Below are 72089 nucleotides of genomic sequence, written 5' to 3'. Positions count from 1 at the left end.
TTTCTTCTTAAAGATGGTAGAGGTTTCGCTGGGCTTTGGGAATGGCTGCACGGAGAGGTTGTTTTGTTTTATTTTCCTGAAAAGAAGGCAGGAGGCTAAATATATTTTGGGAACTTCTAAGATCAGCTCACATCTTGGTGGTATATGTATTATATAACACATTCTTACAAAAAAGAAAGCTAGAGAAGAAAACCTTCATTTAAAAATCTAAAGCGGACAAAAATCAATTTATATTCCAATACTGTCTAAGTACCTTAAGTTTATATCATCCCTTCACAGAAACTATGAATCCATATTGACATTCTCAGTTTAAATCTATGTTGTTCAAGGACCCACAACACTTGAATTCCCAGGTTCCCTGTACCTGTTACATACTGTTTAAAAAAACCGTCACCAACTTCAGTGGCCTAAACTGAACCTTTTATTTTGCACATATATTTTAGGTCCAAAAATCTAGGAAGGTGGGCCTGGTTGCATGTGGTTTTTGCTAAGGTGGCTGAGCCGGAAGAAGATCTGATATCTCCTTTACCTCACACTCCAAGCGTTCCTTCAAGGAGCTGCCTGGTCTTTTCTGGATGCCTGGATGTGACACTTCCTGCCCGGAGGCCCAGAAGAGATTCAGGCACTTTACAACCTAGGAACTTTCAGTAGGAACGTTCCCAACATGGGCTAGGAAAATCCCAAGAGAGAAGCTGTGTGGTTTTTAGTAGGCCCTAGGCTCAAAATTCACACAGTATCCCTTCTGCCAACGTTGACTGACGATGAGTGAAGCCAACTCATGAGGGTGACAGGAGACGTCTGGAAACCAGCTGCTGTGCATCCTTCTCTGTCTGGAATGGGATGTTCTCACAGACACATCGCCAGGTTCTTAGCACAAATATTCCCTTTTCTAAGAAGGCTTTCTTTTTCACATGCATATCCTGCCACAGAATGTGGTCCATCCCCTGCCTTATGATTTACAAGTGTGTCTCTGAACACCTTGAGGGGATTAGAGATGTCTTAATTCATCTCTATCTCTGAAACCTCAACTTATCATCAGGACGCAGTTGTTGGCCAAGTTGAACAAGTATACACAGGTCAACACGTTTACTCCTTAGGCTGAAAAAAAGTCACAAAAGACAGATTCAAATGGAATTATTACTCCCTGAGAAGTTTCTGGGTCACAACTCTGTCAGTTTGTGTACTATTCCCCCACCCCATGATCTGTTCGTGCATGATGTCAACTGATATCAGGATTAAATGGATTGATTTGACCCAAAGCCATCAAAACAACTGAAGTCAACTTGTTCCAGGAAACTTACCAAGTTGAAGATTCCTGTCTTCCTAAAATGCTTCAAATTTGTGAAGTCACCTATTTGCCTGGATGGCCAGGTCCAATAAAATACAGGCAGGACAAAAACACAGTTGAAATGTAGTCAGAAGAAATAACTCTCTCTTGACTCCCTAATTAAATAGTTTATATAATTCTCACTGAGACTTCCTTTGCCTTTGGACACGGCAGAGTCCATAATCACTACAGAGGCTGTGTTTTCTAAGGGTGTAGCATACACTCACCTATGAATGAAATTGTGGATGTTAATACCACAAAAAATATCAAGCACTTGCATGCAAGCTCAAATAATTATGAGAGTGAAGTTCTCATTCAGTCATGATGATAAAGAACTTAGAGATCTTATTTATTCTATTCCTTTCATTAATAATTAAACATTAAAAAACTTAATTTTTAAATTTTTTCATGTGTGATTAAAACTCAACATGAAATCAACCCTTTTACAATTTTGAAGTGTGTGATGCCATATTGCTAATATTGTACAGCAAATCTCTATAAACTACCCCTCTTCTAACTGGACACTTTATATCCACTTGACTAATAATAATTTTTTTTAAAGGACAGAGATCAGAGAGATAGTAGAAAAATACAAGGATTAAAGCATTTGCCTTGCATGTGGCTGACCCTAGTTCATTCTCAGGCTCCTCATATTCTTTCCCATGTACCACCCCCAAGCACAGAGCCAGGAGTAGCCCTTGAACACAGTAGGGGGAGGAACACAGCTTCTTTGACCCCAATCATTTAAAAATTATATTGATTTTTGTTTTACTGGTTATGGATATAAAGAAATATAATTGTTAGTTTGTACTACTTTAACCAGAAGAAAAGTTACCAAGCAGTTTCAGGAAACAGACAAGACAGAAACTATAGTTTACCTGATTAGATATTCAGGTCTCTGCTTCTCACCCCCAACACTGCAGGAGAGCAATAGTGCCCCTCCGCCATGTTTTCTGGCAGTCTGGAGACTTCAGAAGCTGTCACCAAAAAAAAAAAATAACCAACTCTCAAAATATAAAAGAAATTATCAAGCAACCTGAAAATAGGAAATCATGCAGAATAATCACAATCCTGACACAGTTAAAGAGAACAGATGAGGCTATAGGTCAGATATTGAAGGAAAAGTAAGAGCACTAAGAAGAAAAAATATCTAGCTAGCAAAATATACTGTACAGTTTCGAGCCAGAGTGATAGGACAGTGGGTAGGCCACTTGCTTTGCATGTGGTCAACTTGAGTTGGACCCCTGGCATTCCATAAGCATAAGTTTCCCTAAACCCACCAACAGTGATATCCAAATGCAGAACCAGGAATAAGGCCTGAGGACTGCTGGGCATGGCTCCAAGTCATAACAAAAATATATTATGCCATTTAAAAATCATGCTTTTCTGGGCTGGAGCGATAGCACAGCGGGTAGGGCATTTGCCTTGCACACGGCCAACCCAGGTTCAATTCCCAGCATCCCATATGGTCCCCTGAGCACCGCCAGGGGTAATTCCTGAGTGCAGAGCTAGAAGTAACCCCTGTGCATTGCCGGGTGTGACCCAAAAAGCAAAAAAAAAAAAAAAAACATGCTTTTCCCCATGGGGCTGGAGCGATAGCACAGTGGTAGGGCATTCGCCTTTCACGCAGCCAACCCGTGTTCGATTTCTCCACCCCTCTCGGAGGAGAGCCCAGCAAGCTACCGAGAGTATCGCGCCGGCACGGCAGAGCCTGGCAAGCTACCCGTGGCGTATTGGATATGCCAAAAACAATAACAATAAGTCTCACATTGAGAGACGTTACTGGTGCCCGCTAGAGCAAATCTATAAACAATGGGATGACAGTGACAGTGACAGTGATAGCTTTTCCGCATGAAACAATTCAGTGGCTAACTAAGGGGTTTTATTTTTGATTTAAGTGAGAGAAACTTAAAGTTGAATTGAGATTCTTAACCTCCGAGATTCCTCCTCGGTCCCTCCTCAATTTCTCCAGCTCTGAGTCCATTCAGGGTACACTGCAGCTCCCGCATTTGCCCATATCTAAAGAGTAGTCAATACTTAGGAATAAAGACACAACCTTTTTGGACCATTCTGATAAGCTACATTTGTCCCAGTGTCCCCTGTGGGGCTGGAAGATACCTAACCTGGACATTGACATGTTTCAATGTCTTCTACTACCCAGTTTTGCTTTCCTCTGTTTCCTGAAGATAGACTCCATCTCAACATCTCTATTTAGATATGCTAAACTACAACCTATCCTGAGAGTGGCCCGAGCAAGTAGGCACTAGGAGAGGTTTGGGAGATGGATCAGTTGTGCTTGCTGGTGGAGCATCTAAGTCTCTGTTACCTGAAAAGGGAAAACTTTCACCAGAAGAGGCAGCAAAAAGAACCCATGAAACCAGTAGCTTCCACAGCTACCTACACACTCGAGGACACTTGTCCAGGGATCAGTGGGGGAGTTGGATGGCATACCCCATGGGGTAAGTTACCCCATTTGGCTGGACAAGTTGAATATCAAGGAGGCATTTGACTGCATCACTAAATAGGATCAGAGAAGAAGCAAGGAACTTAGGGATATAAATATACATATATTAATAGGAAAGAATCAGAACACAATTTCCTTTTAAATCTATCACTTAGAATAGGAAAACCAGAATAAGTCTTTGAGAGTATTAATTTTCTCCAAGATTAAAATTCAGTAGTCCTAACTATTGGGTATGGAAACTGTCTCGTTACATTTTGAGGTTTATATATCTGAAAATGTTGATGCCCTTGATTCTCCTATTTGAGCCCCAATAATTATATTAGAGCAAGTATTCTTTGTGGGGGTTCTGAGATCACTAATAAATTCAGGGTGAATTCTGCTGAATAAAAGTTTGTTCCGGTTCTAAATTTTAAGTTGCATAAGAGAAATATTGTCATGAGTGAAATATTATAAGAAATATCATTAGCACTTTTCTTTCCCTGCATTCAGAATATATTTCTTCAACAGATCTTCAGAAAGAGCAAGATTCAGTAAATAATTTATATAATCATAATTTTTCATAGGAAGTAACCTCATGTTGCTGAAAGCCAGAGCCCACCAGGCCCACATCCAGGAGTGTTTAAAAGGTTATGCGGGGGCTGGGGTGATAGCACAGCAGGTAGGGCATTTGCCTTGCACGTGGCCGACCCAGATTCGAATCCCAGCATCCCATATGGTCCCCTGAGCACAGCCAGGAGTAATTCCTGAGTGCAGAGCCAGAAGTAACCCCTGTGCATTGCCAGGTGTGACCCAAAAAGCAAAAAATAAAAATAAAAGTTTAAAAGATTATGCGGGGCCAGAAATCAAAGTCAGGGCCTACAAGCATGTGTCCTACGATTTGAGTCATGTCCCTGCCCTCTAATCATATTTTTAAATGTTTCAAAATTTTAGAACTGCAAAAGTAGACCTAATAAATTTTACTTCATTCTACCATTAAATATGAGTGTAACAAGTAACAGTGATGCCAATGAATACCTTTTTTTGCCAAGAGACTCTTTAAAAGAAATAGGGAATTTCAAAATTGTATCTTTATTGGTTGAGAGCTCATTCTTTAATTTGTAAACTTTGACTTTGCTATGATTACTGTCAAAGACTTTCCATTTACAAGCTTTGTTTTCAATATTTATAATTCGATATTACTGCCAAGAACTGAAGCTTCATGGGTACCATTTATTATATCATTGATTAAGTATTTTAACAGATTTTTGTTTTCAAAAGAAAAACCAGGGCTGGAGAGATAGCACAGAGGATAGGGCATTTTCCTTGCACACGGCTGACACTGGTTCGATTCTCAGCATCCCATGTGTCCCCTGAGCTCTGCCAAGCCAAGAGTATCTCCTGAGTGCATGAACCAGGAGTAACCCCTGTGCATCTCAGAGTGTGACCCAAAAAAGAAAAAAAAACAAACAGAAGAATTTAAAAGATTCAGTTGCAGGAAATAAATTTCAACACAATAAATTTCAATTCATATAGATGATTTTGGAGACTTATCATGAGGTCCAGACATCTGAAATCTAGTTGATGTTGCTCAGCTATGAGAAACATGCATAATATTGAGTAATTTCACAATTGATCTCCAATTTTTAATTTTGTTATGTGTGCCCAGGAATCTCTACCCAGGAATGATTCTTGTGGATGCAAGAACAACACATCGTACTGGAGATCAAAACCTAGCCGGCTACATGCCAGGCAATTGCCTTATTGGCTGTACAATCGCTCCAGTCTTATTCATATCTATTTTTTATAAACAAAATATTGCAATTAATATGGATTTGCCTTAATTATTTTGATTGATATATTGTTTATGATCACATTTATAATTCATGATTTATTATAATCACATATGTATTTTAGACAGGAATCGACTATCACTGCACCACACCCAGTCACCTAGAGCCAAACATCCCTCCACAGTTATCCATGGGTCCCTTCTCCTATATGCACCCCAACTTGGCAGCCTCAATTCTATTGACAGAATCTCAGGGTGTGGTCTTGTTTTTTTTTTTGACCATTGTCTATTCCTTGCTTTATTCATATCCCAGCTATGAGTGAGATCATTTGATTACTTGTCCTTCTTTTGCGGTTCCATCTCAGAGTGATTGTTTTTGAGTGTCTAGTTCAGTCATGTTACAAACATGCATATTGTTGTACAACAATCTTCAGAATTCTTACCTCTTGCAAAATTGAAACTCTAGACAAAAGGAAACTTTCCATGATGGGCAAATGGGGATACTTTCATGAGGGGGAAGGGAGAAACACTGGGACTGTGGTAGAGGGAAGTTGACATCCTAGTGAACGGTGTGGTGCTGAAACATTATGTGTATGAAACCCTACCATCAACAGTATTCTAAATCATGCTGCTTAAAATAAAAAATAAATAAAAACTTCTGATTTCCCGTCTCACCTTCGACAATAATAAAGAGGGTCTTATTTTTTCTTACTATGGAGTTGAATACTGTAGATAAGTCATAAGTAGAATAATCACAGTATTTATCTTCTATAGGGCTGGAGTGATAGCCCAGTGGGTAGGGCATTTGCCTTGCACGCAGCGGACCCAGGTTCACCCCTCTCAGAGAGCCTGGCAAGCTACCGAGAGTATCTCCCCTGCACGGCAGAGCCTGACAAGCTACCCGTGGCATATTCGATATGCCAAAAACAGTAACAGTAAGTCTCACAGTGGAGACATTACTGGTGCCCACTCCAGCAAATCGATGCACAACGGGATGACAGTGACAGTGATTATCTTCTTTAAAAGACTTATTTCAACATATTACAACACCTCCAAGATCTAGCTGCACATACCAGAATGTTCTTGCTTTGTAAGACTGAATAGTATTCAAATGCTTGTAGAGAACAACCTGACCAAACGTCAAGGTCCTCTGACATTTCTACTCTTCTGAGACTCAACTTCATGATCTAGAGGGAGGGAAATACGAGATGAACTGAAGGAGATATTAAGCGTGGTTGGAGATGCTAGGAGCATTCTTTGTACTGACTTAGGTTTCTTTTTAAAACTGTGCTTTGCAGTCCAGCAAGGAGAGTAGAGAGAATACTTCAATCAATGTCTGACCAAATTTATATCTCATTCAGTTCATCTCATTCCCCACCATGGCCTCCCTTCAGCATGAGTTCTGTGGCACCTAGTTGGTGTAGCAAGAGAGTATCTCACCTTTAGAATTGCCCTCTAAAGGGTTTCCTCTTTAATGACCCCTTCACTCTGCTCCTTGATTAGAAGTCCAAGCCTGTCCTTATTTTCCCGTCTCTTTCCCTGTGGCAATGCTTCTATTAAAGTAGTATTGAATAAAGTTTTCATTACTGCTTCAATTGTCAGAAAATTGTCAGAAAATGTTATCTCTAGGGGGCTGGAGCAATAGCACACTGGGTAGGGCTTTTGCCTTGCACGCTGTCCACCTGGGTTCGATTCCCAGCATCCCATATGGTCCCTGAGCACTGTCAGGAGTGATTCCTGAGTGCGTGAGCCAGGAGTAACCCCTGTGCATTGCCAGATATGACCCAAAAAACAAACAAAAAAAAAGTTATCTCTAAAATCATATTTTGTCCATCAATTCGTCAGATAAATGCTTGGGTTATTTCTACTTTTAAACTCTTACAAATAAGATTTGTCAACAATATTATTAACAACATTTTTTAATCCATAAATAGAATTATTTTACATTTATTTGTGTCTTCTTTAAATTTGATAGAAAATGTATTTAGTGGGGCCGGAGTGATAGCACAGCGGGTAGGGCATTTGCCTTGCACGCAGCCGACCCGGGTTCGATCCCCGGCATCCCATATGGTCCCCCAAGCACCGCCAGGAGTAATTCCTGAGTGCAAAGCCAGGAGTAACCCCTGAGCATCGCTGGGTGTGACCCAAAAAGAAAAAAAAAGTATTTAGCATATTTATATATGTATCTATCTTTTTCTTATTTATTAAGTTTGCTACTATTTTATTATTTTTTATTCTATTATAAAGGAAACCAGTTTTTAAAATTTTATTCAGATTTTTTCACTTAAGCAAATAGAAGGATATATGGCTTATTAAACATGAAATTAATTTTAAATTTATTTTTATAATGATTATTAGCTCAAACAGGTATTATGTGCATGTTTTATGTATCTACATGCATTAAAATATTTAGGGTTTCAAGTTATAAGAACATAACATTACTATTTCCATCCCAAACTGGATTCATTATATATATGTACATATATATACACATACATACGAATATATTTGTCTTGCCTAATTTCTCTAGTTAGAATCAGCAGAACTATGCTAAAAACACATGTCAAAAGCGAACATTCCTGACTTCAGTCTTTCACCACTGAGCATAGTATTAACTTTGGGATATTTATACATGGCCTTTATTCTGTTGAGGCAATTTCCTTTTGTTCCTAGCATGCTGAATATTTCTATCATGAGAAGGGGTTGAATTTTTTCACAAGAGATTCTCATCAAATGGGATGATCATATGGGAATTTTTCCTTCACTCTGCGAATGCAGTGTATTACATTGATTCATTATTTTCTCTTGGTACCAATGGATAAACTAAAAATAGGGTTCTATGCCATATTTTCTTCAATTCTACTTATTACATTTCCCAACCCAAAATCAAAAGTGGAAAGCAAAGGGGTACTACTGAGAGATGAGTGTGCTTTTCAGAAGGGACACTCACAGTAGACTTTTATTTGCTGAGCTATAGAATTTCAAAAGCTCATCCTGTTTTGTTAGTAGGTCAGAGAATATTGAATGTTTTCTTTGCAAAATTTGACTAGTATTCTTGGGAAGGCAGAGGGATTTACTACCTGATGCTCTCTTTGGAAAGATTAAATCTAAAACCTGGCAGGAGCTGGTAAAATTGCACTACAAAGAAAGCAAGCTTAGCCTGAACTGAAAAATAAAGATCGAAGTTTTACCAAAGGGCAAAGAAAGCTGAGCTAGAATCCTCTTTAATTAATACACTTTTAAAAATAAAGAAAAAGAAGAAGAAGCAAAAACAAAAGAAACCTCTCTGTGAGCTGTGTGCTCTCATGGGATAAACAGGAGTTATAAGGACTAAGGAGCTCAAAAACTAAAATCTAAATATAAGGCTCCACCAGACTTCTAGAAAAACCTTGAAATAAGACTAGATTTACATATAAAATGGTCTAAAAAATTAAAACATTGGTTCAGGTACTAAACTGTAAAGTTAAAAAGGCAGCAAAGCAAGTCACAAAGGAAATAAATTGTTTTCTGATTGTTCACTCAAATATCATCTAGTGAACCAGAGTTAGATATATAAGTCCATTGAAATGTCTAGGATATGTTACCAAAGTTCTGAAAGGAGGCCACTGAATCTTAAAACTGGCATAGAAAGTTTTATGGAATAGGATAGATATTTAAATTTTAAGGAGGAAATATTTTAGAGAGAAAGAAAGATAAAAATAGTATTAAAAAGATAAAAGCAAGAATGATGAGAGCAAAAAAGATATTTTTCCATAGGAAGGTAAAAATACCTATTTTGGTGGTTACAGTAGCTCTATGTAAATGAAAAATCTTAAAAATAGATTGGGGCTGGAGTGATAGCACAGCGGGTAGGGCGTTTGCCTTGCACACAACTGACCTGGGTTTGATTCCTCTGATCCTCTTGGAGAGCCTGGCAAGCTATTGAGAGTATCCCGCCCATACAGCAGAGCCTGGCAAGCTACCTGTGATGTATTCAATATGCCAAAAATAGTAACAACAAGTCTCACAATGGACTCTTACTGGTTCCCGCAAATCAATGAGCAACATGATGACAGTGATACAGTGATACAGTGAAAAATTGATTGGATGGTTATCCTGAAGGTCCTTCAACTTGAGTTTAAGTGACAGGGATAGAAGAAACTGATGATAGAATGACCAAAATCATGTTTTATGTTGCAAAATATGACACAAAGGAAGCAAAAGGGTAATTTGTGTCAGAAAATAGTGTTAGTTTTAAAAGGATCGTCACCATTTGGTTTCTGTGAGAACAATCCCTGTACACAAATAAACCTCCATTATCCATTCGGGTCTTGAAGTGAAATATGATAATTGTAAATAAAGAACAATAATCTTAACCAAATGACCCTAGATACCTATTATTAACCGCTATGCAGCCTATTAACAATCAGGTCTCTTATAAATGCCACTACATCTCCACAATTTACACTGAGAGAGGGGAAAAATACTATGTACCTCGCAGTGATACTAGTATGCTTCTAATGTAAGACAATACGGCTAACTCATCAAAAGTACAAGAAATTAATCTACACAACTCTAAAGTGATTCAGACTAAGAACCAGAATTTGACTCCCAAACTAGAGCTCTTTTTGATCATTTTATTTTGCTTCATAAATCATTCTTTAATGAAAGTCCTCTTTATAGTGCTCTCTATATATGGCTATGATCTTTACGAGGGTACTTTGCCATTACAGAATAAAATTAGATGATTCAGAAACTATGAGGCTAAAAGCATGCTTTCAATTTTATCTTTTCATAAGGTTTCATGCTTTAAACTAAGATCTTTTGTGAATGTACCATTGGAAGTGAAAGTGGTATTCAAAATTCCATAGCACTTTGGAAGCTATTGGAATATGAATAGTGGTAACAGCTGGGGTCCATGAGAAATATTTACTTGCATCTGGTTTTTGTCAACTGACCTTAACAACACCTTCACCAACCTTTGAAACCTCTTTTGTTGATGACTTTGTTCAGCCTTACTGTTTTTACCTCAACTTTATCTGTCTACCCACTCCACTGAGTGACAGAGATGGCCAGTTTCTCCCTGTCATTTTTTATGTGTATTTGCAAAAGCTGATTACTGAACTCTAACAGTACAGCCAGTTGGGCATTTGCCTTGCACGCGTCCAACCTGGGTTTGATTCCTCCAGCCCTCTTGGACTGCCCGGCAAGCTACCAAGAGTATCTTGCCCGCATGGCAGAGACTGGCGAGCTACCTGTGACGTATTAGATATGCCAAAAACAGTAACAACAAGTCTCACAATGGAGATGTTACTGGTGCCTTCTCAAGCAAATCTATGAGCAATGGGATGACAGTGATACAGTGATACTGATACCATTAGAAGTACTGATTTGGTTGGTTCTCCTTAGACCAACCTTAGGTCAGCTTTATGATTATTGTTCCTAAGAAAAGTGATTATTTTTTTCTTTTCTCTCTGTTAACTTCACCTTGTGTCTAAAGTATTTAGAGACCCCTCCAGCAGTTATGATAGACAAATTCTCAAGGGTCGGGTAGGTAGTTGCAAAGGCTGAAGAACATGCTTTCATACTGGAGCCCTGAGACCAAATGGAACACTGGGAACCTCTAGGAATAACCCCAAATATCGGACAAAAGTAGTTCCCAACCACTGCGAGATGTGGCTCAAGAACAAACAAAATACTGAACCCCACCTTTTCACTCCAAAATAAATGGAATTATTTAATAAAGAATACTTGTTGTGTTTTTCCCAAGAAAATACGTGTGACAATGTTACTATTCACAATCACAAAATGCAACCGTGGATGTTTCTTACACAGCACTCCTGTTTACAAAAACCTCTTTTGCGTTTATACATCATACTTAGCTCATGCTTTTCATTGGGAACATGTAAAATCATATGCATTTTAGTTTACAAAAGAACGGTGGCATCCCTCCTTTGATATAAAAACATTTATTAATGTTTGAATGGAGCTTTCAAAAGTCAAGCAGATTTAATTTGAGACTTATGAATAAAAGATTTGCACTTAGATTAAATTTTTCTCCAAGGCACCTGTGTCTTTCCTTTATTGATCATTATGTTGCATGAGAAAGTTGTGCTAATTCATCGTGCTGCTATTTTAATTAATGCTCAACTGAATTTATTCATTCCGAGATACAACCCCAGCATCTGCAGGCATGGGTCAGCACTCTGAACTCTTTCTTCAGCATGGTAGCCTTTTGTTACAGAGAAATATCATGCACATAAAGACAAAACCCTCTGCTTTGAGACATAATCCATTTAAATTAATTATTTCAAGACCAAACTAAGCGAGGATCTAAAGAACTGCTTCATGCTCCAGACAGAGGTATAAGGCTACCTAGGATTTTACAAACTAATCCACAGTTTGAATTCACTAGTTCATAATTTAGTTTCGATCCTTCCCCCACAGAGAGCATCAAATGTTAAGGAGTCAGACATAAAAGAGGATTTTTAGAGAAAATCTTCAGGATGTGATGAATCCTGCTATTCTTGAGAGTTCAGGGATAGGAGTTCCTGTATCTTGCCTCAATTCTATAAAAGGTTGTTGTTGTTGTTGTAAATTGGGGTAGTCTGTTCATTTATTTATTTTGGTTTGGGGGCAACACCCAACAGTCCTCAGGGCTTTTCCAGGATCTGTTCTCAGGTGTCATTAGTGGTAGTGTTCAGGGGACCATAAGTTGAAATAGGGATCAAACTAGCATTGGCCACATGTGAGGAAAGTGGCTTTCCCGTTGTTTGGGGATGGAGAGACAGTACAAAGGGAGAGATAAATCAACAATCTGAGTGGCATCATATGTGTCAAGATATGGGAAGCAAACAATTCATTTCTGTTTTCATTCTGCATAAACTCAAGGGGAAGGGAGAGTAACTAAAGATGCCGCTTGAAATAGCACGATAGCAACAAAATTGGGAGGGTGGGTATTAATTGTCATTCCTAAGATCAGCCATAAGGGACTGATTACCATGAGCTAGAAGCAGACAGTAAAAGGGTGAAACAGAATGAGCAACACGGAAGGAATCATGGAAGAGTCCTTGAAAACCTAGTTTTCTGACACACTTTTGGAAAGAAGTTCTGGGAAACATAGATGAAACAATGGTGTTGACACATTTTTTCATTTAGGAAATTAGATGAGAGTGTTCCCAGTGAAGGAGGAAAGGCCGTCACATGAGGCCAGGACACGACTCAGTGAGTGAAGAGTCAAGGTGAAACACCTCATAGACCAGAGAGTGAATTCATCCATGAAGCATATTTGAAATCCCACGGGTCGGCATTCTTAGCATGTATAGGAGGGGGAAGTAAATTGCTGGTAGTGGAAAGAGAGAAATAATCTATGAAACTTCATCCTCATTCCTGACTGCAACTCACCTGAAGCAGTTGAATGATTGGAGAACACAGGCCTAAAGAAAGTTTGGAGATTTGGGGTACTGGGGTCAGAATACGCAGCTGAGCTGGGTTCAGTCCCTGCCTGACATTCCATATGGGCTTCTAAGCCCCTCAAAATAGATTTTGAAGATTACGTTATGCTGGAGCTCTGGAGTGATAGCACAGCAGGTAGGGTGTTCGCCTTACACATGGCCGACCTGGGTGCAATTCCTCTGTAGCCTCTCGAAGAGCCCAGCAAGCTACCGAGAGTATCCTCCCCACACGGCAGAGCCTGGCAAGCTACCCGTGGCATATCTGAAATGCCAAAAACAGGAACAACAAATCTCACAATGGAGATGTTACTGGTACCCACTCAAGCAAATTGATGAACCACGGGACGACAGTGCTACAGTGCTACATTATGCTGGACAAATTAATGGCTAAATTTAGACTCTTTTGTATAATTTACTTCTTTATTCCTGTGTGCAATTTACAAAGACCTTTTGATTACCTTTTAACTAGAAGGTCCATGAGCTCCAAGCTGGAATTTGATCCAAGTGGATAAGAAAAAACAGTTCCATTAGCTGGTCATGAATGAACGAAAAGAGTCCAGTTTACTTAATATTTATTTTCACTTTTCTTATCAGTCTTCATATGACAAACAGATGGTTGTGAAAAAAATAAAACTCTTTCAATTTTCTACAAATTGGTCAAATTTTTGTCTACTTAAGATTATTCCAGGAACCCAAAGTGAGTATGATAGTGAAAAAATGACCTTGACATTATCATTAAACTCCACTATCCACACTTCCCCTTCTGCCACAAACATGAAATGTTTTATTTAAGACCACTCATAGCTTTTCTCCTTAATTTTTAAGTCTAAAACATTAAAAATATCTTTGACACAGTTAAACTCTCCCTTCTTGAATTTATCTTTCCCCAACTTTTATGTAACCACTCTTCAAATTAAATTATTTCCTAAAATTCAGGCTCTGTGGTCAGACTTCACAAGTTTCAAACTCAGATCTACCACTTAAGAGCTCTGATGTGGTCCACTTAATATTTCTTGCTCCCTTATCAGAAATTAAATGTTCATACATTGGGGGTTGTGTGTAGGGATATTCCACCCTATTCCATTGGTCTGTGGCTCTGCCTTTGTTCCAGGAGCAAAGAAAACCTCTTTAACAAATGGTGCTGCCATAACTGGACAACCACATGCAAAAATATGGGCTTAGACATCAACTTAAAACCATAAACAAAAATCAGACCAAAATGGATTAAAGACCTCAACATCATACCATAATCCATAAGGTACATTGTAAAAAGGTTGGCAAAAACCTCCACGATATTGAGGCTAACAGTATCTTCAAAGATGACATGCCACTGACCAACCAAGTGGAAATAGAGATAAACAAATGGGACTATATTAAACTAAGAAGCTTTTGCACCGCAAAAGATACAGTGACCAAAATACAAAGACAATCTACAGAATGGGAAAGAATATTCATTCACCCAATACCTGTTTGATAAGGGGTTGATATCAAGGATATACAAGGCACTGGTTGCAATCTGCAAGAAGGAAACATTCAACCCCACTAAAACATGGGATGATGAAATGAATAGAAACTTTATCAAGGAAGAAATACAAATTGCAAAAAAGGCACATGAAAAAATGCTCTTCATCACTAATTATCAGAGAGATGAAGATCAAAATGACTATAAGATACCACCTCACAACACAGAGACTGGCACACAACCAGAAGAACAAAAGCAACCGCTGTTGGAGTGGATGTGGGGAGAAAAAGACTCTCCTACACTGCTGGTGAGAATGCCAACTAGTTCAGCCCTTTTGGAAAACAATATGGATGCTTCTCAAAAAATTAGAAATTGAGCTCCCATTTGACCCAGCAATACCACTCCTAGGAATATATCCTGGAAAGGCAAAAAAGTATAGTTGAAATGACATCTGCACTTGAATGCTCATTGCAGCACTGTTTACAATAGCCAGAATCTGGAAAAAACCCGAGTGCCCAAAAACAGATCACTGGTTAAAGAAACTTTGGTACATCTACACAATGGAATACTGCACAGCTGTCAGAAAAGATGAAGTCATGATCTTTATATACAAGTGGGTTAACATGGATAGTATCATGCTAAGTGAAATGAGTCAAAAAGAGAGAGACAGATATAGAAAGATTGCAGTCATCTGTGGAATATAAAGTAATAGAATGGGAGACTAGCACCCAAGAATAGTAGAGATAAGTACCAGGATGTTGGCTCCATGGCTTGGAAGCTGGCCTCACACACTGGAAGAAAAGGCAGCTCCGATAGAGAAAGGAACACCAGGTAAAGTGTGTGGTTCAAGGACCCGCTGGGGATGGGAAATGCATGCTAAAAGTAAATTATAGATCAAATACGATGGATGGTCATTCAATACCTCTATTGCAAACCACAACACCCAAAAGAAGAGAGAGAGCAAAAGGGAATGGCCTGCCACAGAGGTGGAGTGGGGTAGGGGGATGGGGTGAGGGGTGGGAGGGATACTGGGACCATCAGTGGTGGAGAATGGGCACTGATGGAGGGATGGGTACTCGAGCATTCTATGACTGAAACACAAGGATGAAAAATTGTAAGTCTGTAACTGTACCTCACAGTGATTCACTAACACAAAACTTTTTTAAAAACGAGCTGTGGGTGGGCCTTGAGGTAACATTTATTTTCCTTAAGCCTTAATCTTCCCATGCATAACAGCAGTTAATAATTACATATAACTTGTTATCATATCTATTTAATATGTTTATTTAAATGTTTAAATAAACATATTTCTATGTTTATTTAATATATTTATTGAAACATTTAATAAACAATGTCACCGATCCTTTACACATTTTATTTTCTGAATCATTTAGCTTTTTCCTCTGTATCATTATCCTGAATTCATTTTCCTTATTCTACATATGAGATATTTTTATTTCTTGAGGTTAAGTCTTTGGATCTTTTCTTTGACTAATTTATATGTTCAATTTAATGATGTATTTCATTCCAAAAGACATGAAAAAATGTTCCAAATTGCTAATCATCAGGGAGATGCAAATCAAAACAACAATGAGATTCATCTCACACCACAGAGACTGGCACACATTCAAAGGAACAAAAGCAACCAGTGGTGGCATGGATGTGGGGGAAAAAGGACACTCCTTCACTGTTGGTGGGAATGCTGACTGGTCCAGCCTTTCTGGAAAACAATATGAACAGTCCTTCAAAAACTAGAAATTGAGCTTCCATGTGACTCCGCAATACCACTTCTGGAATATGTCCTGAGGGTGCAAAAAAGCACAGTAGAATGACATCTGTACCTATATGTTCATTGTAGCACTGTTCACAGTAGCCAAAGTCTGCAAACAACCCAAGTACCCGAGAATAGACGACTGGTTGAAAAAAACTTTGGTACATCTACACAATGGAATGCTATAAAGCTGTTAGGAGAGATGAAGTTATGAAATCTGCTTATAAATGGATAGACATGGAGAGTATCATGCTACGTGAAATGAGTTAGAAAGAAAGGGACAGATATAGGAGGACTGCACTCATTTGTGGAGTATAAAATAACAAAACATGAGTCTGACACCCAAGAACAGCAGAAGAAAGGTCAGGAAGATTGCTCCATAGTTGGAGGCCTGCAGAGCAGGCAGAGAGAGAACAGCTGGAATAGAGAAGGGATCACTAAGAAAATGATGGTTGGAGGAATCAGTCGGGATGGGAGATGTGTGCTGAAAGTAGATAAAGGACCAAACATGATAACCTCTCAGTATCTGCATTGCAAACCATAACGCCCAAAAGTAGAGAGAGAGTATGGGGAATATTGTCTGCCATGAAGGCAGGGGGAGGGTGGGAAAGATGAGGGTATACTGGGGATATTGATGGTTGGGAATGTGCACTGGTGGAGGGATGGGTGTTGGATCATTGTGTGATTATAACTCAGACATAAAAGCTTATAACTATATCTCATGATGAATCAATAAATTTTTAAATGATGTATTTCATTTTCATGCCTCCAGTTCTGACCTATGTCCTGAAAGCTCACAAATATCCTTGAGGATCATCTTTCTTCTGAAATGCAGATCCAATATACTGCTCCTTATTAAACTTCTCCAACATCCATCCCAATGAAATGTTCCTGATATATCCATATGGCTATTGTAGACAGTTCTGTTTCTTCTTTGTTGTTTTTTTAAAACTTGGTGCTCCCTCTTAAAGTCAAATTCTGGAAGACTTGCCCCAATCTTAATATACGTAAAAATGTACTATAAGGTGACAATTAACAAGTTTCCACTTTAACTCAGGTCATTACTGACAGAGAGAGAAGAGGAAGGAATAAAGGGTTGTGTTTGTGGTTTTTGTAAGTAAATTCTCTCTTTCAATAGGAGAATAGATACTTTGTAAATGTTCAGACTTGCTGTAGGCTTCATGTTTAATGAGGTAAAGGATATTAACAGTTTTCAAAGCAAGCACAGCTGGAATAAAATAGTCCAAGTATTAGCAATTTGCATGCTCTATATACAATTGGTGATATTTGTATTGAGTATTTAAACAATGCACTTAAGACATAAGACTAGAAACACAAAGACAGACAGATACACTCACTGATTCCAAAGTGTTTCCTGGTATCTTCAGTAATCCACATAAGCCACTTAAGACAAAAATCCTATTTAACTATGCTCTCATTTTAGCAAAGATATTCCAGCATTAGTAGCCTTCCTTTAGAGGCTTTGACAAAATCCCTTTATTTTCTCTTGTATCCATATCTGGAAATATATATATATGTATATATATATATATATTCAGATTTAATTTAATCTATTCCCAAATCAATTAATTGAGCAAACCTCATTTTCCTGTTGCTGTTTCAGTTGTGTATTGAACCCTGCTTTCAAGGAAATAACAATGTGTTAGAGAACAAAAAAACGATTCCAAGTTGATATGGGGCCATGGAAGAGGGAGTGCTTTTTATACATTTTTTATATGAATTGGTTATATTTCACAAAGGAGTTCATCCTGAATTGGATTTTGAAAGAAGTAATGGATAAAATTGAGGATATTTTTATTGAAAATGGATATATAGACTTGCTTATTTAGAAATCTATGAGTATTCAGAACTTACTCTTAGATAAACTAAGCAATGCCTTGCTTGAGTGGGGGAGGGGTGGGAAATTTCTGGAAAGAATACTGAACAGATGAATAAGATTTAGATTAGGAAGACCTAATACGAAATGCTCAGAAGCTTGGGCTTCACCCTGTATTTAGAGACCTTTTAATCAGAAGAACAATTTGATCATATTTTATTTCAGAAAAAAAATGACATGGATGCCAGAGTAAACTTAGAGAAGATTGGAGGTTAGGTGGCTACTCAAATACCTCTGCACATAAGAGCAAAAATGATGTGAGTTGAAGCTAAAATGAGAATAACCTAGAATTTGAGGAGAGCTACTACAAGATTAATGATTGGAAATTGTGGCAGAGTGAGGAAACCCAGGAAGGCTGGATTTGTGTGGAAAAGTTGGGATATTTTTTAATTTTCTGATTTCTTATTTTGTGTTTCTCACTTTAGAAAGATTGTGCTTTTTTTCCTTCCAATACAAAGTGTGGTTCATCTTTTTCCTGAAAACATTGTCTTCCTGAGGTGTATTGGACTGTTGAGTTATTGAGCTCCTGAACTTCTTGGCGATAAGGTCTAAAATGCTTCCTCCCCCATGAAATTCTATACATGCTACGATCTGACAAAAGCTATGGCATGGGATTCTAACTAATATTCTGTATATCCCCCTTCCCATTAAAAAAAAAAATCTTCCTCTTTTTATCTCAACCTTCTCTGGAATCTCTATTTTTAGGGCAGATCCCGCTTGAAGACTGAACACCACTTGCCTGCTATAATAGTGTCTGATTTGGAAGTGAGCATCCTTTCTCCTTTACTAAATTTGAGGCTCATTCCATATGGCACTAGCAATTTAATGGTAACACCGAGACGTTTCCCAGCCCGCTACACTGAGTTGCAATATGGTCTGTGCCTACTTGTTATTGCATGAGACAAAAACACTTACAAAGAATGGACACCATAGTACTTGAACTTCTGTCTATTTTCTCTCTGTGGTTCTCATTTCAACACCACCAATGACAGCCGTCTCCTACTGTGCCCCCCTTTATGAAAAATGCTTCTATTGTAAATAGTGCAGAAAAGAGACCTCAAAACTCACAATGCGATGCTGAAAGGATGGAAAACCTTGCTCCTAATTAGGTTCTTGAGTTTGAAAAACTCCATTATTTTCACAAGAGGAAATACTTTTGACTGAGCATCAGGAAAACGAGATGGCCTATAAGAATTGGGCACAGGAGATTGACAGTATAAAGGCAATGTCCAATTTGTTGTTTTCTGAATGGAGGTTTTCAGTGTTGGGGCTGGGATTACTCTGCACTATCCAGTGTTCTTTCCCCTTCTGCTCTCTCACCATTGTCTTTTTGAAGTGGTGACTTTCTCCACACATGTCCTTCCTCACCATTTATTAATTTCTCTCTTCTCCAGGTTTTGAATAAGATAGTCTTTTCAAGGAGTTTACAACTTGCTCCTTTTCCCCCAAAGAAATAGCCTCACGAATGAAAATGAATATACCTGCCGAAAGAAAGGACACAATAGGAAAAGGAAGGGTACGGGGCATGGAGGAGAAAAGACAGCAGGCCCGTCCCGAGGCGCCTGCAGAAACGAGGCAGAGCTGAGAATGTGGCAGACAATAACAGCTCAAAAATAGCCTCCACTTGGGATCTCTGAAAGAAGAAAGTTTATGCCCTTTCTGATCCAGTGAAGGAACAGGACCACCCAGACGTGAAACAAAAAGACGAAGCTCCCCTTTGCTTTAGCCAGAAATAAAAAGATTACAAAATGTATTATGGAAGCTTTTCTCCCCAAACTTTCATAGAGGCACTGAGACATACAATTCTACTGACAGGGGTTCATGCATATGACATCCCAACACTAGGGTGTCCCACTGCCTCAAGGGTCCCTCCCATGGTAAGATCAGTACTGTGGAGCAGTTTTCAGGTCTTTGGCCAATTTTTTTTTCCTTTATTATGTTTCTTTATAACATACACACTCATATATACATATATATGTATATATGTAGATACACACATATATAAGAGATCATTCTGTGTCTGTCCTTCTCTGTCTGACTGATTTTACTCAACAAGATACCTCTAGTTACATCCTAGTAGCAGTAAACTGCATAATTTCATCTTTTCTTATAGCCAAATAGTATTCCATTGTGTGTGTGTATATATATATGTACATATATATATTAATCACCGTTTCTTTATCCAGTCATCTGTTCTTGACATGTGAGCTGTTGCACATATTGGCTATAGTGAATAGTGCTATAATGAATATAGTAACTCAAATACCTTTTCAGAATGCTGCTGGTTTGGGTCCATCAGGGTGGATGTCAAGAAGTGGAGGATGATTTTTTTTTATAATTAAAATTAATTTTATTTGAAAAAAGGGCTTTTCTGCAAAAACATTCTGAAATCTACATTTATCCAGTTAATTTATTTTTTAAAATTTATTTTATTGAATCACCATGTGGAAAGATACAAAGTTCTCATTCTTATGTCTCAGTTATACAATGCTCAAACATCTGTCCTATCACCAGTGCCCATATTCCACCACCAAAAAAAAGAGAAAAAAAAAAGACCCAGTATACCTCCCACCCTCCGCCCCCCAACCCCCACCCCACCCCCGTATAACTGATAAATTTCACTTCCTTTTCTCTTTACCTTGATTACATTCCATATTTCAACACAAAACTCACTATTGTTGTTGGAGGTTCAACACAGAAATCACTATTCTTGTTGGAGTTTATCCCCCAAGAATACAGCCCTATTGACAAGGAAACATTTGATAATTAGTTTTCCACTGATGAGAATGAAGAGATATAAAGTCCACAGCCACGCGGTTTAGGATTTCTGTGTTTTAGTAATTAAGTCCAGGGAGATTTAAGTTGGAAATTGCATCATTTCCCTTCCTGGAGCAACATGTTTCAAGTTCAAAACACATTTTTTTTTCCCCGCACCACCAAGTTCATACCTCTTTAAAAGTTCCATAATATGGCGGACACCATACCGCTTCCTCCCGGAGGGAAGAAAAACCAGGGAAGAAGGATATTTCCCCGCTTAGCCGGCATGGGGCAAAAGCTTAGTTCACAGTCTGGAGACATGGCTGCAAGCACTCGCTGGGACCCCAAGTAATATAGCTGGCTCTGGATCCTGGTCGTTCAGCAGCAAAGCGGCTGTGCAAAGGCATGGCCACCCGCGTCAAATCTCCGGAGGATGATTTTTAAACAGATCTGTTTGAAACATTCCGTCAAATGAGCAGATGCTGAGCCATGGAAGGGGAAACTCTCAACCCAGATGTACTGCAAGAGAGGGACACACACAGAGATACTGCTGCTTTGAGCACTGTCCCAAGGAGATTGTGTGCTTTGTTCCTGCTCCTTTTCAGCAAATGCTTTGCTGGTTCTGGGTGGTAGACAATATTCATTGCGTTTGATTTACTCATAAAACTGGTCCTTGCAGTGACGTACTATGTAGAGTCCATGATTCATATCTAAGGCCCAGGGCTTCAAAGTCATTTAGATTCAATCCTGGCTGGCTGACAACTAGGCCCTCAAAGGAAGTAAATTAAGACAGAATACACCAAGTACAGTGGTGGCTGGGCTCCTTGTCTTTCCCTCCCAGCCATGGGCAGGTGTGTAAGTGGGTAGGTTGGGGAGGTGGCTTTCATTGTATGTTGTCTTGCTCCCATGAGATACCAGTTTTCCCTCTTTCCAGATGTTTGATTATTCTGGCTAAGAAATATTCCTAGTTGACTGTAGGTTTGGATTTGAAAAAAGGCAAAGAGATACTTCCACCAGCTTTCAAGGATATAGGTGTAAGGGATTTGGAGAACGCTTAGTTTTGGTTCACAATTGTGTTTTTCTATCCCAATCTACTCCTCTTATACTTAGTGAATATCTTCCCTCCGATTTCTGAACCAGGGTGCTTAACATTGCCAATTTCATGGACAGCTTTATATACTACCACCCCTTTTTATAAGAAATTAAAAATATAAAAAGCTTTTCAATACATGTATAGAGTAGCTTGTTTTTTTTTTTTATAAAGTAGGCCATGCTGACTATTGTTCTGTATTCTCTCGGACCTAGGAAAATAAGTCAGAGTGACAGAAATATTCAAAAAATATTTTTTAAATCCTCCATTAGTTGTGACAGAAAGTTCACTGAAGAGTAGGGTTTTTGTAGGCTGGGGATGACTGTGAAATTTCCCTATAAGTGAATTTAAGTCACCTCACTTGTGGTCCTTCTGCTCACTATAGCTTAAAGAGCGAATTGGCTGCATCTTCCACATCTTAAGGGCATGGAAACTCTCCAATCTCACGGCCCTGGCCAAGAGCACCAATATTTTCCAGAGTCTGAATGTTGTTTAGAAAAATAACTGATAGGAAAATCAAGACACTCTCAGAAGTCCATACCATATGGGTATGGACAGTGATCTAGGAAAACACAACGTGATCTGACCTGAGAAACATCAGGAGGTGTTGAAATATGGCATGTGAGTTACAGAAAAATATGTGCCAAATAGCACAAAAATGCACAGTACTTGTGCCAATTCTAAACACTCAGACCAGGGGTTCTGAAGTGAAGTCTGTGGATTAGTTTATCAGATTAACATAAATTTATAGCTAAAACATGTAGATTACAGGCTCCACCCAAGATTAAATTGATTAAGAATCAGAGCCTGGTAACCCCTATCCTTAAGAATTATCCTACTGATTCTAAAGTATACAAAACTCGGTTTTGCCCATCCATTTCAAGAATTTAAAAAACTAAGTGGGTCAGTACACTCTTTTTAAGTTATTGTAGAGAACTTTATATTTCATAGGTAATTATACTAAATATCAGATTAAGAAGGGGCCATAAAATAATAAATATGAGGATAATTTCTTTACAAGACTGTCCTGAAACTATTCATGGCTAAAAATTCTAATTATTTCTTTTTAGATGCCTTGTTTCAAGTGAATACATCAGGGGAATTCAGAGCTATTAAAATAGAGTCAATTTCCTGATCATTATCAATTGGATATGCATACTTCAGATTCAAACCTTTTAGTGTTTGCCCAGGCTATTTTCCCAAGGTCAGTCAATTTTTTAATATAAAATCCCTTTTCTAATAGGTATTGATTTTTCTCATGCCATTATTTAGCCAGACTATTATTACATTATACCTGAGGAACTTCTTAGCTGCTTATGGAATCTCCAAAATTCCACATTTTTATCGTTCCAAGTAATTTGTAAGATCTACACTATACCCAATCTAATAAAGCTGAAAATTGCTACAGGATATAGCAATTGGAATGAAGAAAGAAAAAATGTTTTCATATATAGATATAAAAATTATATACCTAGGAAACTCAGAAGGTATCACTGTAAAACTATTACAACTAATAATCAGTATGTTACAAAAATAGCAATGGAACTATATAAAAATTGATAGTTTTCTTATATAGCAGGCAAAAAGTTAGAAGAAGTAATAAAATGAGCACTATTCATTAAATTATCGTTTTTGCAGTGCCTAAGCACTGCAAAATGCTCAGGAATGGAATACCTTAAAGAAGGCAGTGTTTTGATTCTTCACAACCATGAAAAAAGGTGATGGCTCAGACTGAGAACCACATCTACTGATTATGTTCAGATGCTTCTTACTAGCTATGTGACTTTAAGGAAGCTACAGAAATCAAAACTTCAGTTTCCTAATCTTAAATGAAATAACAGAATATAAACTGCATGGGTTATTATGATTTCTCTCTGGAGTTAATACAGGCTGTGACTATGACCATATACCTGTGTGTATAAAAATACACAGACACATATATACAAGCTGTATGTACACATATGCTGATACACATTTATGATTTATGTATATGTGTATACATAAATGTATATATTAACTGTGATTACACATATATACATTACACATATATACATGCATGTGTATATGCACACATGTGTATATATTTTATATGTGTGTATATATATATGAACTGTGATTACACATGCTGATATACATGCGTGCGCAGAAAAAAATTCACAAATCCACTGTCACTGGCCCCTGAGTGAGTGCTGCGGGAGCTGAGCACCTTTGCTGTATATGCAGGAAGCCTGGGTTCTATTCTCAGCATCGCACGGTCCCCAGTAACACCAGAAGTAGCCCTGGTGCATTGAGTGTAGCCCTAAAGCCAAAAACCAAAAAAAATTAAAACTGACTGTAATTATGAGCACATGATTTTCTGAAACGGTATCAGTCTGTGTCAGCAATTTTGCAAGACAGCTTCATAAATGCCAGGATTGAAATCTGATGACTTAAGATTCCTCCCGACCTTGACGGTCTACGGAGTATTCGAATTGTAATTTCGAAATTTCTTTCCCACTTCCTCCCATTTGGGGTGTCCTGTTGTTGTTTTATTTTTCACTTTGAAGATTAGAGTCTTGGTACAAACATGCTTATGCTCTTTCACCTGAAACAAGTGGAATCTTAAAAGGGGACAAGGCTGTTTTAGTTAAAATTCTCCAAAACAGGAGTCTATTTTACTTTCACCTGTAAAGTGAATCGAAACTTACGAGGCCATGGTTGACAGACTTGACTGGGGATCCACGCTGCTGAACAGCGGGAGTGAGTCATTGTGGTTTGAAAGGAATTTATAAGGGCAGTGTGGGGAAATGGAGAGTTTGAGTCCAGTGCCAGAAACTCAAGATTATCATCTAGGCAGCAACATTTCCCATCTGGGAAAATTTAGTGGCTCTCAGTGAAACTCTTAGCTCCCATTTCTACATTCCTAGAATTAAAAAATCAAGTAGGAAGCTGACTCATAAGACTGTTGTAAAGGTACAATTAGGGTCTTAACCAAAACAAAGTGCCCTATGAATATCAAGCGGGAAGAGCTTGTCAAGAGGGATAAACTTCCGGATATAAGGTTAAGTGCCATAGCTGTGATGAATAAGATATTAACTATCACTTACACTGCTGTGTTCAGTAAAGCAAAGTGGTTTAAAGCAAGCATGTGTTCTCATCACTGGGAAGTTCTTTTCCCTTTTTCTTGTCCCTTTTTCTTTTCTCTATATTTTACCTCTATGAGAAAATGGTTAGCAGAACCTTTAGTGGCAGCCATTTTACCATATATATAAACCAAACCATCATGTAGTACACCTGAGATTTATATACTGATATATGCCAATTATTTCTCAATAACACTTTAAAATAGTCAGTAGCTTTCTATGCCATATGTTAAAATCTCCGGTTTCTTCTTCTTCTTCTTCTTTTTTTTTTTAAATGCAATGCCTCCACAGGTGTTATTTTACTTGGATTCATACCATTGCAGATCCTTAGCCTGGAGGAAAAGCAACCAGGCTTTCAGCTGTTAAGGTCTTTCCCCCTTGATAAGAAGAAATTCACATACGATATGAGTCCTGGTCACTTGAAATGGAGAAGGAATAAATGTGACCCCAAACACAATGAGGAGGATGAAAGAGTCCCTAAGTCTATTTGATTGTACACCGGGAGCCACCTGGCCCATAAACACGCTTTAGAAATCTTTATGATCTGCCTTGAAATGAAGCGGAGGGCTGAAATACACATTGTAACCACTCCACAAATTCCACCTAAATGAAATTCTTACACATGGGGTTCATGTCTCCGCAGCGTAGCATTTCCTCAACTGTGACAATCACAAACCCAGTGGCCACCAGGACTACCCTGTGGTGCCAGAGAAACCCTGAGATGCTGGGATAGAACTCGGGACATATCAGGCACGTGCTCCATCCTTTGAGCATCTTCCTGGCCTCTATATTTGAAACGTGCTCCGCTTCATTCCCCGGGAGTACCTTTCTGCCTGTACCTAACTCTTTCCTCTCTGAAAACCAGAAACCTCAGCATTATTCATGTCTACCAACTGCCCTTAGCACTGTAGCACTGTCCTCCCATTGTTCATCGGTTTGCTCAAGCGGGCTCCAGTAATGTCTCCATTGTGAGACTTGTTGGTACTGTTTTTGGCATATCGAATACGCCACTGGTGGCTTCCCAGGCTCTGCTGTGCGGGTGAGATACTCTCGGATACTCTCAGTAGCTTGTCCGGCTCTCTCAGAGGGATGGAGGAATCAATCCCAGGTCAGCTGCATGCAAGGCAAACACCCTACCTGCTGTGCTATCGCTCCAGTCCACCAACTGCCCTTAAACCATTTAAAAGATCATAAGATAATCCAACAACTGAGGGATGAAGACTGAATACTACTGTGACCAAATATTATTATTTCCATTGTAGCTTGTAGTGAAATTATGTTTTTTAAGTATACTTTCTTTGGTTGGTTGGTTGGTTGTTTGGTTGGTTGGTTGGTATTTTGGTCCACACACAAATTGGTGCTCAGAGATGAGCTGTTTGGCTCTGTGCTCAGGAATCACTCCTGGCAGTACCCAGGGAAACTTTTGGGGTACCATGGATCACATCAGGGTTGGCAGGTACAAAATATATACCTTACCCCCGTCCCACATCTCCCACCCAAAGTGTGCTTTAACAAAATGTGGATTTTTAAATCCAGAAAGATTCTGTAGAATGGGAAAGGTAAAATCTTTAGTGGGATATCAGAGGAAAGAAAGTATTATCTGGGCATTCACAATTCCCCAGATGGTCATTAGCTATGCTCTAGCAGGCTTTATGGGTTCATCAGGGGCCTCATTTTTTTTCTTCTTATAATCTAAACGGTCCTTGATATGAGTGTTGTATTAGAAGCAGAACTTTCAGGGTGTGAGCTGAAATTCTGAATATAGATTAGACTTTATAAATAGCTGAATCCTATGGATGCTTCTCTTCCAAAGCTCAGACCAAAACTTAGTTCAGGGGTAAATTCCATAACATTTTTATGCTCAGAATCTCTATTCAATAAAATTTTCATAATAAACTAATCAAATTATGAAATGTGTATTTCTACTTAGATTTTTTAAATGAATTTTTTTCATTTAAATATTCAGGGTAGTATTTGTATGTCTTTGATTTTCAAACTATTGGCTCTCTTTTTTTTGCATAAAAAATAAGATATCTAGATTTACATCAGAGATCCCAACTCAAGATGTTGTATCATTTCAAACATTCATTTACTGCATTATACAGACTTTTTATACTTGAGAGAAATTGCCAAAAGAAAATAAACTTGAGGCAAAAAGAAAATGTTGGTCTCATGTCATTATAAATTTTATTTTAAGACACCTTTACAATTACTTTGAGAACCAAAACTAAGCTATTTAGGCATAAAATTAAAATTTTCTTAGAGTATTGTTATGTTTGTATATAACAATATATATAATATATATAGCATATATAATACGAGCAATAGCACAGTGGGTAGGGCGTTTGTCTTGCACGCGGCCAACCCAGATTTGATTCCTCTGTCCTTCTTGGAAAGCCTGGCAAGCTACCAGTGGCATATTCGATATGCCAAAAACAGTAACAAGAAGTCTCACAATGGAGATGTTACTGGTGCCTGCTCCAGCAAATCGCTGAGCAACGGGATGACAGTGATACAGTGAATATATAACAATATATATAATGAAACTGCAACATCTCATTGAGCAATATTTAGATCAATAACTGGATGGAGCTGGTAGGTGGCAAACTGTTATACCTAAAACTGTATCAGTAACAGTGTTGTAAAACACAGTGAGTGCCTAAAAGGAAAAAAAGGCACCTGCCATAGAGTCAGGATTTGGGGTGGGAGAGAAACCTGGAATAGTGTTGGAGAAAAGTGGATACTGGTGCTGGAACATCGTTTGTCCAAAACCAATCGTAAATAACTTTGATTTACAAAGTAAATCACAGTTCCTCAATAAAAAATAAACAAAAACTTTTATTTTCCTGTAGGAGACTCAAGAGGAATATTCCAGATAACTCTTCTTACTGGTAGACTAAGGACTGGAGTGATAGCACAGCGGGTAGGGCAGTTTCCTTGCACGTGGCCAACCCATGTTCGATTCCTCTGTCCCTCTCATAGAGCCCGGGAAGCTACTGAGAGTATCCTGCTTGCTCAGCATAGCATGGCAAGCTACCTGTGGCATATTCGATAGGCCAAAAACAGTCTCACTACAAGTCTAACAACAAGTCTCACAATGGAGATATTACTGGCACCCACTCAAGCAAATCGATGAACAACAGGACAACAGTGCTATAGTGCTACTGGTAGACTAAAGTGACAGTATTCATCAACTAAAAGAACAAGGACACAAGGCATTAAGAACAGAGACTCTGGAATCAGAGAACACCAGCCCCAGACCCTGGGCATTTCAGTACCAGAGATGTAATCCCTCTAAGTTAATGTTCCCAACCTCCCATGCCTTCACAGAATCACATGGACATTTTGAAAAAGTAAAACTAAACTTAAGGCCTATGGAACCACTTAGCATGAAAAGGAATATCAATCAATAACTGGTGTGAAATTTTCTCACCAGAAAAGAAAATTGTCATAATATTGCGGCAGATCTCATTAACTTTGGGACAATACTTTCCACAAAATTAGCAGGCCTCACCACAGATATCTTCAGTGTGATGGTTCTGAAATTTGCAGTTTGTACATCTCTGTCTACTGACTCTTCATTGTAATCTTTGGCATCAGTAGTATCCGCAGCCTGCACGGCTGAAACAATGACTTCTGCACACCACACCCACCCCGCCTCCCCCCCACCCACCACCATACCTTCTAGATAGGTAATATCAGTCTCATATTCCCATCCCTTAGCTATTATTTCTGTATTACTGGTTACTTACTGACCAGGATATATATGTTCTGATCAATCTGATGGTATGCATATGAGGATTTCTGAGCTCTCAAAACTCTCTCCTAGACAGTGGCCTAAGATCACTGGTTCTTTGTTGTTTCTGCTCTCTGTTCATCATATCTACAGCTATAGAGATCACATATGTCCTATACGGTGAGAGTTGGAACAAATCAGTACAACCAACTGACTTGTACACGTATATGAGAAACTAACATGATTTTATGGTTATCTAACTCCGCCTGCCTCACTTCCTTCTTATCTGGCCCCACTATCCTTATTTCCTCATAACAATGGGAAACCAATTTTGACTCTGATTTTAATTAGCATGCCAGTATAATAGGCAAAACATGAAAGAAAAAAGGCTACTTTAAGTCTGTTTATGATGACGTTGTTCATATTATCTTCTTACTCCACACATGGGAAGTGATTCTAAGTGATACTTGGATTCAAGGAGTGTGACATTCTTGATTTAAACAGAACTCAGTTTAGACCAGAGAGATAGCACAAGGGCTGAGATGGGTTGGGTTCTTGGCGCTGCTTGGTCCTCTGAGCTTCTCAGAGTAATGCCTGAATGCAGGGCTTTAGCACTGACAGCTCTGGTCCCCAAACCCAACATGTGCAAACAGAATTTTCTAGGCTTTTTATGATTATTTGCTTAGGAAATGGTGAGTCCATATTAAATGACAAGTCACTTGCCATATGGTTCTATAACTGTTTGCTTCTGGCTTGGGCTCCCACATGTCTTTTGACATGTGGTGTGTGCGCTCCACTGATTCATGACAGTAACCCTCAGCCACCCAGAGGTGGCCTTTTGTAAGATTTCTAGATTTTTTAATTTTACATTTTTCAATATATATAAATGTATGATTTATATTTTAGTTACTAAAACCAATTTTAACTGGGATATTGTTAGCATATAATAACTTAGAGTTGGGTTCACTCTATTGGGAGGTAGATGCAGCAACTATAATGAAACTATTCTTAAATTTATATGATCCTGTTATCCTAAAACTGGAAACAAGCTAAAATCTCCAAAGATAGGCAAATGTCATTATTCAATGAAATAGTACTTTGTTATGAAAAAAAAGTATTAAATCTTATCATTTAAAATAACATGTAATATGAATGGACTCTCTTGACCCTTGGAGAAGCCCACATTCTCTCTCTTAAGCACATATCTCTCTCTCTCTCTCTCTCTCTCTCTCTCTTTCTCTCCTCTCTCTATCTATATCTCTCTTAAGAAAGATCTATATCTATATCTATATCTCTCCCCCCGCCCCCACTCACTTCCCCTCCACACCTTCAAAAGCCCTCCAAATAAAATCGGTTTTACTTCAAATAATAAAATAAAACAAAATAACATGAATGGACCTGGACAGTATTACATTTAGTAAAATAAGCATAAGGATAAAAATCAAACATCATGATTTCACAAAAATTATCATAGGTGGTGTGCAGAGAAACAGATGAACTAAATTAAACAAAAATAAAATTTTGTACCAAAAAATCAATTAATGATTGCTAGAAGATGGATGTCAGTTCATTGGAACATGGGGGACAATTTGATGATGGGTAGAATTGAACATTTTTAACTTAATGAAGAATACACATGCTGATTTTCAAGGATGGAAAGCTGTAATTTGTATATGTTTTGAAGACAATGTTACTTCAATGAAAAATACTGAGTAATTTTTTAATGGCTCTCTCTGATAGGGTACCTGACCTGTAGTAAGGACTGAACTTGATGATTTCCTTGCTTTACCCACAAAATACTCCAAACATTTACAGAGCTATGTCTTCTATCTACTAGAAGATAGGAACAGCCTTGCACAGCTATAGAAATGAGGAATTTCACCAAACAGCCCAGGGCATCCATCTCTCTTTGGGCTGTGTCTGCCCTGTGCCAAATCAGAGAGCTCATGAGAAACCAATCTTGAGTTTGAATCTACACCCCTAAGCCTACGAACTCCAAGTACCTTTGCAGGCATATAGCCTGCTCCAAAATGACTCATCATTGATGCGAGAACTCTATGTTAAGAGCACAGGTTCCCAAATTCTCTTTTAGAATCTCAACTCTGTCACTGAATTCCATTGATTTTGTTTTTAATGATAGTATCAATAATAGTAACGCTGGGGCTGGAGCAATAGCACAGTGGGTAGGGCGTTTGCCTTGCACGCGGCCGACCTGGGTTCAATTCCCAGCATCCCATATGGTCCCCTGAGCACCGCCAGGGGTGGTTCCTGAGTGCAGAGCCAGGAATAACCCCTGTGCATCGCCAGGTGTGACCCCCCCAAAAAAAAAGCAAAAAAAAATAGTAACGCTAATAATTATTACTAGTATTTAATTATATAAGAAATATTAAAACACGATATCACAATATTGCCACTGTCACTGTCATCCCGTTGCTCATCGATTTGTTTGAGCAGGCACCAATAACATCTCACATTGTGAGGCTTTATGTAAGCATATGAGTAAGCAACTTATGTGTGTCATGATTTATTAGAAGCTAAGAATACTATGTCAGATAGACTTGAAGAAGTTACTTCACCAAACTTCTTTCTATAGTTTTTCCCAGATCTATTAATAGGATTCTTTTCATTAGGTTAACTCTGGTCACCAATTGTAGGATGACATTATTTTGTCCTCTCCCCCCTTGCCACAAGTAGCTTGTCCCGGTTTTTCCCGGAATTTAGGCTTACCCCAGTCTCACCCATCAAGCTGTTCCCGAATCTCTCCCATTCCTTTGTTTAGCTGTAATCACTTCTCTATGCTCTCTTCCCCAAAAAGAGTTAATCAGCTTCTTCCCCTAATCTGACTCTGCTAATTTGTAAGGTCAGATCTTCCTAGAATACTGAATTTATATTATAAGTTAATATTGCTTTTCTCCTTTCCTTATGTCTTTTGAATAATTTACTTTAAAGCAATGTCCTTTTTGTATAGGCACAAGAAGACAATATTATGCTTATGTAACTTGGGACTTAATTGGCCTTGAATATTATTCATTCCCGGGCATCTGCTTTCTCTACGTAAGCCTCAGTTGCCCTGAGTTCCTATCACCCCAAAAGCAGGGTTCCGATGACGGATGAGACGGATCGAGGGCAAGCAGTGAGTTATGTGCTACCCTGGCATCGAGATGGGCCTGGCCAAAGTGCCTAATTCTTGGCTATAAGTTAAGAGCTTGATCATAGACAAATGCTGTCATGATCCAAAAGTAATGACGAGACTAGGACCCTGCTAGGGATAGAAAGACTGATCTGGCCTGAGCACTGTAGTCTGAGATTGAGATGGCCCCAGGAGAGCAATTCTATAAGCTTTAATGCATTTCTTATTGTGTCCATACAAAATGATTAATATTATGAATTCTTATGTTTGCTGGATGAGGAGAGGAAACACACTCTCATGGGACTCCGCCCTTGGGTGGATCCTCCTGCTGAAAGAGAGTCAGTCCTAGGAGAAGCATCCCCTGAGGGAAAGGAGCCTTACCCTATTGATTGTGACCACACCTATGTGTACGCCCCAACACCCTCATGCTGGGGGGGATTTAACTAGGTGGTTAAGAGTGGTTGGGGGGCCAGATCCAGAGATCCTGAGAGAGATCCAGAGCTGGGAGAAAAGCTGAGAGAGAGAATGAAATAAACTGATCGAACAACGAGTTTGGCCTTCTTCCTTCCGTTGCCTGCCCTTGACTGACAGCACACACAGTGGTTCGAGAGCACCGAATGTGGGCGGTGAGACAGAGCCGCTCGGAGAGCCCGCGAGTGCACACGCCTGTCTGCGTGCTTTAGTGTTTTACAGCTGCCGTCCCTGGAGCAGGCATGAACTACCAACTAAAGGTAAGAATAGCATTCGGTGCACCCCCATTCTAGAACTGAGTGGGAGATCAGGATTTTTTTAGTGTGCTGGAGATTAGAATCCTAACAGCAATGCCCCAGTAAGATGGGGCAGATTCTGCGCCTTCCCAAGATCTTTCGTATTTTCTCGAGCCAGACTAAACAGGGCAAGTCGTTTATGGATTTGATTCAGTCTCTCTCCCACAGAATAGGAGACCCGGAACTCTGCATTTCCAGAGACCAACTCCGGTCCTGCTTTAAAGTAGTTTATGAGGTTAACCCATGGTTCCCTGTTGCCTGAACGTTCCTGTGGTCAGAGGTGCTGAGATAAGGAACACGGAAGAAATGTGTCTCATGGATGACCAGGCTCGCTCTGGCTCTTGGCAAAGGCAGAGGGCCTCGTGGATCTCCTTTTATTGATCATGGCACTTCTAAAGGGTGCAATACATTGACATCATTAAAGGCACCAAAAGATGTTATAGGAAGAACATTGAGGCAACTTTATTTCCTATTATTTCCTTGTATTTGCAGTCCAGTAATCTTGGCCTCTGGAAAGAAGATACAAAACCAAAACCAAAACCTTCCTTGGGCTAAAAGCACTTGGATTTACATCCCAAAGACAAGGCTGGGCTGACACAGGAAATCTACATGTCAATTACAAACTAGGCAGCACCTGAAATCTACATCCCAAGGACTAGGCTGGGCCAGAGCCTGGAATCTACAATATCAAAGGTCAGGCCTGGCTAGCACCTGAGATCTGCATGTCAAAGACCAGCCAGGCTTCTGTGAGAAAAGGAAAAACTGCCTCTTCCAATATACTGAAATTATTTTCTGAAGGCAGCTTGAAGGGGGAAAATGTTCCTATCTGTAGTACAGGCTACATGGGCTCGCCCTGGTAGCTCAGTTCATCCCCAACAGTTCCCAGACGAAGGAACTCTAGAAACCAAGATTTGGAAGCAAGTTAAGAAAAATGTCTATAAGGCATCAAAGGAAGGGACTAAGATCCCAGGGGAATTCTGGACTACATGGGAGATTCTTAATTCTATTCTCCTGTTTTTGAAAAGTGCAATTGATGTGGAGGAGAATATTAGAGATAATATGGCCTCGGTTCCTCCTGTACCTAAGTCTTGAAGGGGTTTTCATAGTATAAATATTTCTCAGACTGATGAATATAGCTCCACGTCCAGTGCATTAGATGAAAGTGATGCAGATTATGAGTCTGCTGTTGCCTTCTCAGATTCTGAGTCTGAGAGTGACTCAGCCAAGCGGCCTCCAGACCACTTGGGACATACTCCCAATCTCCCAGTCAAGGCAGAGAGGCGGCGGCCTCCATCTTATCACATGGTAAGAATGGATTCTCTCAGTCGTTTCAAACAGGCCTACATCTTCGTACTGTAAGGAGTATCTTACAGACTGAAGTAAAAAAGCCTACTGGGTACATCAAGATTTTCACATGGTTGCTAAGACGTGATTAAGCCCTTCTCGGTACTTGCAGTAGAGAATGTGGCTCAACAATGAGGCCAAGGCAAAGTTTGTAGGCCTAGGCCATGCTGGACAAAACTTTTCAGGGATTAAGTTGACTCATGAAATGTTAATTGGTGAAGGAGAATGGCGCCATCCTGAAAGGCAAGTCACCTTGCCTCATGCTGTTCTTGCTCATGTCCGTGATGCAGCCCTGCATGCGTGGGAGAAGGTTGATACAGATGCAGAATTTAAAGGAAGCTTTACAAAGATTGTCCAGAGAGCCTCAGAACCTTATGCAGACTTCATAGGAAGATTGATGGAAGCCATAGAAATGCAGGTTGAGGGTAAGGAAACTCATGAGCTGTTGACTAAACAATTGACCTTTGAAAATGCTAATGAGGACTGCCAGGACATTCTGCACCCTCAGACCTGTACAGTACTGAGACAAGCTCAGAAAGGATATTTTAATCGTGGAGAACCCAGACCACTTTCATAAAGATTACAGGGCACCTCCAGACAGTGCTACTGTGAGAACACCCCCTGGGCCCTGTCCCAGGTGTAAAAAGGGAAACCACTGGGCCAAAAATTGTCGCTTCAATTTTGATGCAGCTGTTGACCCCAATTCGGGAAACTTGCCAGAGCACCAGCCCCAGGCCCAGCAAAATCAGGGGATGTTCCCAGTTGCAGCCCCTCTCCCCAATGTGGAATCTCAGAGCTCCAATCAGCAGAGCTCCAATCAGTAGACTCACTGCAGCTGGTGGCGGCAGGAAGCACAGCCTTGGGTATTTCCTGCCCTGATACGATTACTATAACCCCTGTTCAGTGTCTCTACAAATTAATTCTGGTGTAAAGGGACCAATTCCACAAGGCACTATAGGCCTACTCTTAGGAAGAAACAGTTTTATTATTAAGGGAATTATTTTTCGTACTGTGGGTACTGTGGTCATTGATTCTGATTATACTGGTGAAATAGCAATCGTTATCATGGTGCCAACTGTTTGGACATTTGATAAGGGACAACACATAGCTCAGCTTCTTTTACTACCTTTTGTTGTGCCAGGTCTATCCACTAGCCCTAGTGGGGGAGATTTTAGCAGCACAAATCCTATGATTGCCTATGTCGCCCGACTGAGGAAAGACAACCGCCCACTTTTTGTGAGGAACTGGCTCAGGACAGACCACAGGAATCGATTTAGCTTTCTTAAGACTCTTTTTACAGGAGCCTGCATTCTAGAATAACTTGTCTATCTGTCCCTGAGCAAGGAATTTGGATACAGGACCCTGAGTCGCAAGAAGGGTGGTGGTCAGACCAGATAACCAGACCCATATCACACAACCCATATCACAAGACCCAGGACTGCCCCCAGAACCGGGACATTCCTGAATATTGGTGCGAATACTGATCTCTAAAGCCATAGGCTAAGGAGTGAAGTCCTTTTAAATGGATTGGTTAAGAAAGTTTGTAATATTACAAATCTATTGGCTATGAAATGCGCGGGCTCTGCTGTAACGGCCAGGGAAGGCCTATATAAGATCTCCTTTGGGGAAGCTCGGGGTCTTTTGCCCAACCTGCTGGACCTGCGTGTCCGTGTAGGCAACTGGACCCTGGCTAGCCAGCCTTAAGATAAACGCTGCTTAACTTTGTATGAGGGAAGTATAAGCACAAAAGTGTATAAATCTGTAACTGTACCCTCACGGTGATTCTCTAATTAAAAATAAATAAATTTAAAAAAAAATAGTAAAAAAAAAATACTTCTCAGATTTTAATACTGAAAAAAAAAAATAAACGCTGCTTGCTGTTTGCAGTCTCTGGAGTCTCTTTGCCAGTAAGGGAGATCTCGATCCACACACTACCAGGAAGAAATTTATAGGAATGGTTGACTCAGGAGCTGACTCCTCTATCATTTCTACCCAATACTTTTCCCTAGATCTTTGCCCTGTCCCTCCATCCTAAAGGATGTTTTCATGCTTGGTATGTTTGATGCCTAACCAGGTCTAGTTACAGATGGAGGAAGGGTGGGAAGAGTAAACAGCAGGCCTCGCTCTGAGAGCAAGGCTGGGTCTTATCATGTCTGAGGAATCTCGCCTTTGGAGACGGGGAGTGACAGGCCCTCTGGGGGTGGCTCCAGGTTTGTCACACAGACCCTGGAGACGAACAGTTCTCTGACCATGTCAGGAGGAACAGACAATATTCTCTCAACAATCCGATAATCACTGACGCCAGCCTGCAGATGGCCTTGAGGAACAACTCCCTGCTTTGCACACAACCATGATCTATTCCCTTTATAAGCCCTGAGGCCCAGCCTGATAGGAAGATGAGATGTATTTTCAGGACAAGAAGGCCAATACCTTTGCAGGGTGCTAGCACTTGATAAACATTTTGTTTATATCAGCCCTCCTTTCCAGCAGGAGTGTTCCAGTGAAGAGTCAAGCATAGATGTGGTCACGTGTGTAGATGGAGCAGTTTTCCATGTCTCTCCCAGGACCCTGAATTCCAGGCTAAAAACGCTATAAGGAAACAGCAGGAGAATTACTAGTAATACATAGAAGTTTAACTATGGAGAAAATCAAGCTTTGATGAAGAGAAAGGCAGTCATGAAGGATGTACTCACATCATCTCCCTGGATTGTAGGGAAAATGTCATAGTCTTTCTCAGTGATGAGTTCATGTGACTCAGCCCCAAGTATTCCCCAAAACTTGTCTTGCTACTCCTGCCCTAAAACTTTCTAGAATGCTGTTCCCTAAAAAACATTTTTACTTGCTGTTTTTATTTTCATACAGAATTTACCACTTTCACTTGATTGCTCCTTCTCATTCTGATTTCAGTTGAAATGAACCAACTCTACAAATGGTTAGAGCTACCTTTCATTCCATCTTTAAAAAGCTTCCAATACTACCCAAATATAAAGACTTTTTTTTGCTTTTGTTCTATAATCCTGTTTTTACTAATCTGGGACTCTGAAATAATATTTTAAAATATTTTTAAAAATATATAATATTATGGACTGGAGTGATAGTACAGCAGATAGGGCGTTTGCCTTGCACCTGGGTTTGAATCCCAGCATCCCATATGGTCCCCTGAGCACCGGCAAGAGTAATTCCTGAGTGCAGAGCCAGGAGTAACCCCTGTGCATTGCTGGGTGTGACCTCAAAGGCAATACATACATATATATATATAATATTTTATAGATCACATAAATTATATATCATCTATTTTGTTATATATTTTATAATAAATATTACATTGTTAAATGGCTTCTCATATGAAATTTAAAAGGGTAGGGACCAGAGAGTTAGTACAGTGGGCAAGGTGTTTGTCCTGCACACAACCAACCTGGATTCAATTATTAGCACAGTTTATGATCGTCCAAACTCCACGAGAAGTGAGATTGACACAGAGCCAGGAGTAAGCACTAAGCATTCCTAGGTGTGGTTCCCCAAACAAACAAATAAATATATGAATAGACAAACGCGTTCTCCAAAGAATTAAATAATATATAAGATAGGTCCATAGCATCTCCATTGCACCTTCTCCTCTTCCCCAGTATAAATACGAAAGCAATTGCAGGTCCACAAACTGCAGTACTGCAATAAAACTTTGAGTTAAAGTTCTTCTGGCCTCTGTGTTAGTATATAAACTCAACAAAAACTAAAATTGACATTCTTGCTTACAACTCTTACTACCTACAACCTATCTGGAATACAACAGATTTAAAATCAATATTGTTATATAAATAAACATTTATTTACAGGCAAAAGTTAAGCAAAAATCTCCTTTTGTAAAACAAGAAAGCAAAATTCTATTTTCCTCTAAAAAATTCAAAAGAGTTAATATAGTTTCTTCATTTATTTGGAATTAACTTTAACTGAAGAATATTTTTGTAGTTCATCTTTTCAGAAACTTTCTAAATTTCTACTAGGTTTAACCTTCCAGAAAATCACTAAATCAAAATATTCTGCTCCAGAAAATTAATTTGCTTTGAAAAGTAAACCAATGTGATTTGAGACTTTTGAGGAAGAAATATTTCTTAGCTGTTCTTGCTGGAATGAAATTGGTGAGAAGGAAATATTTCAGACAAAAGCCTGAATCTACTCTTAGCTCTAACGTTAATGATTTCTATAACTTTCAAACAGACTTCTTAATTTCTAAGTTTTTATTTTATCATATGTAAAAGTATTGATTCTCTAACAAAATTTAAAAAAGCATATATACAGTAGGAATTATTTACTTCATTTCATATATATTATCTTGCAATAACTCCATAAAAGTGGAGACCAGATTTAATAGATGTGGAAACTAAGACACAGAGGGTTTGAGCAAATTTTTTAAATGATAGAACCAAGATAATTATCTGTCTCCAAGTTTCTGCACCTAATTAACCATATGCATAGCTACCTGATATCTGAGGCTTTGATGAAATGAGGAGGTAAATTTGTAATAATGGTTTGGCAAACAATTTTCATAGTTTTCTTGAAATCCACTAGATATTCTATCATATCATCTATCATTTTTTGACCCACCAAACCTCCAAGCTACTACATTCATAACCAGCAGGAAGAAAATGACCACAATATGGGAAAGTGTTATGCAGTTCATAAAAATAAAGTGTTCATTAGTGATAACCACATGCCAATCATACAGAAATACAATTATTGGATTTTTTAAAAGTAGAATTTCAAAGCTGGGAACTAGAAGAGAGCTTCTGTATCTTGTATGCTCTTACTGGTAAAGAAATTGAAACCTGAAAAGAATTGATTTCCCAGGACCTCACAGATGGATAGTCCCAGGATTTGAATTAGAGTTCTGATAGCCTGACAAGTGACAGAGTATCCTTTCCAAAGTAAGTTTCAAGAGGAAAAAAAAAACACCCATAATTCAATATATTTTCACATAAATAATGTTAGTGTGTATAATGAGAAGAAAAAAAGGGATCTCCAAGGTGGAATTATGTTTGAAAGAGCACAGTAGGCAATTTTTATGGATTGCCCTACTTCTATAAGAATGCAATGAGTAGATATTATTGTCATTAAAATCACTTTTAAAATTAAAAAAACTGAGCCAAGAGATTATACAATTTAGTCAAGGACACGCAGTGTGCAATTGGGAGCAGTCATTTAAACTGAGGCATTGCCATTTAGGAACACATATTTTGGACACTTATGCTTAAATAAAACCCAACAGGTAACAAGTCTTTCACTGAGATATTAGTGCTATTGTCTGAGAAACTCATAACTCTGCATCAAAGATTAACATAGAAGACCCTTCTATGAGAGAGACACACCAAAACCATAATAATTGTATTTTGTTTTCCAGAGATTATGAAAGGGTTCTACTACATAATATCCTTAGGTATGCTTTGTGATTAAACACATCCAGAAATTGCTGACATAAACCAAGCTAAACTTAACATGTTTTGTTGCTTTGAACTTTTTTTTTCTTTTGGTATTTTGACCATACCTGGCAGAGTTCAGGGTTTTCTCCTGGCTCTGTGCTCAGGGATTACTCCTGGTGGGGCTCCGAGGACCATATTTGGTGCCTGGGATCAAACCAAAACTCGACCCTCTACTGGCAAGGGCCTGGCTTCCTGTATTACCTCTAAGCCTTGTTGGTTTGCTTTAGTTGACTTACAGGAAATCCCATAGATCTAAATGCTCTGAAGACTTTGTGAATCTGGAAGAGTAAATTCAGCACACTTTGTTTCCTAGATTTGTCAATGAAACATTTTCTCCCTATGCTGTGCAAATTCTCTCTCTGTCTCTGCCTCTGTCTCTGTCTCTGTCTGTCTGTCTCTCTCTCTCTCTCTCTCTCTTTCACGCGTGTGCTTGCTTTTGTTTTTGGGCCACCAGGCAGTTCTCAGGGCTTCTCCTAGCTCTGCACTCAGGTATTACTCTTGGCAGGGACTACCTGCTATACTATCCTCAAAATCTCTGTTTATATAATGCTGAATTAATGAGCCACTTATTTTATTTTATGAATTACTTTAAAACTTTTTAAAATAAAGAGTCATTGAATGACTCTTTTTTTTAAATTTATTTTATTGAATCACCATGTGGAAAGTTACAAAGTTCTCAGGCTTATGTCTCAGTTATACAATGCTCAAACACCCGTCCCTTCACCAGTGCCCATATTCCACCACCAATAAAAACAAAAACAAAACAAAACAAAAAAAACCAGTATACATCCCACCCCTCACCTCCCAATCCCCCCTGTGTAACATAAATTTCACTTCCTTTTCTCTTTACCTTGATTACATTCCATATTTCAACACAAAACTCACTATTGTTGCTGGAGTTTCAACACAGACTCACTATTTTTGTTGGAATTTATCCCCCAAGAATACAGCTCCCTCCCTCCCTTCCTTCCATGTAAGAGTCATTCAATGACTCTTTTGTGGTGCAAAACGGAGGGAGGGAGGCAGGGAGGGAGGGAGGGAGGGAGGGAGGGAGGGAAGGAGGGAGGAACATGAGACTGATCTTTAGGAAATACCACATCTTACCAGAGAAGAGAAAGAAAGCCAATTCTCAGAGAAGAAAGCTTTTTTAGCAGTACATTGAACAACAAACATTATAAGAAAGAATTAAGTAACATGGGAATAATATACACACCAGAACTTTCTTTGCAGCACATAGACTGGTATACTTTTACATTGCTATTTATTGCAAATATCAGATAGGAGAGAGTAACTAAAAGTTTAAATCAGTGAACTTTTTTTTTCCTTCCAAGGCACCAAATTAATTTGACCCAATAAGAAACACACTGACATCAAATTTAAGTTTGGAAGTTAAACCTTGAATTTTTAGAGGTCTCCATCCACCCTGTGACCTTTAGAGGCTCCTTGCTAAATGATTTGTCCTTTGTGCAAAAATTTCCATGACAGAAAGCTCCTTAGCCTTGTTTGAACTCTGAATCCCCAGAACCTAAACAGCAGCTGGTTCATAGAAGACTCAAATATTTGTCAAATGAATGCATGAATATTATGAGAGTATTATAATTTCTTTTAATGAGAAAGAGCAAAGTGTAATGACGGTGTGTGTGTGTGTGTGTGTGTGTTTATGTGTGTGTGTGAGTGTGTGTGTGTTGTTTTGAACAAACATGAAGTTTCAAGGGTAATTTCAATAGTCATTGGAATTCACATAAGCAGAAGACTGAGTAAGAGAGAAAACTATTTTATAGAACAAAATTGTGAAAGTCTTTAAAAAGCAGTCAAAGAGGTTTAGAGCTGAGAACATGAGACAGGAAGCCAGTGTCGTTTCTAAGGGCAGCAAAAGATAAAAGCTTTGTCTAAATTAAATGATTTTGACAGTGGAAAGGGAAAAAAATGTTTTTCCATCAATAAGTTTCTTCCAACAAGGCATCTATAATTTAATTTAGCATTTTATTTTTAAATCAAATTCAGTCAAGCCAGTCACTCTGTGAACAAAATTTACTTTAGGGGATAATTTTCTTAATCAATTATAATATTTTAATTTGCAAGTATGAATATACAAGAAATTAAATACGTTTTCATTCTTCAAAATTGCATCATGTTGGAGGGCCAGTGTGGTATTTGGAATTCAGACTCAGGTCTTGCATCAGCTGACTTCTTCAGTTCTATCCTGAGTACCATCTGGTCCTCAGAACAGCAAGCACTTCCAGGTGCAATCCTTGTGGTCACTGGGCACCAAGAGTGGTGCTGGAGGACCTGAGTAACACTGGGTGACCTGGGAACCCCCATGACCACAAAGCATGAGCAACTTGACATCTCAGATTCTTGTACCAACCAGCAGCTAGTCTGCATCACTGTTGGTAAAAATTCACTTCTGCTTTTAATATTTACTCTTATGTATTGGGGCTATATCTCAAGAAGTGCAACCTCTTGGTCCTCAGGGGTTTATTCTTACCTTTTTTTGAGAATCTCCATAGAGGCTGAACTAGACAATAGAGAGGTTGAACTAGACAATAGTCCCACTATGAGTGAATTTGTATATGCTTTGAAAATATAACTATTAAAAATACAACTCTTAAAGACTCCTCAAATTTCTACTAGGGTGTAGAAAGGGAAGTTTTTTAGTGGTAGATCTTGATCGTAAAGACTGTCAGATGTCTGAATGACTCACACTATACTGAAAAGCAGCAATATCCATACTAGATCAAGATGTAAATTGTGAGTCAGTATTCAAATCTCAAGTTTGGAGCCCGTGTGCAATGTACAAGTCCACTTTGAAGAAATCTGAAAACTCTTCCAAATTTTGACTTTGGAAAGGCAGAATTTACAACATGGGAAATATATTGAACATAATATGGATATTCAAAATGTGTAGACTGCCAAAAAATAACCAATATTCCCTGTAGATAAGGAAATGAAGTGCCTATTATTTCAAGTAGCTTGCCAATTATGCCAGTAGAACTTATTTATGTCAGTAAAACTTATTAAGCCATGTTTTATTTCCCCACAGATTCATTGTAGCTTCATTATAGTATATTAAATTATTACAGTAGTGTGATAGTTTTTTTAATTTAGATACAATTTTAAGTAGTAATATTCTGTAGATTTAGTATTTAGGAAGCTCAATGTAAGGCCTAAAATTCAGCTGCCAAGTCACATTTTGACATCTTCACATACACATACACACAGAGAGAACAAAACATGGTTTTTGTATATTACAACATTGACTTTTCTATATAATTATTGCAATTTTAAATTGTATCTTCACTATTAGGCTACTTTTAATTATCAACTAGTTAAAACTGATCAGTGTACCTAAAGATCTTCGCTTTTAACTGTGGATGTGGTATCACCATTGTAAAAAAGGTGAAAGGAAAGAGAATTCCCACCTAAGTACTAGACAAACTGATGAGAGATCAATCTGTTATCATCTCCCAGCATTAGAAGGCAGCTGTACACTTGTATTCATAATGACTCTCCTCCCAGTAGCTTACATTTTTGGTTTCTTTGTGGTATAACACAATCCCCCTCATGACTATAAAAATCATTTCACTCATTCCTCTAATTTTCAACAAAATAAGAATGAATAAAAGACGAACTTCTCAATTATCCATAAATGTGTGCAAAAAGGTTTTTTGTAAAGCATTTTTACTTCTTATATCAGAGCCTTGGGAATATAAGATTAAAATATTGGCTGCCTTATTATTCCAACTGTAAAGGTTGTGGTGGGAAAGAAGTTCAAGGCAAAAATGAAAGACGGCATTTTCTGTGGGCTTTGGAATGGAACACGTGGAGGACCACCTGTGGAACACTAATCCATACATATATCTGTAAACAATAGTCCCAAGCTATAGTAAATTTAAGGAGTTTTAGTATCTTTTCAACCATGGGAATAAGTTGTCTTATTTCTAGATTCAAAGAGAAGGAAAAAAAGAAGTATTTTTTCAACTCTGATGCTCAGCTTCAGGTGTTCCCCATACTTCAGTGGCCAAAGAGTTCAATATTTGAACATCCCGCATAGTTCCACGCTTTTTGAGGGAAGGACTCCCAACCAGTGCCAGAAGGCCTGAGACCCCTGCCAGAAGTTAAGCACCAGGGCCCAAGGATCCATTATGTCTTGAGCCTCTGGGGTTGAGCCACATGCAAGGCGTGAACCTTGACCCCTGGCCCTTTCCGTCACTCCATTCTTTTCCCATATCCTTGATTGATGAATCTAAATTGAACTTTATTGTAAGAATCGGACATTTTTGGGTGAGGTATTATTGAGGACGAAGTTATCCAGTGATTCCTAACCTTACATATTGAACTAGTGTACTCCTAAAGTCCTTTTATATGAGTTTTATTGACAGAAATAAACCTGCTAGAAACTTATACATTTTATTATAAATGGAGCATGTCATAGTAGAAGATAAAAATATTCTCAAAATACCTATTTTTTATAATGCATTTCCCCACTTTTGTCAGTTACACTTCATTTTAAAGCTATAAAATTCAGTGATGGTTTTGGCAATGGGTCACTGTAAACAAATGTGCATTGCTACTGAACTATGTTTATTGTGGCCCCAGCTGCTTCCTTCCCCAGCATAAACAACAAGAGGCCCTGCTCCCCCATCACAACCACCACCAAATTAGCAGATTTGCTGCAGCCAGCAGAACAGAGAGCAACTTCTTCCCTCATTTGAAAGCATCATGGAAAAAGACAGGAAAACTGGTAGGGTGTGCAAAGCCTTTATGGAGCAAAAAGCCGCAATTTCCCCTTCTTTCTGTTCACAGAACCCCTCTTTCTTCCCGATTCCAGGAGAGGGCTAGCCTAGTTTGCCATCCCCATGGGTAATGTGGCTGGTGTCACAAGAAGATGCCCTCAAACAGAGGTAGAAGTAGGGGAAAGAAGACTTAGGTGTACGAAGATGTAGGGCACAGGAGGAGAAGGATGTTTTCTACACGGTGTTTCAGGGTCTAGGATATCTCCTTAGCTATAACTGATTGTCAAGACTAAATTATAAACTCGGGCCAACTGACACCATTTCGGAAACATGAAGCATTGGGGTTTAAAAAACAGAGGAGACGAGGGTTAGGGCACAGCGTAGGACCCAGGTCCTTCTCTGCTACTGCATGGCCTACAGAATATCATTTGACCTAGCCCAGGATGGCCCTAAGAACACAGCATTGTTCTGATCCCTGCCATTTACCTTTGGAGAATCACTTGGCCCCTAGACTCCCTAAACATAACTTGGTGATCCTAAAAATAAATGAAGAATAAAAATAAAAGTTAAATACCAAAAGGAGTATTTGAGCATTTAGGTAGCCTCATTTCTACTAAACGTAGTATTGACATGTTTTTAAATGACAAATTGGCAAAGATATTATATTTCCTTCAATGGTTTAGAGCAATAAATATCTTAGCATGGTCTCTACAATTGTTATTTCTCAACAATGACTGTAGTGACTACTCTTACTTTCATGAGTTTCTGAGTTAGTAAAAACTGAAGATGAATCATTTGGATCATGGCTCCATTTAATCTGATCCAGATATTTATCTTGTTGTTGATTTAACTGGTGTATTTTCATATTATTTCCAAAAATAACACATAAATCAACTTTGAAGAGCACATTTATTTTTACGTTTAAATAAAATGATGAAAATTATAATTATGGAAAATTCCCTGTGCGGGTGTGAGAGTAAAGAACATTATGTATCTGTGTCCTCACAAAACAGAATTTGACTGTGATTTTATGGAAACATTGGGTGAGCTAGAACTCCAGAGAAAACTTTTTTTCAATCAAAAGAGCAAGATCAATCACACATTAACTAAATCTTCATTAAGTAACTATGTTTGTCACTGTGCTAGACTGTGAGGCTATCAAGGAAGAGAAGGTAACAAGATATTTGACCTCAAATTTTCCATTCCAGCAAGTCAGACAAATATGAAATTGTAATGAAGTCATACTATGAAAGCATTTCTAGGTCAGAACTAATACCCCTAGACTTTGTAAAGTGGATCATTGTCAATAAATGTATTTTTTCCTAACTATATATTTCTGCTCCACACTGCTACAACCTCATCCAAATGGGTCAAATGTCAACAGAAATTCTGAGACAAATTGAAATATGCCACATACTATATTTAGGGGTAGGAAATAAAGTTTTCATGCTGTTGAATCACCTTGTTTCCTTCCTTAGTAATTCATTTTTAAAACTCTATGTAGAGTATACCTTAGATTTGCACTGTGCCAGAAAAATGAAGGAAATAGAAAACATTATCAATAATAGGAATCGACAGGAATATTAATGACCAGAATAATCTGAATCACACTAATATTAGAGGACTTAACCTTGAAAGAAACTGGTGAATTTAGCAAAAGAAAAAGGGAAAGTGCTGTATTTTACAGAAAGAATTTCTAGGTAAAGTATATGCAACATATTAGTGGCAAAATATACTTAGGAAGAAAGTTTATTTTTTCTGTGCTTGTTTGGGACCACACCGGTGATGCTCGGGGCTCACTCCAGGCTCTGCAGTCAGGGACCAGTCTTGGCAGGGACAAGGCGTCCATATGGGGAGCTGTGGATTGAACTCGGGTCAGCTGCACGCAAGGCAAAGGGCTTAACCTTCTGTACTAATGCTCAGCCCCAAGAAGAAAGTTTTTCTAATAAAACAGTTTGGCCGGTGTATGGGAGGCTGTCTTTACAGAAAGTATGCCAGAACTCTCAAGATGCTTATGATGTTGCAAATTTCCAAAGAAGATGCTGAGCATGGAAATTTTTTCATAATCATTTGGTAAAAATAAGTAATTTAAAAAAATTCAATGATCAAGAGTTTTCACATTTTGAGGAAGTTGAAATCATTCTAAAACTACTATTAAATAAAGGCATTTTTGAATCAGGTAGATAACCTTATTCCAACCTTCTACTATTTTAAGGTACCAATTTAAAGCATAAATTCTTTCCTTTACAAAACTTGGAACAAATTCCTTAGCCTGGGAGATTTTCCCCTCAAACATTAAGAAATATGTGTTAGCTATTTTTGAGTAGTAGGAATGTAAAAAATGTATATTTTTAAAGATTGGAGACTTTTTTGTCCTTGAATAACTCAAAATTTCTTTGTTCTTTTGAATCAAATTTAGCAAGTAATTAGTGCATAATGAGAACCAGTTGTAGCATCACACTCTATTTAGTTAAAGTGCGTTTAAAAATACATAGGAAGATGGATAATCTGAATTTTCTTTTTAACAATGCTAACCTCCTGAATGTTGTTGAAGAATGTATAAAGGGCTCAAAAATGTTTTGCTGACTTCCAGAAAGCCCTTGGGGAGCAATTTTCTCTTCCAACTTTTGTTCAACAATGTATCTGCAGCAATTGGGAGCTCCGTGGCAAGGAAGCGAAGGGAACTCTGAGAAAGCCCAGTAAAATGGCTGCTGAAACATGGATGCATTTGTGAGCCAATCCAACAACATGCTTTACCTGCTACGGTGGAAGCTGAACCTAGGACAGAGCAGCTCTGATCTAAAACCACACAAAGCTGAAAAAATTACATGCAGGAATGAACAGTCATAACAAAGGAAATAATAAATGAAACACAAAAGCTCAAGACTATTCTAGCCCTACCAAAAAAAGCTTCTTAAAAAAAAAAAAAAAAAGGATGTGACGGTGAGAGTTAGGGACAAGAAGGAAGATTTGTGTAGCACCAAAAAGAACAAACTCAGTCCGGACTGTACTCGTTTGGTGGCATCTGCTTTTTCAGTCGACATTCAAGCTCAGTTTATTCCTTCAGTAAAATCCAAACCTTGTCAATGATCTTCCACATAGTGATTTCGCGCGTATCCTGTTAACTGCAGCCTCTACTCTAACAGGGCGGCCATGCATAGCTCGAAGAGCCACCAGAAAGGAAACCTGTGCACGAAGACTAACATGCAATATTCTCAAGTCAAGGCCTGCTCTACGAGACTGCACTTGTGCTTACGTTAGCTGGATTGTGGTCTCGTGACCACGGCTTACGGCAGGAAAGACAGGTCCATGAGTCCAGACGTATGGCCCAAGAAGGCACTAATCTGGACTACAGGAGAGGAGAAGGACACGTTAGAGGGAAATCACCCTGGATTCCAGTCGGCTATCTAATAGGTGAGAAGCAGTCAGCAAATCACTTCCATGCCCCCCAGCCTTTGTTAAATTTTGTATCTTTTTCCAACTTGAAACACGGTGTGTACACTGATCAACTTACCCAGACATGTTGAAGAGATAGAGTGTTAATATCTAAATACAGAGTACAAAGTTGTATAAGCCTGAAGATAAAGATAGAACAGAACCAGGAGACCAAAAAGGATGGGAAAAACAGCCCACCAGCCTCTGCTCTGCACTAGAGATTCATGCATACCTTTTCTCATACATCTCCACAAAATCTAGCTGACAATCTAAATTTTTGTTTCCTGATGTACCACAGAAATTCTACATTAATACAATACTTCTCAAATTTTAGTGCTCATCAGGTGTAAAACACTAAGGCACACCGAGGGGCGCACTCACTCTGGGGCTCTCCGGGCGGCTGTGTCTCACCGCCTGCGTTTGGTGCTCTGGAACCGCTGTGTATGGGCTGGATTGGGACGGCCGTTGGCCAAGGACAGGCGAAGGAAGAACGAGGACCAAGCTAGTTGCAGATTAGTTACCGTTTTATTCGATCTTCCATCTTTCTCATCTCCCGCACTCCCAGCTCCGGCCTCTCTCTGGATCAACTGCAGCCTCTCTCCCTCTCTCTCCTCCCTTTTTCCTCTCTCACACTCGCCCCTAGGTTACACACTGCCAGGTAGCAAAATCAACATAAGAAAGCCCTTCCTGAGGGCAGGGCATTCCAAAGCCCTTCCTGACACTTACACTCATTAACATCTTAATACTAGTTATTTTTGTATGGACATAGCAAGAGATACATTGAGGCTTGCAAGGCAGCTCTCCTGGCAACATCTTGCCACAGACTCAGACCACAGCACTCAGGCCAGATTAATCATTCCTCACCCTAGCAGGGTCCGAATCTAGTTATCACTGTTTAGATCATGACAGCATTTGTCCATGATCAAGCTCTTAACTTATAGTTAAGCATTAGGTGCTTTGGCCAGGCCCATCTCGATGCCAGGGTAGCACACAACTCACCGCTTGCCCTGGGTCCGTCTCGTCCCTCGTCGGGACCCTGCTTTTGGGGGTGCTAGGAAGTAAGGGCAGCTGAGGCTTAGGTTGAGAAAACAGATGCCCAGGAGGAAAATATCATGTAGAGTCAAATGACATAAGGTTACAAAAGCATAGGATTTGCTAAGTCTCCCTGTGTCCATACAAAAAGGACTTGCTCTGAATAAACTATGCAAAGGAGAAGACTCTTTTCTCTTCTCCTTTTCTCAAGGAGAAGAGAAAAACAATATTTAAAAGTCAACAGAACACTAAGAAAGAAGTTACAAATAAACAAAGAGGAATGGGAGCACTGTAATGGGAGTAACCCAATAAACCTAAACTATCTGAGGCTATGTAATCCTACAATCAGGATCATCTGTAGCTTAATGAAAGAATAGATTCACTTTTGTAACACTCTCCTTCCCATTGCTCATCGTTTTGTTAGAGAGGGCACCAGTAACATCTCCATTGTGAGACTTGTTACTGGTTTTGGCATAATGAATACGCCACGGGTAGCTTGCCAGGCTCTGCCATGCAGGCAGGATACTCTCAGTAGCTTGCTGGGATCTCTGAGAGAGACAGAGGAATCGAACCCAGGTCAGCCGCATGCAAGGCAAACGCCCTACCTGCTGTGCTATGGGACCAATTTGGTATGGGTAGTGGCCAGAGAATTTGCATTTCTAAGAAACTCCCAGGTGATTCTGGTTCTGTCAGTCCAGAATATACCTTGAGAACTTCTCTCTAGTACACGATCCTCAAACTTCACTGAAAATTGGAGTTGACTGAACAGTTTTGTAAACTGTCAGATTACTCACTATTAATGTCTGGAATGGAAATTGCTGGTGGGGTATTTTTTAAAGGTCTTGAAAGTCACAGCTCAAGCAACATGCAGATAGTTTGGGTTTATTTTATTTAGTTTTTGAATATTTTTTTTTGGATTTTTGCTGTTAAAAAGCACCATGATTGACTATAGTGTTAATACTAGTGTTTCATGACTAACAAGTCACTCTACCACACCTAGGACTAGAGTGCCAGCTTTCTTCAAGGTGCCCTGTCACCCCATCTCCCCCACCCTCCGAGCAAACTGAGTTCTACAGATACTCACAGGGCCTGTTGTTGTTGGCCACCATTTATTCCTGCACTGCGTTTCTTTAAACTCCACATATGAGTGAGATCACTCAGTATTTTTTCTTTCTTCCTTTGATTCACTTACTCAGCATGATCCCCTCCACTTCATCCAAGTTGCAGTGAATTGCAAGATTTTGCTTTTTTCTTAAAGCCAAGTAGTGTACACGAACCTCAATTTCTTTATCCAATCACTTGGGTTGCTCCAAGAGATCTCGGCTGCTGTAAAAAATGCTACAATGAATATAGTCATGCAAATCTCATTTGGGATCACTTGTTTTTATTTACTCTTGGGGAGATAAACTGAAGTAGAGTTTCTGGTTCATATGGAAACTCTATTCTTAATTTTTTGTGAAGTCTACATATTGTTTTCCAAAGAAGCTGAATCCAATGACAATCCTACCAATGCCTTAAAGATAAGGCTTCCTTTTTTGACCACATCCCCATGAGCTCTGGGTATTTTTCAGCATTTTTGATACGTGCCATCCTTAGGAGTGCGATGTGAAATCTCATTGTCATTTTGATTTACATTTCCCTGCTAATCCCGTTGCTCATCGATTTGTTCAAGCGGGCACCAGTAACGTCTCTCATTGAGAGACTTATTGTTACTGTTTTTGGCATATCCAATACTCATGGGTAGCTTGCCAGTCTCTGCCTCGAGGGCTTGATACTCTCAGTAGCTTGCCGGGCTCTCCGAGAGGGGCAGAGGAATCAAACTCGGGTCGGCCGTGTGAAAGGCAAAAGCCCAACCACTGTGCTATTGCTCCAGAGTCCCTGCTAATAATTGATAATATTTTTAATGTACCTGTTGGCCATCTCTATGATTTCTCTGAGGGAGTGTTTACTCAACAACCCTCCCCAATTATTTATGGGGAAAATTGTTCTTTTGTTTTTGAGTTGTTTGAGTGCTTTGCTTATCTTCGATAGTAGCTTTTCTTTGGGCTGTACGGTAGTTGAATATATTTCTTCCACTCAGTAGAGTGTCCCTTTATTCCAGTCATCATTTCTTTCACAGTGCAAAACTGTTCAGTTTGATGTAGTCCCTATTAACTTTCAGCATATTGTGTGCAAGAGTCCAGTTTTATTTTTTCTTTTCTGCACAAGGCTAATCAGTTCTTTTAACATTATATGTCGATCCATTTCATGTTCCTATTATCTTTGCTATAGAGTAACTCCCCACATATCTGATAGGTTGTCTTTGGGTCCTAAATTCAATGCCACTGGTCTGTGACTCTGCCTTTATGTCACCACCACACAGTTTGGGTTATTATAGGTTTACAGTATAATTTAAAGTCAGTGAGAGTCAAGTGTCCCACTTCTTTTCCTCAGGATTACTTTGGCTATTACAGGAGTTTTTTATCCCCACATAAATGTTAGCAGTTTTTGTCTTATATTCCTAAGAATTCCATGGGGATTTTGTCATTACCTTTAGTGCCTTCTCTTTCCCTGACCCCAAGACTCAATCTTGATCCTGTGTATTATTTTCTGCACAATAGAATCTCAGTGATATCTCTACTACATTCCACTGATAGCAGCATGTTCCTGACTTTTAGCAAAATTAGAAAAGGATCAGATTCCTTCACCACACTTTATTGTTTTTCCAATAACTACCTTGAAAATAACTCTTTCGTGGAAGAAGTCTTGGGGCTATGACTTAGGACTTTGCTGGGAATTGAACATGGGTTGGGTAACTGCTTGCTGTACTATTTATCCAAACTCTAAAATGAACTCTTAAAAGGAATAATTCTGAAAATCATCCTGAGAAATATAATTATACATAGTTAACAGCAATGAAATATAAATATTACCAAGAAAAGGATTGTGGTGGTAATGTCACGTGGATCATATCATTTACTTTTCACAATAAATCTGTGTCTTTGTTACTATTTTAATAATATATGTATATATGCTTATATGCTTATAACTTCCCTTATATTCCCATTTGACATATGAGGGAAATAAGGTACCAGGAGATTAATTAAATAACTAGTCCAAAGTCTTGCAGTTGGTGAAGTGTGATCTTACTAAAGTTCCTCTAATTCCAAACATCAGCACTAACAATTCCACCATGAAAAGAGTGAAAATGAGTCTTTTGAACACAGAACAAAGTGATGGACTTAAAAAAAATCTCCATAGGATTCTAAAATAAAATTCATATCCAAAAATAATTTAACAAAATGATTAAAATAATGAAGTTCACATGAAGTGATCTGCCATCAACAATGATCATGGAAGAAAAGGAACAAGACCATGGGTGCTGAGAAAAAATTTGAAGGATGAGAGCTGGATGACTGTCATCCCTGAATTTGTCAGAACAAGGAACCCATAGGCATTTCCTGTAAACCTAATGTGGGCAACCCAAAAGACAGAGAAGTAAGTGTACAGCAGCTCAGTGTCTTTCCTATGTATCAGTCATTAAAGACAGAGAAAACCCAGAATCAAGAAACTAGATGGTATTTGGACATCCATTTATTAGTTATTCAGTGAGCCTTTGGGGCAGAAAGCTGAACTAGTGATGCATCTGCACCCTTCCAAGAGAACTACAGTGATCTACAGTGATAGGAAGTCTGGGGTAACTTTCCAAAAAAACAAAATAAGTGCCCCTGTCAAATGAAATCTCTAAACTTTCCACATAATACAGTGTTAGGGAACTGTCTCTAGCAGTATTAGAGATAGTAAAAAGGTCAAGGCATATGCCTTGTGTGTGGCTGACCCTGATTGATATCTAGCACCACATGGTCCCCTAAGCACTGACAGGTGCTATCGTGGAAGCTCTGCAGGATGTAAATAACCTTGTAAGCATCCATGTGTCTTCACAGAAAACCAACAGCCCAGTTGTCCAGAGAATCACCACGAGCGGTTCTCTGATATCTTGTATACCACTTGAGAGAGAACTTGCCTTCAATATAAAAGACAGGATCAGAGAAGAGCAAGCTACTCACATAACAACCAATTAAAATCAGGTCCTTGCTTATATGCTACCACTTGTTCGCCATCCTCTTTGAATCTAGGAAGCAGACAAGAGGGGTTGAAGGAGAAATCCTCGGGAGAAATAGGACAGATGCAAATCAATTTCAGGCTGCCAAGCTGAAGTAGGTTAAAGCTTCAGGAGGGGGGAAGACAGACTGTAAACCGTTTCAGGGTGTGCATTAATAATTCACACTGGACATTCACATTCTGAGTCATTCTTCAAGTTACTATTAGTCTGTGTTTAGACTTCCTCTGACAAGAATGCAAGATCAGAATACAGGAGTGTTTTTGAATTTGTGCATATTCTGCTGTACATATATAGTTGTCACATGTAAGACACAGTTCTCAGGTGATTTTTCATTGATCATATAATTTTACCTAATTCACCCTAGAATTCCTACAAGTTTGTCTGAATGAGTTACAGACAAGGCCAGCAAGAATCTTTTACTATAATGAAGGAGATGGTCTCTGGAGTATGGAAATTGTAACTCAAGAGATTGTGAATTTTCAAAGATCTGATTCAAGAAAACCAATGGCATAATAGATAGGAGAACTGTCTCTGTATATTTACTTGATAATGCTACTCAAATTGTCTTTCAACCTATCATGAGTCTGGATTGAGTTGTCAGCAATTAAAAGAAAATCACTTTCCCTTAGATTTCTCTTTTTTAAAAATTATTTATTCATTTATTTTGATGGGTGGGGGGAACACACAGCAATGCTCAGGGGTTACTCCTGGCTCTGCATTAAGAAATTATTCATGGAAGGGAATTATTATCTCCTGGATCAGGGGATATGAGAAGCTAGAGATCAAACCTGAGATGGTTTCACGCAAAACAAATGTCTTATTATTACTCTGGCTCTTTCCTTAAATGTCTAAGTAACATATTGAATACCTGGATCACGACATGCATTTTCCTACCTTGAAAAATAAGTCACAGGCAACTCTAGCAGAAATAAGTTGATAATGCAGAAATTTGTGCCTGTAAAACTGTTGGAAGGACAAGTGGAACCAATATTGGAAAAACGGCAACTAGCGCTCAGAGTTCTTTGAGAAGCTTTTGAAGATTACCACTCTTGAGCCAGTTGAGGGACTTTAAAGTTACTTGTGCCTGGAGCCTGAAAGTCATCCTCATTCCCAGAACTGACTTCTGATGTTGAATCTCACATCTGCCATTAACAAAAGAAATAGCATGTCTTACAGCCGTCTGCTTTCCAATACATATGCAATGCCATTTATTAGAGGAAAGAAAACCTTCTGTGCTTTCTCTATAAGAAATTCTAAAGACTACATTTCTCCATCTTCTAATTCCAGAGGGGCTAGCATAAGAGAGGTTTTAGGGACCATTACATAATTTAGCACATGCAATTATCCCAGTATAGAAACAGATACACTGACATCAATCAGTATTTCACAATACAATTCTAGGAGTAACTCTGCATCATAGCTTTCCAATTAAGAGTAAGTGTATATTACAATTTAAGTCTTAAAGAACAACTTTTGCCTCACCTAGAGCAAATTTTGGGATTTTCTCACAGATAGTCACGTTTCTTGTCTACACTATCCCCTAGAGATGCACCTGCATGTCTAAAAAAGCAGATCCATGGAAACAAGAGCAGGAACAGAACACAGAATCATAAACACACACAAGCCTAGAGACAGGAGACATCTGTCATGCCCCACATTGGTTTTAATCACAGATACACTGTACTGATCAACAGTCATGGCCCTAAGTTAAATACTTACTCTCTGATAGCGTTAAAGTATTAGCATTTACTCAGCAGAAACACATTGACAAATGTTCCAAGGAAATCCTAACTTTTATCTTTCTTTGAGCTATCAATTTTGATCAAGGTTCCACAGATTTTTTTTGGTGAAACACTTAACTGTAGAGAGCAGAGTTTTCCTTTTAGGTGATAAAAATACCCCAAACCATGAAATGTAGGATTAACATGGATGTGAAAACAATTAAGCAAGTCTATCATGGATAATCTGTCTATATTCTACCAAGACCCCCAACACACACACAACTGACAGCAACTTTCCTCCTTCACATAGAAGTTGATGATTCTAAAAGTGAGATCTTACCATGTCTCATATTTGTCAAAAAGGCATCCAAGACTCCCCATAAATTTTTTAAAAACCTTTTTAAAATAACATCTACATTACCATTTAGAATCCAGTTGCAGATAATCTCTCTAGCCTCAATGTCTACCATGATTTTAAAATTCAACTACAAATGGTGCAATTATCCCTAACTATAAAATATTACCATGAAATATATGAAAATGCCCGATGCTTTACTTATTACTAGGAAAATACAAATTAAATCCAAAACAAGATAACCACCTCACTCTTGTGAGAATGTTCTCCACTACAAACAAAACATCCATAGGAATAATCAAATGTTGCAATGTGGTGGGGAGGGAGAGATGTAGAAAAGGGGAAAAAGAATCCTTATTCACTCCTGGTGGGACAGTAGTTGGTGTAGTTTCTATGGAAAATAATATGAAGGGTCTATGCACAATTAAAAAAAAGTGGAAATTTCCTGGGGCCTGAGCAATAGTATAGCAGTTAAGGCACTTGCCTTGCACATGGCCAATCTGGGGTTTGATCCCCCACATCCCATATGGTCTTCCAACCCCTGCCAGCTGCCAGAAGTGATTCCTGAGTGCAGATCTAGGAGTAACCCCTAAGCAGCACTGGGCATGGTAGAAAAACTAACAAACAAGCAAAGAAAGTAAATGCCCGTGACATAGCAACACAAGTCCTGGACACTTATCCAGAAGATCTGAGAACACTAATTCAAAAGAATATTTGCGTGGCTATGACTGCAGCAACATTATTCACACTAGGCAGAAAGAGAATCAACACATGGATGAATGACTGGAAAAAGAGGTTGAGATGTAAGTACTCATTCAAATACCACTATCTACTTAAAAAAATTAAATCATGGTTACTTTTTGTTAATGACATAGATGAAATCTGAGAGGATTAAACTACGTGACATAGGAATTGAAAGACAATTGCCATATGGTTTCCCTCAGATATGGCCTAAAAATAAACAGCACAAATGAACTATCACAATTCAATAACATAACTCTAGATTCTGTGATAAATAAGAGAGGAAGGAAGTGGGAGGAATGGGTCTTTAGGGTCATTTTAATAGAGGGAAGGGAACAAAACATTGGTGGCAGCTAAACTCAACAAGGGATCGAAATGTATTCGTGAAACTACATATTTTGTGAATTAGTGATAAATCAATTAAAATAGTTTTTTTTTTCTTTTTGGGTCACACCTGGCAATGCACAGGGGTAACTCCTGGCTCTGCACTCAGGAATTACCCCTGGAGGTGCTCAGGGGACCATACGGGATGCTGGGAATCAGCGCCCTACTCGCTGTGCTATTGCTCCAAACCCAATTAAAATAGATTTAAATTTAAAACAATAAGCTTAATTGAAATGTTTTACAAAGGTTTAAAGAGATAATATACATAAAGCACATATGTAGTCCTTGACACACAGTATGTCCCCAATAAGTGACTTTGAAACACATCTTATATGATGCAGGCATGTAGGTATTTTTTCAATACGATATCTTTCAACATTCCTAGACATCCTATGAGTGAAGTCTATGCAATTCTCAAACATCTAGTTTTCTTATTGGAATGCTGAGACTCACAGAGTTTATGTGGCCAAAATACTACAGCTGGAAAGCAGAGCTAATAATTTACAAGTTAGAATAATAACCCATCCTGAGAGGCACTCTTAATGACTTATGAAAACTTGTATTTAGGTAGACGTTATTCTTTGTCGCACTACTATAGTACCTGGTCCAGACATCAGCCGTGTTTCTCTAACCTCCTTCCTCTGATTGCAGTGGTTAACTCTGCAAACTATGCCAAGTTGCCTTACCAACAGGCTTTTGGATTCTGCACCGAGAAGGGGTAGCGATGGATTCAGGTAGATGAGAGGGAAAAATGTAGATTATTTCTCAGTTTGTATATTGTTTCCCACAGTGGCTGCATTTCTTACAGCATCGGCTCCCACACACAAGTGATGCCCAAGTCCCCAGTGATCTGTTTGGCTCCCAGGTGCTTCCAACATGCTCCTCACAGTGTTTCCCTTAAGGCAGAAGGTGGTGTCACTCCAGACTGCTACCAAGAAAGGAAAGGAGGAAGGGAGGAAGGGAGGAGGGGAGGAAGGGAGGGAGGGAGGAGAGGAGGAAGGGAGGGAGGGAGGAAGGAAAGGAGAAAGTGAGGAAGGGAGGGAGGAAGGAAGGAAGGGAGGAAAGAAGTGAGGGAGGGAGGAGGGAAGGAAGGAAGGGAGGAGGGGAGGAAGGGAGGGAGGGAGGAAGGAAGGAAGGAAGGAAGGAAGGAAGGAAGGAAGGAAGGAAGGAAGGAAGGAAGGAAGGAAGGAAGGAAGGAAGGAAGGAAGGAAGGAAGGAGGGAGGGAGGGAAGAGGGAAGGAGGGGAGAGGGAAGGAGTGAAGGAGGGAAGGAGGGGAGAGGGAAGGAGGGGGGAGGGAGGGAGGAAGGAAGGGGGAGGAAGGGAGGAAGGGAGGAAGGGAGGAAGGAAGGAAGGAAGGAAGGAAGGAAGGAAGGAAGGAAGGAAGGAAGGAAGGAAGGAAGGAAGGAAGGAAGGGAGGGAGGGAGGGAGGGAGGGAGGGAGGGAGGGAGGGAGGGAGGGAGGGAGGAAGGAAGGAAGGAAGAAAGGAGAGGAGAGGAGAGGAGAGGAGAGGAGGGGAGGGGAGGGGAGGGGAGGGGAGGGGAGGGGAGGGGAGGGGAGGGGAGGGGAGGGGAGGGGAAGGGAGGGGAGGGGAGGGGAGGGGAGGGAAAGAGGGAGACAGGCAGGCATATGAGAAAATAAAAGAGCTGTCCACAGGGATAAAAGGCAATAGGGCAACTTCACTGAGTCTAATGTTTGCAAAGATTGTTGGCAGCCTTGCTGCTCAGCTGTTGCAGGGACATGTAGCAAGGGGAGGTATCTCAGCCAGAGGCAAGGGAAGTGAACTGTGACTATAGCAAATTTTTGGAGTTTGGCTGTGTCATGCAGAAAGCAGAGATAAAATTCTCTCCATGCTTTTCATCTCTTACATACCAACCACTCTCACTCTGCTTGGAACATTTCTGATTCACCTTGTCTGTGAGCAGAGACCGTATAAGAAAGACATTGCAACACACACAAACAGCATGTACACCTGGTTGGCTAATGTACATATCCATAGGGAAACTTAATTTAATAACAGAGCAAAAGCTTAATATCCGCCTTTCTTTAAACAAAGAAAATTGAGAGACTAATGCACTTAGTTTCCTTATTCAGAGTCCACAATGGCAACATGTCCATTATGCATTTCCTCTTCTAAACATGCTAAACCTTTGATAAACGTCCATTTAAAAATCCACAAAGGAAATGTTCACAAATAAACAAATATGAAAATTGTCAAGGTTTTTTTCATACTCCAAATGAGGATCCACTTAGCAGCTATTTCCTCTCTCCTGCAGAGAAATGTCTCCTGGATATGCATTTGTCATGGAAATCATTGCATATTTCTTTCTCTAAGTAAATGAAAATTTGACAATTATTTCCATCATCTCACAAATAAAACAAACTAGCATCAGTGACTGAGACTGCTGGAGCATGGACATCCCGTACTATCTCTTATTCTAGAACTGCAGATACCACAGTTGCATTCTCTTACTTTTCCAGGAAAGTCTGGTGTTTACCAAATATTGATACTTTGGAGAAAACAATGATAGTAGGATTTCTTTGTGTTGCACACATATGCCTTCTATTAATCAAATTTATGAATGTGTAATGGTCACAGAGCTTTGCTTCAGTACTCTTCATTATAACACAAATTATCATTTTATTTGACATAGACAAAAACTATTGACAGAAAAAGTCCTAATACTAAAGTTACCTCTTTAGTAACATGTTTAATGAAGGCTTTTTCCCCCCTCTATCGGACACTATACTACACCAGATAAACTTTCATACCTGATTACTTAGCTTCATGAAGTGTTTTTCTACTCATCACTTATTCTCTTCCTAGTATATAATATTTTCCTTGGCTCTCTTCCGTATTTGACTAATTGTGATATATGGATTGTTGGATATCATTGGTTTGTCCTTTCTCCCTTGCCACAGAGTTTGGGCTTATCTAGTAATAATCTCTAAACAATTCTAGACTACATTGGCATGTCCTGCTCCCCTTGCTACTAGGAGCTTAGGTATATCAGTTACACCCATCAAAGTGCTCCCGAGTCACTCCCATTCCTTTGTTTATCTGTAACCACTTCTACCAGTTTATCTGCTCTTCCCCTAATCAAACTCTTTTAATTTGTAAGGTCAGACTTTGCTAGGATAGTGAACTCTTATGTCTTTTGAATAGTTTACTTTAAAACAATATCCTTTTTGTATGGACAAAGAAAGACAGTTGTTGATATGCTTTGGTAACATGGGATTTAATTGGCTTCAAATATTATTCACTCCTGGGCATCTGCTTTCTCGACTTAAGCCTCAGTTGCCCTTACTTCCTAGCACCCCCAAAAGCAGGGTCCTGAGGAGGGACGGGATGGACCCAGGGCAAGCGGTGAGTTATGTGTTACCCTGGCATCGAGATGGGCCTGGCCAAAGCGCCTAATGCTTAACTATATGTTAAGAGCTTGGTCATGGACATGTCATGTCATGATCCGAAAGCAACAACGAGACTAGGACCCTGCTAGGACTAGGAAAGACTAATCTGGCCTGAGCACTGTATTCTGAGATCGAGGTGACCCCAGGAGTGCAATTCTATAAGCTTAATGCATCTCTTGCTATGTCCATACAAAATGATTTATAGTATAAATACTTATAGGTTAGTTGGACAACGAGAAGAGAAACACACCCATGGGATTCCGCTCTTGGGCAGGTGTCCTGCTGAAAGAGATTCTGTCCTAGTGAAAGCATCCCCTAAGGGATAGAACTTTACCCCCTATTGATTGTAACCACCGATGGTGGGGGGGGATTTAAGGTGGCTGTGAGAGGGGGCTGGGGGCGAGTGCTGTCGAGTCCCAGGGCCAGTCTCCAGTGCCAGATCTGGAGAAGCTAGATCGATATCGAGACCCAGAGGAGAAGGAGAATGAAGTAGCATGGGGGAGGAAGAAGCAGGAGGAGAATCAGAGGAGAATGGAAATGGGAATGGAATAAACTGCGATTGAGCCCAAGGAGCTTGGCTCCATTCCTTCCTTCATCTGCCTCGTCATCGCCATCAACCTCCCCGGAGTGGGAGAAGCGGCTGGAGACTACCGAACGCGGACGGTAGGAGAGTCAGCGCCGCTTCCCTGTGCCCAGTGCCCGGTGCGGTGTGGTGCCCTTTCTCTTTTCTTTTTTGTGTTTTTACAATGGATGGATTCATCTGTTCCCAAGATTTCAAGTTCAGTCTGCGTGCCTATTTCTCTCAGAGTGATATTTTGCTTTCTCACTCTCTCAAATACCAATCACATATGACCAAGAATCACATCACATTCAATGTGAAAAAAACACTAATGTCTTTTATCCATGATTCTTTTCTAGGTACAAAATTATATTTGATAAATTATGACTCCACTAATTAAGTTCAAAACAAAAAAAAATCTTAAAACTTAGCTTTCTTTTAGGCCCTCATCACAACAAATTCTTTATCAACTCTTACAGATTAGAAATAATCCATGAAATTCAGCTCTTCTTCTCATTTCCATCCTCATTTCTTTCCTTTCTTGGCGCTATCCTTAATGATTCTGATATCTTCTCTTCCAGAAAAGGAAGAAGTTTGCTATCTCTGAAATCTTACTCATGCAAGTTTTTCTTCATGTTCCTAGTCCATGTTATTCAACTCTCATATCAGAGATATGTGTGTGAATCAAATATGCTCAAGAATTAACCTTGATAACTCCATTAATTTCCAACCACTGACACTGCATCCAAATCCTTAGCCCGAGTAAGATTCTATAAAGTTATAAAGTTTTTCCCCAAATGATCTTTCCTGTCACTTAGACTCTTCATAGCTCTTTAAACTCCCCTCCATGTAATTTAATCTCTCTTTATTCATGACCCCGTGGACCTAACATATTCTTACCTCATTAATCTCACAAGTAAACTCCTAAGTAATTCAAAATTTGTGACAGAAACAACAAAGATTTACCCCTTCTGTTCTTTCATCTTATTGGGCACAATTTTAAACGTATAGTTATATGACCAATGAACACAAAAAATGTGGGCTAATAGGATATTTGCCATTGATAGATCACAACAATCCACAGGATTCTCCATAAACACTCTCTTTTCTTCACATGTCAAGTCAAGGTCTCTGATAGTTCAGATAATAATTGCAAGATAAGTGGCTTGGATTCTGGGCCCCATGCTGAAGGAAGCTGTCATACTTAATGTCAGCACAGAGTACGAACCCAGCCCATCAACACTGCAACTGAGTTATAAGCAAGAAATAACATTTTAATTTGATCCACCATTAAGATGTAGATATTGTTACTGTAGCCTTTGTTACTTATCCTTACATATTCAACGGCCTAATGAATTTGTCATTCTCGAAGAACTTGAGAGAATAATAGCTCTTCCAAATGTGCTGTTATGTTAACATATCTATGCCTCTTACAAAAACAGAACATTTTGTACTATCTTTTTTTCCTACTAAAGTTGTATTTTCTAAATCAGATTTTCCTGTGAACATTGTCCAAGAGGAGATTATAGAGGTGTTCTTAAAATAATGAGATTCTCAAGCAAATACATTTGGAAGAGACTGACTCAAAGTTAAATAAGTGTATGTGTCTGTGAGTTAATTTAATTACAGACATCTCAAATTTTAATGTGCTAAAGAGCTTTGGGAATCTCCACACAGAGTTAATCAGACAACATTTTCCAAAGTCCTTCAATAAAAAAAGTCTTTTTAAAGGCACATTTTAAAGTAACATTCTGTGTTTCCTAGGAAAGCACTATGATATTCAAAAAATATGACACAGTAATGGTTGTGGCCTCATGAAAGCAAGTATATATGGTAACTCATTCTGTGGTTATGGCAATTTTCACAGTATTAACTCAACTATTCAATAATTAGTTCAATAATTAGTTTAATTATTAATAGGTTCCTAGTTTTCTAACAAATAGCATTTATTTTTACACCAACCCAATCTTTAATAATACTGTCCTGTATATCTCTCCTCATGATAGCCTTTTATCAAGCTACTCTAACACAATGAATAATTATGAGACGAGAGTGATAGTACAATGGATAGGGCCTTTGCCTTGCATGAGGCCAACCCAGGTTCAACTCCTAGCATCCCAAATGGTCCCTTGTGCACCACCAGGAGGAGTAATACTTCCTGAGTGCTGAGCCACGAGTCACCCTTGAGCATTGCTGAGTGTGGTCTAAAAAAAAAACAAAACTAAAACCAGACAAAAACCCCAGTGAACATCTACTAGTGTGTTGAAAACTATTGTGATAAATGAAGAAAACAGTTTGCAATGCATAGCAGGGCTAGAAAGAGGTCAATAGGCTACTGTTCTATGCATGAAGGAGGCCTGCACTCAGGTACAAAATTATATTTGATAAATTATGACTCCACTTGGTACCCAGAGCACCACTAGGAGCACCCCCTGAGCACTGAGTCAGGGGTACAAGAATATCCTCAGTGCACCAAGTGTAACTCCAACAGGGAGATGAGGAGCAGAGGAGAGAGGAGGGGAGAGGAGTGAGGGGAAGGGGAAAGAGGAGGGGAGAGGAGAGGAAAGGACAGCACAGGGGAGGGGAGCAAGGGAAGGAAAGGGAAGGGGAGCAAAGGGGAGGGAGAAAGGGTTGAAGGGGAGGAGAAAATTCCAGATTATTCTCCAAAATAGGTAAACTACTTGCACACCCAGGAATAGTAACTAAATAATCTGGTAGCTCCACACACTCTCCAACAATTGTTATCTCCAATCTTCGTTTTCATCCATCTAGTAGATACTAAAGATGTATTTCACATTTTTCTCTTGTCCTTATTTTTGGCCATTTGTATATTTCCACACTTTCCCCCTAAGATTCAAAGAAAAATGTATTTACCTTTATTAAAATTTAGATTATTTTCTATATTCTCCCTTATCTGAGAGTATTATCACTTGTATCACTTGTCATCTTGTTGCTCATCGATTTGCTCGAGTGGGTAATGTCTCCATTCATCCCTGTCTCGTGCTAGTGTAGCCCAATGGCATCTGCTCACTCCAGGAACACGAAGAGCCTCAAACCATTCGTTCAGAGTCTTGATGAAGAAGTCTGACCATCTCGTGGGTGGGAAGCCAGGCATTCTTTTGACATCTATGGAATCTAGTCGGTAACAGCTCTAGTCCAATGGTCATCTCCAAATTTAAAGAAGGCCTTTGATTCTGTTGAGACTGAAGCAGTCTTCAAAGCCCTAGCCAAACAGAGCGTTCAAACTCAGTACATCAGAATCCTCTAAGGGCTGTATTGTGGATTCACCACAGGGATCTCACCATTCTACAAGGAAGTGATCATTGACGTAAAGAGAGAGTTCGGCAGGGTGATACCATTTCACCGAAACTCTTCAGTGCCACCCTCGAGAACATCATGTAATGACTGGAATGGGAAGGAATAGGAGTGAAGATAGATGGTTGGCAAATACACCACCTCCGCTTCACTGATGACATCGTTCTCATAACACCAAACATCAGCCAAGCGGCACAAATGCTGGCCAACTGCGATGGTGAGTGTGGAAAAGTTGGTCTGCAGCTGAATCTCACGAAGACAATGTTCATGAGAAACGGACTATTCCCTGATGTTCCTTTTGCTCTCAACAGAACAAACATCTCCAAATGCAGCAGTTATACATTCCTAGGTCGAGAACTCAACATGACAAATGACCTGGTACCTGAACTGCAGGAGGAGGAGAGCAGCGTGGAACACCTTCAAGAGCATCAAAGATGTGGTTAAGAGGACAAAGAACCTCCAGCTCCAGGCACATCTTTTCGACTCCACCATTCTTCCTGCACTAACATAGGCCTCAGAGACCTGGGCCCTATGAAAACAGGATGAGAACGCTATTTGGGTTTCCCAAAGAGGAATTGAAAGAGCAATGGTTGGAATATCACATTTCACTCAAGTGAGAGAAGGAATCCGAAGTTCTAACCTCTGTCGAAGATAGAGAATCAGGGACGCTGTCTTGTTTGCCAAGGCATCGAAAATCAGATGGGGGGCTGGAGTGATAGCACAGTGGGTAGGGTGTTTGCCTTGCACGCGGCCAACCCGGGATCGATTCCCAGCATCTTATATGGTCCCCTGAGCACCGCCAGGGGTGATTCCTGAGTGCAGAGCTAGGAGTGACCCCTGTGCATCGCCGGGTGTGACCCAAAAAAACAAAAAAAAGAAAGAAAATCAGATGAGCTGGACACTGAGAGTATTAATAAATATAAATTATATTAAAATTTATATCACATGTTCTATAGCTAAAAATGCTTACATGTAGTCAGTAAAAATGTATATTATTTTGAAACCTCAATCTGATCATAGGAAAAATAACGATGACCAGGATAAAGAGGAAGGAGAAAAGAGAGGATAGAAAAAGAAGAAATTACTATTGACTGTACCAATACTACACTAAAATATTACATGTCTATTGGATTCATACCTTACTGAATGAGCCACTTAAATTTTGGTGGTACTTTTAGTCGGGAAGTCTTATGGTTCTATTTAAGTAGCAAAAGTCAAATTTCTTCCTTTATCCAAATTCTAAATTATTGAAAAATGGTTTGAAAAAATAGTTGCAACTATGAAAATATTAGTTGTTTTGCAATGTCTTTATTGAAATGTTATTTTGGAAATTTAGGCAAAATCAGACTAAATATTTCTTCAACTAGAATTAGATTACTCAGTCAGAACTGCACCCACCTCCTAAGTAGGGTAAGTTGAAATTATTACATTTGCTACACATCAAAAGACGCAAGAAGTCCTCTGATAATGGCAGTGGGGAAGTTGAGACACATTTGGTAAATCCAATGACCACTCATGATAAAAACCTCAGCAAACTGAGGGAGAGTTCAGCTAAATAATAAAGAATGTCTGCAAAAGAAAATTGTACCATTAATAGGTTAATACTTTATGGTGGGACTCTGCATAGCCCTTGAAGATCAGAAAAAAAGGCCAGAATGATTCTTTTTACTAGTTCTTTTAAGCAGTACACTAGAAATCATAGATGATGAATACAATAAAAAGAACTAAAAGTATTTAAGTGGGAAAGAAATAAATGAAATTATGCAAATAAAATAGGCAGTTATTAAACATTTAGCAATTATTTCTCATGGTTCCAGGTTTTTTGTTTTCCAGTGAAATATCAAAAAGAAGCTCAGTGATATTGATAAGAAATATAGGTAGATGAGGAGAAAAACTGGCCCCATATAGTCCCTTGAGTACTGCAAGAAGTGATTCCTGAGTGCCGAGCCAGGAGTAAGCCCTGAGCACTGCCAGATGTGGAAAAAAAAAGGGGGGGGAGAAAAAAAAGAAAAATGATATGATGAACATGGCACCTGGGCATGATTTCTGGCAGGTTTTTTTTTTTGTCTCTACTTGTGCATCAAAGTTGTGTGAGCATTCAAGTCACATCAGTTTTCCATATATCTAATTTTGTCTTTACCTCATCGCCCTTCTGAAGTATCTGTGCTTAGAGAACTGGTAAATGATTCTTTCATTGACGTCTTTTCTCAGTAGCTTGCATTACTGGAGATGGCTTAAACTCTACACAAGCAAAAGCAGCTGGTCAGAACCTGGCCAGAGATGAGCTCTTGCTCTGATTGAGCTAAATTTACAAAATGTAATCTCAGTGCTGTAAGAAAATTATCCTCCAGGTCAATCGACCTGACTCTATAGATATAAAATCCAGGCTCAGTGAGAGAAATTGTTCTGACCATAACTACCCAGAAAGTTGATAGTGCAACACAAACTGAATCAAGTGACTTCAAGGTTCCTATTTAATTCCTACTTCTGCAAAATTGTCCTTGTTAGAAGAATCATTAGTGGTAATAATCTCTACTGACGCACCAAGAAATTAAAATCTTGGAAAAAAAGTTGGGTTTTTCCCTCTAGTTTCCACTGTTGTTTCAAACGGCTGATTCATCTAAAAGTTATCACTAGTAACAGTATATATACCAGTATTACAAAGAAAGACAGACTCTCTTTAATAAACTGGCATCCTTCCACTTCCACAGACCATAAATAAAGAATGAAATGTGCATATCTATGTGGAGACTCTCATCCCTCCTTTGTGTATTAAAAAGCATATGATCATTTTGTGCTGATGAGCTCAATTTTCTAGTAATATTTACTTGTTGTGCAATTGTACATTTACCAAGCATTGGGCATAAACAATAAGTTTTCCATATGGCAAAGGGGAAGAGAGAAAAAGACATCAAATAACATAAGGGGACAGTCAAATTGTAGCAATATATATTTTAAAGATCTCCAGGATCTGGGAATTAGAGTTTCATTTGATACAATTATTCTCCTTTTGGGGGGACCAATATTTTAATTGGTTGTCCTGCATGACACTACCACTCCATTTTTAATTGCATGTATGCATTATTTTCATTTCTCCTTGTGCATCAAAGTTGTCCTAGCATTCAAGTCATATCAGATTCCATATATCTAATTTTGTATTTACCTCATTCCCCTTCTGAAACATATGGCTGGAGAACTTATCAGAAATTCTCCAATACAAATCCAACACATCCTTATTACTATATCTACAGCAAAATGCCAGATATAGAGTAAATTTGAAATAATTCATTTGGAATTATTATTAAATCAGGATGATTAATGTTCCTCCAAATGTATTCTCACATAAGAATACTAAGTTTTCCATGTAAAGGAGATCACTTTTTAAGCATTAACTCACTGTTTAAGCATATTCCACACAAAATATATATTGAGTGTAATTATATTTTAATATACCTGATGAATTATAACCCAGAAGCATTTTGGAAACTTGGTTCCTGTTCTTCTTCCAAATAAAAAATATGGTTAACCTCATCCTAAATTACCTTGCTAGTTCTCCAGCCACTTCTAAAGCAGTTCTAGCATTCCAAGTTGGCCAACATTACTTTCAGAGCTAAGGATAAGATATATGAACTGTGTACTAAAAATGAATTATGACACTACTTTGACCACTAGAAGTAATTTTAGGTTTTCTCCAGAACTCTATTTTCATACAGTCCCTCTAGCCTTGCATTAAGGAGGACCTATCACAGAGGCCTGGGTTTTAACCCCTCACGCAGGCATTCTGGACCAGCTGGGCAAAACTGCTGCTCAGTGGATTCATAACATGCCTTGTATTCGTGTCAAATTTAACTAAATAAAGCAATCATACCACTATATATTGGGGGAAGAACGATCTCTGCAGAGCCAACAACAATTTATGCCAAAGTTCCAAGATATATCATAAAGGTGAACTCTAACTGAGTACACTCATGAAACAATTTAAAATGTATGAGGAGAGAGAGAGACAGAGAAAGCTACATATGATGATATATTTATTCCCTAAAGCTTCTATTTTTAAAATGCATCTAAGGGGCAGTCAGAGTGAAAGTCCAGCAGGTAAGGTACTTACCTTGCACATGGCTGACCCAAGTTCCATTCCCACCATCCTATATAGTCCACTGAGCATTACCAGGTGTGATTCCTAAGCACATATCTAGGAATAAGCCCTGAGCACAGCTGGGTGTGTCCTTCCCCCGCCCCACACACACACACTGCCAAATAACAGATATACTCAAATTGAGTGGCTCAAACAATAGAAATTCATTGTCTGTAGAGTTTGGGGGTGTTTAGAATTCTAGGATCATTATCCTCTATTGGGTATCAGGAAAGGGTCTTGTTTCAGACATCTCTGCTACTTTCTGGGAATGTTTTGGCTTGTGGTTGTATACCTCAAATCTTTCCATGGGATTCTCACTGTGATTATCTACGTGCAAAATTTCCCTTCTTTGAAGAATACACTTCCTTTGTAGTAAGAAGCCACTTTATATCATTCCAACTAATTACATCTGTAACAACACGATTTCCATAAGATAATATTCTGAATGTGGGGTTAGGACTTTCATTTCTTTTTGGAGATATATACAGCCTATAATACTAATAGGATATAAGAATGGTGTCAACAAATTGAGATTTTTCCAGGCTACAGCTTGGTAACCCAAGGCTCTCATTTAATTAGCCAATCTTAGAGGAAGACTGAAGAGTTTTGAGAATTGGGGAAAATGTTATGCACAGGGAGGATGCTGGCCAACCAAGCCGCATCTCAAAACTTAAACTCCTACTCTCGGGTTTAGGTAGCTTGGTGCTTATCACCTGGACACTTTCATGAATGTGAGAGAGCTGATTTAATAGGAGTTAAAGAGCACCTGACCATTGAGTCTGCTCAGGCAGAGATGGACATTTTTGGAGGAAAGAGAATCATTGAATGACCCTTCTTTGGGCCAGATTGCTTTTCAGGCAGCCCAAATACTGTACATTTTCGGTGCTCTGTAGTGAAGCACTTAGCAAGAAATTGCATGTTGTTTCAAACTGAAAGAGACGCCACGCAGCTTTTCCATCCTTCCTTGAATCAATGTGGCTATTTTCCAATATTAATAAAAAGTTCTGTTTCTGCAAAGCTAACCTCAAACTCCATTCTCTCTCCTGAGTTCCAAGGGTTTGATGACAAACTTGGCATACACAACCTTTCAGATCCAAATCGATGTTGAACACAAAAGAAAGCCCAGTGCCCTGTGGTAATATAAGACCACAATTATTTTTGGACTGAAACCCCTTAACACAAGCACAGCTGTGAAGGTTTCGTTCCATTTACAGAGGATCGTCTCTATACTCCTCAAAGCATCCAAAAGTCACAGAACCCAAGTTCAGACAGCATTATTAATATAAAATAAAGTTAGGTCACACTTGGTTTTCAAAGATAGTAAATCCACCAACACCAGTAAAATTAGATAAATATTTGGAACCTGAAGTTCACATCTATGAAAAAGCCAGAAAAAAATGAAACTTTCAGAATCTGTTTTTTTTGAGGGATACAGTTTTCTTTCATTAGTTTTATCCATAATAATTAAAAGATTGAATTTACATTGACTCTAAGAAATGTAATATATTCAAATATGAAATTCATAACTAAGTTGAAATGAGTAAGGATAAAAACAAAGTCCTGTGTGATATGTAACCATAAAGATTTTTGGGATATACCCAATCTAATCACATTGCTTTCCCAGTTAAACACTTTTACTAACACTCCCCTGAATTAAGCATATCTTTCAGAAAGCTTTTAAGAATCTGAGCTCTGCTAAACTCTTCAGTCTTCTCTCAAAATTTGACTCCTCTTATCCCACAAACAGTGCTCTGGTTCCACCTAGTCACACTTCTTCCTCCCTTGGGGCACACTCTGAAGATTCTATTTCTAACTCTCTTAAAGCCCTTAGACATCCCAATAACTGGGAATTCCATGAAACAAATCTCTGAAAACGGTTGGACACTCCTTTCATGTGGCCAGTGTTGTTACAGGTTTGATACTGGAAGGTTTTGAAATCTACTTCCATCACCAGCTAAGCAGAGATGAAGGGGCTGGAAAGATAGAACAGGGATTAAGGCACTTGCCTTGCATGTGGCTGACCACAGCTCAATCTCTGGACTACAAATGGTCTCCCTAAGCACTGCTAGGAGTGACTCATGAGCACAGTGCCAGGATTAAGCTCTGTGAACTGTCAGCTATGGTCCAACACCCCGTGTCCCCGAAAAGAGCAGAAATAGAGCACCTGTGTTGCTTGGAAAACAGATGTTTAGTGGTTACTTTTCGAGTGAATAAATAAAATGTCACAGGAATTTTATTAAACACTCTAACATAGAAGATGACAACTAACTGCTAAAGCATACAGAAAAGTCAGGTCCAGTGTAAGAGGAAATGATTGTTCTCTGTTCTGCCCTGGACTGGAGCGATAGCACAGCGGGTTGGACATTTGACTTGCACGCGGCCGACCTGGGTTAGATTCTTCTGGCCCTCTCGGAGAGCCTGGCAAGCTACCGAGAGTATCCTGCCCGCACAGCAGACCCTGGCAAGCTACCCTGGCATATTCGATATGCTAAAAACAGTAACAACAATCTCACAATGGAGATGTTACTGGTGCACGCTAGAGCAAATCGATGAACTGGATGACAGTGATACAGTGCTACAGTTCTGCCCTGAGACTGTGGTTCTCTGGGAATTTGGAGGTTTCGTTCGAGTTTAGATATCATGTCTTTTATTCTTCTACCAGTAGCCTGGTTCTTTTAAAATTCCAAGAAAAATGTGATACAAAATAGTTAAACTATTTCTTCCCAATATAAATAAATAATATTCTACTCCATTTGCATTTATTTTCCAGTTCCTTGGTCTTCCTCCCTTTCTCTGTCTCTGTCTCTGTTCCCTTCTTGCCATTAGTGATTTTCAATATTTAAGAGATGACAAGACTAACAATGTAAGAAAACAGTGTGGCAATGCCATGCTTCACAATAGTGAAGAATCTAGAAACAATTACTGATATGAAAAAAAGGAAAGAATAGCTTTTTTTCATAGACCTGGTAACTAGCTGTCAATCCCAACAAGCCTAGTGACAGAAAAGGAATGCAGTTCAAAACTATATGACTTTGAACAGTAAACTGGTATCAAAAGGAATATTTAGTTATATTTAAGCTTCATATAATAAATAACCTTCTAACCATTTGAGTTTTGTGGGAAGTAAAGTTGCTTCCTCCTCAGGAAGTGAATTTCTTTTTCCTGGAGGGAAATAACCTGAAGCTAGTTGCCAATTCGTTGAGCATATTAGAGAAGACACATCCATCATATTCAGCCTGGAGATGATCTGAAGATAACCTCTGAAGTTCTTCCAAGAATGAGATTTAATGGTTCTATGACAATGAACTTTTAAATTTATTATTGAAAATTCATTTCAAATGAATTAGTCTCTTTTCTTCCAGGAAAGAAATAATATATTAAAGGAATACCATTCATTTTTCATAGGCCCAACAAAGAAATATTTTACTGTGCAAAAAGAATGAGAAATGTATTCATTAAAAGGCATGTGACAACGGTTATTTGAGCAAAATTTCTAAGACCCTCAATCTTGAACCTTCCCTGATGCCCCTCCACACAGTACAGTAAAATTTGCTGAGTGAAATAATTTATAGTTATGATGTAGGGCAGAGAGTCTCTTCCCTGAATGCCTGGCTGTCTTCCCCGGGGCCCCTCAGAGGGGATGGGCTCCAGCTTCCCTCCCGACCCCAAGCAAAGCTCCCATCGGCCAAAGACCTCCGGAACCTAGCCACAGCCATTCTCAAGGCCTCTCTCCACACATATGGACAAGCCTCATGCATGAGGATACCGGCAGAAGAACCCAGGTGTGTGTAATCCCATCAACGGCCAACATCCAGAGATTTAAAAGCAAGCTCCCAGAAGGGATATTTTATAACCTACTTCTCCCTCTGGGAGAAACTAGCAAGCTTCTGAGAGTTTTCTGCCCACATGGGACAGCCTTGCAAGCTTCCCATGGTGTATTCATATGCCAAAGCCAGTAACAAGCTGGGTCTCATTCCCCTGACCCTGAAAGAGCCTCCAATGCAGCATCGTTGGGAATACCAAGTAGAGAGAGGCTTCTAAAATCTCAGGAATAAGACGAAATGAGAGGTTACTGAGACAGCTAGAGAAATTCAATGATCAATGGGATGATGATGATGATGATGATGATGATGTGGGGCTGGAGTGATAGTACAGTGGGTAGGGCATTTGCCTTGCACTCAGCTGACCCAGGTTCGATTCCCAGCATCCCATATTGTCCCCGAAAACTGCCAGGAGTAATTCTTGAGTGCATGAGTCAGGATGACCCCTGTGCATCACCATATGTGACCCAAAAAGCAAAAAAAAATGTATTGTCATGAGAACAAAACAATGTACTGTCACAGATAATAACATGAATTCTCACAGGTGTCAGGTTGAATAAAAGACTAAAGAAAAAAGAAATTAATGTATTCTTAAAAATGAGTATAAGGGTTATGTTTGTGGTGGGTTTTGAATGAAAAGGAGGAAAAAACTGTTGTTAATAAAGTTTTGTTCCTTAAACTAAGTGCTGTTTCACATATATGTCTTTAATTGTGAGTACTTTAGTTTGGATATTTGATACACACATTTTTCTGTACCTATATTTATACTTACATCAAAGTTATAAGATGTGGCTTTTAAGTA

The sequence above is a fragment of the Sorex araneus genome, chromosome 5 (assembly GCF_027595985.1).
Source record: "Sorex araneus isolate mSorAra2 chromosome 5, mSorAra2.pri, whole genome shotgun sequence".
In the NCBI taxonomy this organism is placed as follows: Eukaryota; Metazoa; Chordata; class Mammalia; order Eulipotyphla; family Soricidae; genus Sorex; species Sorex araneus.
The sequence above is the reverse complement of the archived record's forward strand: the minus strand, read 5'-3'. Positions refer to the sequence as shown.